Source organism: Musa acuminata, chromosome BXJ3-3 (assembly GCF_036884655.1).
Source record: "Musa acuminata AAA Group cultivar baxijiao chromosome BXJ3-3, Cavendish_Baxijiao_AAA, whole genome shotgun sequence".
Classification (NCBI taxonomy): Eukaryota; Viridiplantae; Streptophyta; class Magnoliopsida; order Zingiberales; family Musaceae; genus Musa; species Musa acuminata.
The window spans coordinates 7,956,483-8,022,500 of NC_088351.1; the positions used below are offsets into that span (position 1 = coordinate 7,956,483).

Genomic DNA, 66,018 nt, shown 5'->3' on the forward strand with positions numbered 1-66,018 from the left:
AGCATCGATGAGTGGAGTTCAGCTCTCTGCTCATCTTTGGACGTTGGATGGATGGATGGATGGATGGGTGAATGATCCTATGCTCTTGCGGATCTGACTGACTGATTAGATCAACTTTGACGAGCTTTGATGTAAAACCGACGTAGAATCGACATCTAATCTTTTACGAGATATATTGAGATTGTTCGATTCATCCAAAGTCACTATCAAAATGTTTAGTTTCATGTCGATACAATAAATTATATTTATATTATTTTATTTTAAGACTAATTTATTTAATTACGTTAGATGTATCAACCTACATTAAAGATATCATACTAACTCAATAGGTTCCAACCCTGACAGAGAACACATGCAGCTATATGTCCGGACGCCATGGAAGGTGTTATGAGTGTACAAACCATGAACAGATCTAAAAACTTTGGAGCCAGATTAATTAAATATTACCTATTATAATTAATTATTTTTAGTATTTTGATCTTTATACTTTTAAAAATTATATTAGGTTAGAAAATAAAATATTTAATCTTATTTTTTCTCATGTTATCAATTCTATTGACGAAAATATCACAGTGATGTAAAAAAAAAAATACTAAAATAAGATTAAAAAGTAGTTTTATAAATTATTTCGATTAATTACTCTAGCTTGCACTTTATTCATAGCTAGCATTTATCCTCTTTGGCTTCTTAGGAAGGGAGCACAAGACTTTGAACCTTGAAGAAATGCTCCTTATGAGTACATCGTGCGGAATCAAATCATCGTTCATGTCGATGTCCTCCTTCGTGAGCTTCGTCTTGAGGATTGCGAGCTTCGTTGCATGGCACTTCAATATGAAGATGCTCCAACTATCATTTAATGGGTAGCAACACCAGCGCGATGGCACACTCAGGAGCTACTGGCCATGGCGAGAGACGCTCACGCTGCTCAAGATCCGCTCGAGATGGATGCCACCTTTAAGGGCCCTCTCTAGCATATCAAAAGACGACGTCCATCTCAAAGCAGATCTTGAGCAACGCAAGTATCTCCCGCCACAGCCAATGGCTCTTGGGCATGCCACCATGCTCAACCTTATAACCAACAATGAGGGCCTCATCATCAGGAAAGCCCCCAGTCATAGCGAAGGCTAGCTCATCGAAATTAGTTGCATCCGTGGGTGTTGGGGGTTGACGAGCGTCAATGCAAACTTCGCTAATTACGACAACAATTGTTGCGACGGATGGAGGGGGCCAGCATAGAGGATTTGGAGCACGTGACCTGGGTGCTAGCCCTAGTGGACATGAATATGGCCATCTTGGCACCGAACTAGGACTCGCCCCACTGTTGTAATTGTGATGATGGCTACTACTATTGCCACTGCATAACGCTACCACCCCATTAGAAGATAGTTGAAGGATCTCCATATTGAAATGCCTCGCCACGAAGAAGCTACTGGAGGAGGACAACGACATGGACGATGACTAGATTCCACGTGATGCGCTCATGAGGAGCGCTTCTTCAAGGTTCAAAGCCTTGTGCTTCCTTCTTAAGAAGCCGAAGAGGATAACTACTAACGATGAACAAAAGTACAAGTGAAAGGAATTGATCAAAATAACTTATGAAAGATAGAATTGATCAAAATAACTTATGAAATTATCTTTTTAATCTTATTTTAGTGTCTTTTTTTGTATGTATATGATAGCACATGCAATATTTATGTCAATAGTTGTTCGCACGAAAAAAAAAAAAATAAATATTTTACTTTCATAAATATAAGAATCATAGTATAATTTTTTATAATAATTATAAAGATCAGAATACTAAAGATAATTAATTATATAATTAATTATAAGAGATACTATAATTAGTTCCTAGTAATTAAAAAATAATAACATAAGACATTGATATAAATCAGCCAATGTCAAGCTTTCCTTGTGACAACACAGCAGTGCATCAAGATTGGCCTAAACAAGCAGTGTAGGAAGAGCAAGGACCTACCAAGCTTGTTCAAGCTATACACGCTTGCTACAAAAAGGCTATCAGAAGTTCCAAGTACAAGAATACTATCAACAGTCAGTGAAATAGTTGTCTCGGTCCAACAGAAAATTAGCCCAAAAATCTAAACAGCTGATGATAAATCTTTAACTTAAAAAAGTTGTAAGATACAGCTCTACCTCGGTGAAGGGAAAAAAAAAATCCAATAGGAAAAATTTGTAGTTTACAAGTGCCATAAAAATAAAGAATGGCTAAAGCAATTTCTTGAGCAGAAGGGTGACTTCCGGCAAAGCTTCTCTTGAATGCTCAATATGCCCTCGACAACGATACAGAATTTCTGCAGAGAGGCATTGCCACCAACCTCTGAACTGACTAATCTCATGTACTCGTCATTCCTTTAACATGGAGAGAATCCAAGATATCAACAAAAGAAATTTGATGCTTAAATTGCCTTACGGAGTCCGCACTCACCCCACTTGAATGTTCTACAAGTGAAGTAACTTCTGTGGTTGTTTCATTACAACTAGCTTCCCAGGTCTCTTGACTTCCAGTCCCTAATTTAGTTTTCCAGTGAATGCCCAAAGAATCAGCCTGATCTGCAAACAAAACCTTTGATGCAGAAGCAGCACAGATGTCCCTGTAAGTGTCATAATTGGCAGCACGAGTGTTTCCACCTTCCAATAGCTTTGAAAGAGGATGCAGCATTGATATCGGATCATTAACTCTCTCTAATGTATCCTTCAGAACCAAAATTTCATTTACAAATTCCTCCTTACTAAATTGAATAAGTGCAGCAGTTCTATCTATGAAAAAGATTGACGTAATGGAATCTGGACCAAACACTCTACAGATGCAGTCCTTCAGATCTTTTGGCTTGAATTTGGATGGAAATCCCCAGATAAGAACAATATTTGCAAATATCACTGCAGGATACTTGCGCTTATAACCTGATTCTGGACTCTCAGTACCAGTATTTAAATGAAGCACAGTTCCACTATTCCAGCTGGGGTATAAAACATTGATGTAGTTCTTGATCTTACCATTTCTAGCCAGATCATATAATGGTGTGTGGACTTCAAATTTGATGCCTAAATGAGAGCAAGCCTGAGCGAACACACATCCAGTCATAAAAGCATCATAACCTGCTTCATGCTTTGCACCAGAGTTGAAGCAAGATGACCTAGACAAAACAACACCATTAGAAGACAAAATTGGCTGTTTCTATTTTTCATGTAAATAGCTTGCTTGGTGACAGAAGCATATGCTATATTACGAGTAGATTGTAATATACGGTTGAATTAATGGGAAATCTAAATGGCTATTTGGTAAGTTGAAGATTATCCATTACAGTGCATAAGGTTTTAAGCAGTTCTGCTTGGTTTTCCCTCCCAAAGAGTTGGATCTAATGTCTTGTGTTCATTTGGTCTATTAGCATCAGCCAAATTTAACTGATCAGCAAACTAATACATTACCTGAAAAAGGCATTTATATGACAAATGACTTCTTTTGCTCTTTAATGACATAAAAACCCATTATTAACATTCATAGATAAGTATGGAATATCTTACGTTAAAAAAAATTCTTTAGTCAGTAGATCTGTAACACGAAAATCACCATTACTCATAAACATACAGTGGGAATTTTAGATTCATATTGATCTTCAGTGGAACTTTAAGACAATGGAACAAGGAACTTACTAAACCAAAATAGTTAAAAAATGAACATAGTTAATTAAGGTTGTGGTTTGTCCAAGGAAAAAACAAATAAAATTGAATAAGGTATAAGGAGATACATGGAAAACTTATAACATTCACTGTTAGCTAGCCTAGCTGGTAAAGACTTTCAGTATATCACAAAGTCCTGGGCTCGAATCCTGCCTTCGTCACTTACCCTTAGCAAAAGAAAAAAAGAAGGCTTAAAAGTGCATTAAGAAAACATACCCAGTTTCATCTGCTTGAATCTCAAATCTCACATAAGTACTGGAAGTGGAATTCTGGGAAACCGATGAAACCTTTGGGCACAAAAGAGAGAAAGCAGAAGACAGTGACTTGCTACTCCTTTTCATCAAAAACTGAATTACTTCGCTGGAATTCAAAAGGTGCTTGGTGTCAATTATGTATGGGAACTTTTCGTGAACAGCTAATATGAATTCCATCATTGATGAAGGTAGGGGACCAAAAAATTTGCTGTATATATGAGCTAAATCTGTTAAATACAAAAGAAACAATTGACTAAGGCGGTATCGAAACATGTAAAAAAGTACCTATAAGAAAATATATACCTAAAAGACAATTGTGACCAACAATCAATTTGCCATCTGATGCAAGAAGATCTACAACGTGCCGAAATCCCACTGCAGACTCGACTCTTTTTTCCACTCTTATCACATCTTGCTGGACCTCTTTCTGTTACATGGAAAGACAAATACAAAACTTAGCATACTGATTGATTGATGATAAGTTATGATTGTAGCTAAGAAATCAATTTCAGCTCAGAGCAAAGTCAAGCTTCTTTTTCTAAGTTCTACAGTAGATAGAACAATATAACCATTGTCTATAGCAGGGTTTGCCGTACCGCCCGGTACGGGTGGTACGTACCGATCCGACAGATTTTCGGTACGCGGACCGACTGTTACCGGCCCAAGTACTGTAGCAATGCTACAGTACTCGATACACCCAGGTGTACCGCTCGGTATACCGTACCGTACCAATACCGAGCCCAGGTCAAAATACCGGTACGGTACGGTATTGCGAACCTTGATCTATAGAATATGCATCTTCACTCAAAAAAATTGTATGTACTATCTTATAGCAGGGTATACTCAGTCCACAAGGCTCCAGCCAATATGGGGTCTGGGAGGGTCAATGTATGCAGCTAACTTCTGTATCATCTTTATAACATGGTCAAGGGCACAAAAGAGCAATCTCCAAGTGGAAGGATCTTGCTCTAGTTTGTTTAACCTTGGTTCCTCTGACAATCATAAGATTTTTGGTAACCAAGAAGAAAACCACATCTTTATCCAAAGTGAAAAACTCTACTGTCTTAAAACAAACGTCAACTGATACACATTCTCCAAACTAAAAGATTATTATTGGTTAGAACATGAAACTTAGTTTTTGACGATCATAATATTCTGGGCATTCATTCATTCACAATGGTAAACTATCTTGCCAACATCTCTAGTGATAGTTCTTCATGACAGATAAAATATGGAAAACTAAAGAAAGCAATATTACAAAAACTTTCTCCTATATGGTCAAACTTTTAAGTACAGACATTGACATGGCAAATCTGGTAAACATAGGGCAAACACAGTGTGGATTGAAACAATGAATATGTGTATATATTGTGCTTTCTTTTTACTTTATACAATTTAGAAAAATCTGCGATTTTCATACATATTTTACAAGAAGTATAACAACAATTAATATGAGTAGCAAATTGTAAATACTTCAAACACATATACATAGTATTAACTCAACAGTCCAGTTTACACACAGATGTCAATACTAGACACATCTTGAAACTTCAGTAGATGATGTAAACATCCTACATATGCAATATATTAAAATAAATGTGCCACTGATACAAAAGTCCTAATATACATTGACGTACCCAATACTGTTAAAGAGTATCTAGACGCGTGGGTATGTAATACGAACTGCAAACATGACATGGACAATACGAACATGTTAACCTCTCATGTCAGACGCCAACCGGGGCAGTCCTCTGAGTGCTTTAAAGGGGATGATTAGTCACTTCAGAGAACATGATGGCTTTCCAAAGAAAGCTTTTGTCTGTTCTTTTGAAGCAAGGATGGGCTGTACTTGCAAATAAGACCTGGTTCACCTTTTACAAGAGAGAGGCTGATTATAACCAAGATTGTCATCCAGAAGATGCCTCATATCAAATCCTAGTAATGTTTCATATTGTAGGTTGATCCTACTCCACATGTTCAAGTTCCAATCTTTACATATATGATTTTCTAAGCATACTGATCAAATAGTCAGCAGTCCAAGATTTAACTGCTCTTTAGAACTTGCCATAGCTAGCTCCTCTGCTCAATCATTTCTATTAGTGATCAGCATACACAATGCACATGAACAATGTTCTAGTTCTATTAAATTCACCTATCAAGTATTACCTGGGAAGAAGCAAGAAGAAATGGGAAGTAATTGGTCATGGAATCTACATAGTTATATACATGATGAGCCTTTCTCTTTGTTTTTGTGGTTAAGGGAACTTGAAGAACGATTTTTTTGGTCAACTGACATTAATAGGGTGACAAGGAACTAAGTTACAACATAAAAGATGTTATAATGGATGTATGAGTTAATCTTTCTCCTAAACATCTCAGTCATCCTATTAACTTACTGGTCAACGATAACATGATCATAATTCATACTCATTCCCTTCATTTCATAGAAAACATTCCTATAATCTGTGACTAAATGTCAACTTTGGAGCTACTCCTGACTTCACCCCTTCCTATGATCATGAATCCAAGAAAGTATTGCAGACTAGTTAAATCTAAAAAATAAATCTTACAACCAGACAAATGAATAACAAATCCACTGAAATATCTTCCCATGATTTGCAACACCAAGTGCCAATGCTATAAGATCAAGATGAGGCACTGCTGTTATACCATCAAAGCCTAACAAATCCTCATACCCTTGGCTCAGCCAGCCCTTGCCCTCAGGTTCCCCAGTCAGTTTACCTTTACATCACCGATCATACTTATCATAAAATTATAACCATGTTTAGGACAGAATCACCAATGAAGCTTATCTTAAAGCTTTACAAGAGAAGTGAGAACTGAGAACCATGTTGATCAGAAACTGGAAGACAAGTGATACAATTTCAGAAACAAAAAAGAAAACATATATCAATTTCATACCATAAATGATGCCTTATCTTCTTCTGTCTCGACATAAACTACTCTCCTTTGCCATGAGTTGTCTTCATCAACAACACAAACATATACAAGGTCTTTGAAGTGCTTTCTCACAACCTGCAGTAGATGATGCATATTTCTAAAAAATATATTTAAGATAACTGCCTTAATATTGATTTATTATTGTAAGAAAACGAAAAACCATATTTGGTAAAAGGGAATATCACAAAAATATTCAGACACAAGTTAACACAATGATACTGTTTGATATCTTAGTAACATCGCACAATTTTGTTCAAACTAAGTTATTTATGGTTATAGTAACTGTGAATTTTTGGATCAGTAATATGCTTGGTTCTGTTGGTCACATCAAGCCAGTTAGAAATCCTGACATAGATGGAGGATCTGCTACCACTGGTTCTAAACACAGGCACCGATACTTCTTTCCTATGTTTCTACTGCAGTAGTCATAAAATATACACTAAGGCTGCAATTCATAGAAGGAAAGGGAAGAAAATGTCTTTTGCATTCCCTCAAAATTTACACACTTAACAAATGGCAAAAACACTGAGCTTTAAGTTCGTTAAACTCTAAAACACAAGTCATTATGTGGGGAACAACATGATGAGCTTTTCAACATTGTCTAAAATCACATGGCCTTATTTAAAGAAACATGATGGCATGTAAATCCAAAACACATTTTAATGACACAATTCTACAAAAGTGAAAACAATAAACAATTCCAAACTACCAAGTGCAGAACAAATTCAACAAAATCAACTCAATTTCACATCCAGAAACAATCATTTCTCTACATTCATGAGTTCCAGGAGTCTTAAATTTCATGAATCAGAATAAAAAAGATATCTAAAAAATCAACAAATCAAGAAAATATATAAAAAAGAAAAGCCTGAAAGTATGCAAAAAATGAATTTGCACATTTGCATCTAAAAATTGAATGACACCCCTGCAATAAATCATTCAACTAACAAATTGAACTAGCCAAGCAGAACTAAAACATTCACAGTCAATACAAGAATCAGCAAAATAACATTTGTACCAAGGCAATTGAGAACTCCAAATTCTTGAAAATGCAAGTGCTGAATCCAAATGTCTATGCAACATGGAAAACAAATTGATCAAAATGGAACAACAGACACCTTTGTTTATGTTCATTGCAACAACTAAAAACCACAACAAGATGTAATGTTTCCCCAATCATTTGGGATTGATTAGCTAGGTCAATAGAGTCCAGTGTTGAGCTCTGCTGAGAGAATTATCACAAACAAAGAGACAGAAAGTCTCTTTTTTGTTATTTCATTTAAAGTTTTTAAGATCTGACTCTATTTCCTCTCTCACCATTAATCTTAATTGAATCACCTCATCTAACTAGTGCATTTTTCATATTCATTAATGAAACAAAAATTGTACTAAATTAAGATAAGTCATTACCAATTGAATCAAGTTCAGCTGGTGGGAGCTAAATCCATTTAGGAAGACCGCTGGACGCATCTTAAAGAAAACTGTTTGAAACTGCATTTCATTGCTGTCAGCATTTTCTTTGTTAACACAACCTTTATCAGAACCCTTTAATATAGCATCACGCCATTCTTGAAATTTGGTCTTCATCCTTTCTGAGAAAAAAAGGTCAGCTGTTCTCACCAGTGGTATATCCACATGCTCCTCCAAATTGCAGAAAGAATTAGCTAATCCATCAAGATACTTTGAAGATAAATATTTTAGAGCTTCTGCTTCTTGTGCTCTGGATAAATAAGATATTCCTGAGATTACCCAAATGCTTAAATATATGAATAACACCAAAATCTGTATTGCAAATGATATATTCTAAAACTATCAGTCAGAAACTTGGTAAACCTGCTAGAAAGGCATGGAAAACCATAAATAAGGGTCCTCTGGGACCTAGAAGTAGGTGTTCACATGCCTTTTTTCAAATGATACAGTAACGAGGAATACTTCCAAAGGAATATAAGATAATGACATGATTGATCATAGTAATTAAATGTTCTTTACTGGTGCCAGGTATGCCAGCAAGACAACATTGCACATAAAGCAGGAAGCAGAGGATTGCAATTTGAGAAAGCACCTTCACGTATGCATGTGTTGAAGTCAAATTGGTACTTAGCAAGGAAGTCTATTGACGTTGTCTGGCAGAGAAATTCATACGATGGCCCATGAACGGGAAGCTCTTTCCGCGGAAATACATAGAAGTTGTGTCTGCCAAGTAAAATGAGAGGCCCAGTCATCATATCACATATAACAGTAGACGATAGTTAAATTCCCTAATCACAAGAGAACACAGTAAACACTACAACGATTACAAGGGCCATCGTGATCTTAATCAATTTTCAGCACCAATTTAATAGATGATGCTTCTGCAGACACTGCCCAGACATGTCCCATAATCGTCAAGCAAGAGGTCATCTCAAGATAGATGGTGTTACATCAAACAAACAAATTCAATTTGGACAAACAGGAAAAGAAGCACTGAAAGAAACCACAAGAGGTTGTGCCCTGAAACTCCTCTTCTGATTCAAACAAACAAATTTATAAGGAGCTGCATATTAGCTCCGCTAGTAGGAAACATAAACTCTATTTTCCAAAAGACAAGAATCGCAACACAGGACTGCTCACCCTGAAGTAAAGCTTTCAGTTTAAACTAAATAAGAAATAAATAGATTTATTGTAACTACTCTCAGTTGCTTAGGAATAAAAAACGACACAACAACGAAAACCACAATTAGACCCCGACACAAGCAAAAGGAAAACCGAGAGGGCTCGAGGAACTCACGGGTACGCGACGAATGAGCCCCGGGACGGCTCCCACCGGAAGGGGCAGACCCCGAACTGTACCACGGCAAACTTCTCGGCTGAGTCCTTCAGCTTGAGATACCGGACGTCGGAGCGGTCGAACTCGAAGGAGTCCCTCCACGGGGCGCTCGTCACGCCGGTCATCTCGAGGTCGACGGCGACGAAGTCCGCTTCCCGCACAAGGGCACGGAGGTCCTCCAGCGCAGGCTCGAAGTTGGATCTGGTCACCTTCTTCACAGCCACATCGGCGCCGCCGACGCCGCTGGCGGCAGACGAGAATCGGCGGAGGCCAGGTACCAGCCATAGGATTAGGGTTTGGGAGCGGGCCCAAAACAACGGTAGATTTCTCATATCCAATCCCGCCTCATATGATTCGAGAGTCGCGACGAGGACGTCGAGAAGAAGCTGCGCGTCTTATTACAGCACAAATGCTTCACACGCCGGCTTAAGGGACGACTCGAGACACGAATGGGGCTTCCTGTCCCAAGATCGCAACTTAATGTAGAGTTCTTGTTTTGGACGGCCGAGATGCCATCAGCACGCAACGGACAAACAAAATATGGCTAATAATTATGGTTTTTTAATTAAAAAAATTAATTATCATATGATAAATATACGTAATCTGAAATACTTGTGCATCAATACACTAACTAATCTGAACAGAAACTGAGCTCAAATACGTGCATCTTAAAAATTCACATATGTTCGGGAGAAAATTTTTATTTTTATTTTAAAATATCCCAAAATCTGTATATATGTATACTCCACATCTATGCTAGAATAAGCAACCCATTAATGTATGAAGCTAAATAAGCATGGAGTTCAATACTACCTTATGATGGAGAAAATGTTAGCATATAAAAGCTAATTATTATGAAACAGGGAAACATATAATATTTTCATAATTTCATTTTTCTTATATCATGCATTAAATTGAAATCAAATATTGAAATTTGATGCAAGTTGTACAATTAAAAAATAACTACAATAAATTAAAATGCATAAGATAATGTCAGATGTAAGTTTATTGCTACAAGGGCACACACGACTCATAATTATGGCACGATTTAGGCTTCAATTGACCAAGCTGAAAAACGAGTAAACATGATCAATCTCTGGTAAATTGCCACCTAGCTAGAAGATAATGGATAAATTTGAGTTCAGTTCAGGACAAGCAACTTCCTTGATTACATATACAACTGTTTTCACCAGGAGTCATGATAAATATGAACACAAGATAAAAGACAACTTCATATATTCTGTGACTGGCATTTTACTGCTCCATAAATGATTCATAATATGCAAAACAAAAGCATTCTGGACCTAAAACAAAATAAAAAAGAATCAAAGCAAAAAACCAAACCTATATAACTTTCCTAGAAGTCATTTTTTCCATTGAAATTGTGTGATTACTTGACCATAAATGTTAAAGAGCATTCAGCCAACAGTGCAACTGGCTAAAATAGTGAGCTGCCGAATGAAAACTTGATTCCAATCTATAAGCTTAATCCTCGTTCTGAGTCCAACAACTGCAAGACACAATCACACATGCCTTTGAACATCCCAAAACCTCTTGGTTGTTTCTTGACCGCAGTTGATGTCTTCCACAGCAGTTCACTAGTCCTAACTTTTTCCAGGCAAAAATAACTACAAATTTGGTGATGAACTGCCATTTTTGTGGGGTGTCATTTCCAACTGCAATATGTTCCTACGTTGTTGTGTCATGAACAGAAACATAGTGTAATTGTAAATGAGTCGAGCTGAGCAACTTGCAAGACAAAGTCTAGCCGCTGCACGATATATCAGCAACAGTCAGATAATTACTATATTGCTGTCAAGGGAGCTAAAAAAAAGGCTATCTAATGACACCTGTTGAGGTACTTCCCTTGATTTTCCTTCAGTTAACCTGAAAAAAGAGGAGGCAACACTTACTGTAAGACACTAGAGTTGTTGGATCCCGTGCTATGAAAAATGCAATATCATGAAACGAAACAAAGGAAAATAAAAGTGAAAAACTGACTGATAAAAGAAGAAGAATCTCATTTACTGAGCCATCCTAGATGAACTTTCTTGTCTCCGATATAATAATTTGCCCAGCTCACATCACAAGGTCAGATATCCACACAGCTCTGGACCTCTACTGCTTAAAAGAAACATATAAATGCCCGGTGGAGGTAAAACAATATATGGTGCTAGCTAAACTCATTAAGGAATAGGCTTCTGGCATGTAGATCTTGAGGATTTGACCAGCCGAGCAGCAAAGGATCCATCGATGTGATGCTTGACTGGGTTTGAGAAGTAATAGCCCTTTTCAGTAACACAATCTGGAGGGACAAATCCATGTACTGGTTGTACAACAAATTCCTGCAATATATTATTACAGAATTAAAGAAGTGTGAATAGACCAAAAAAGTATAAAGTTCAACGTAATCCATGTAACTATGCAGCACAGTCCAGTTTGCAGTTGCGGACATCATTTCATGTAAAAGTTAATATAGTTATCTAGGTTGAGAACAAGGTATACAAAGATACATAAACCATGGTTTATGCAAAAATAAACACTTGTGGTTGGTATTGCCACTAATAAATAAATGATGAGAAGACAACCAAGTTCAGCAACAGATGTGTCCTCTTTAAATGGGTTTTGATCCTCGGTGTGGCATTAGCATAACCATACATCAATCAAAAGGTGAATAGTCACACCATGATCATTTGAAACCAAACTGGAAACTGTACAAGGTTTAATTAAAAATTACCGTTCCAAGTAAAGCCATGTCTAGTATTGATTGTTTGGATTAAACCTATAATTTGATCTAAACATCAGAAAACTATCAAGTAAATTTAGTTAGAACTTAACAATAAATTCTGCTCCAATAAACTTGCAATAACATTTTTGTGAACGTATATCAGTGAGCATACTAGAACATTCAGGAGCAAAGTCACATGAAGGCAAGGAATGCTTGTATCGTGTATTGGATCTGTACCCATCACTGGCCGGACCAGTAAGTACCGTTGTTTCAAAAAGAGGAACACAGTGAAGCGAGGAAAGGAGAAAAAGGAAGAGGAAGGAAGAAGAGGAGGCAGTGAAAGAAGATAAAGGAAGAAGGCGAGGTGGTGGAGGAAGAGGAAGGAAGAAGAGTAGCCAGTGGAATAAGATAAAAGAAGAAGAGGAAGAAGAAGAAAAACAATGGAGAAGGAAGAAGAAGAAAGAAAATGAGGAGAAAAGCAAGGAGCATACTGGGGAGGTAGGTGAAAGCAAACTGTCATAGACTTAGCTGGAATTGCTTAAGTCGTAAGGTACTCTTGTATTATCAATTCGCAAAGGATCAGTCTAGATGCAACCTCGCTTAGGTCTCGTAGGCTTTACGTATGAACTTGTGAATCCAATCAACGTCCAACATTACCTCAAACCCCAACCCAAGTCTGTGCTACTCAAGTGATTCCATGGTGTTGAAATGGTTAATGTTTTGCACCGTAGTCTGCAAAAGAAAAAGACCATGACACACGAAAATTGGGTCATCTTGGGGCAATTTTGCTCATTCTAGTAAGCGGTCACTGTAGTTCTACAAGCTGTTCATGCTTACAGTTTTTAATAAAAAACACACAAAAACAAGACAAAACACACTGCCAAACAAATATACAAGCAAACAAAAATGACAAATGATTCGTTGATAAAGGTGTTGCAAGTGTGCGACGACTGTCTGTGACATTCTCCCCATCTAAACTGTTGACGCTCTCGTCGATGCTTGTTGGTAGGTTTTGATGACTGCTTCTTCATGTTACAAGGCATCTTCGGGCTTCCAACTGACTTCTGTTCTGGGAAGTTTCCGCCACTTTACCAAATACTCGATCTGCTCTGCTTCATTGGGTAGCTTCATCTTGCAATCCGCTAAAATGGCTTCAACTCACTTTTCATAAGAGGCTTTGAAACATTTCTAAAAGAATCTTATGGGTCTAAGTGGTAGGCCTTCAAGTTGCTTGCATGGAGTACATTGTGAATTATGAGTCATGCCAATAGTTGCAACTTATAAGAGACATTGCCTACCTTATTGATGATTGGGAATGACCCTTCATACTTGCGCACCAGTCCTTTATGCATTTTATGCTTAAAGAACTGAGTACAGTTCCACGCCTGAACTTATACGTATTGTGTGAAGGAACAATATGGCTTTAAATAAGAAATGGTATAGCACAAGTTAGAACAAATATAAAATCAGATCCATGCAAAAGGAAGAGTCCAAGTTACAAGAAGCTTAATGCTCAAATTATGATGATGGTTATGTATACTTTAGTGCAATTGCTTCATATCTTTTGCATGTTACTACACTACTGGTTTTATAAACTAAAATCAAGGGTTAGGCTTGAATAAGGGAATACATATAAACAAGGTTTGTTCTACCATAACGTACCACTCGATATGGGCGATACATACTGATTCCACAAGGGACTGGAACAAACGGTATATCAATATGCCCTATGTACCATGTGTCAGTATGCTCGGTACAGCTCGATACATACTATACTGACAACTAGTAAATACTGGTACGAACCGATAAGCCGAACCATGCATACAAATGAAGTTAGCTTATAAAATTTGTATAAAGTAAAAGCATAATAGGAAAATGACAAGCCTTACCTCTTGGACCTTGCACATAAAGAAAAAAAAAAAAGAGGTTAAAGAGTTCATACTGGATGCCTGAGGAGAAATGCTGAAACCCTCTCCTCATTTTCTGCGGGATCAATGGAGCAAGTGCTATACACAAGTACACCACCAGGCTTTACCAACCTATTCATGTTAAAATGAGGATAAATACACAAGAAATTTCTCTAATTCTCAAAGCATAGCAACAATAACATACTATTCAGTGAATTGGAGCATAGGTTCATAGAAAGTAAAACTCACAATATAATCTGACAAGATACCACAATGTTACCAAAGAAAGGTTAAGGGTAAAGTGAAAAAATAGATGCATTGTAAATTTTATCAGTAAAAACCATTGGAGGATTTCCCTCCAATAGACCCTGGACCTGTTTAATATAAGGAAAATAGGGCAACTTAACTGCCCATATTATGATCAAGGTACCTAACTAGGATATTTCTGAGACAAACTGATACTGATTACGGATATGCAAACTCCTGGACAACCTATTGACAGAATAAAGCTAAATAAAAACAAAGAATCCTTTGAAATTAGATTTATTTAAAAGATATAAGGACAAGGACAGAATAAAGTTAAATAAAAACAAAGAATCCTCACATGGAAGCTGCATTAAAGAGCTCATCCTGCAAATTCATCAATTGCTCCAAATCTTCTAGCCGTCTATTCCAGCGTAAATCTGCTCTCTTTTTAAAGAGAAAGGCCAAAAGAGCAAGGGAATAGATTAAAAAAATCCAGAAAGATTGCTATAACCAAACAATCTGGTTATTCCTACCAATCTTGGTGTGCAATGAAAGACAAAAATGTTATTTAGAATGATAGCAACTTTGATATACAATCAGAAAGCCATGTGGTTGACAAGATCTGATTGACAACATATCAATTGATCCATGCATTTCTCCTAGCAAGTAGCCAAGTAAATCACTGAACTGCATCCAACTAGTCACTTAACAATTAGTTCAACACCTTTTGTATGATCAAGGACTTCACCTTACATATGTCTCAGTTATCTTGATCTACCTTGCATCTGTTTCAGTCAACTAACCAAAAGAGCCTCCTAAGCAAAAAGGTAGGTACCTTGGAGAGGACACCAAGTCCAGAGCAGGGAGCATCCAACAAGACTTTGTCAAACTTCAAATTATGATTTTCCTAAAGGGAGGAAAATATGATTTATCAAATTTTAAATATGCAGAACAGGTCACATAAGTTGTTTCTCAGAATATTACTAAAGCAAGAAAATAAAGCATCATGAGAATATGCAACCTATGTATCAGAGTTAGATTAAAACAAGAACATAAAGTAATCACAATATTTGTTTTTAAGACCAGCAAATAAGGAATTAATGTCATTTGACTCTAATATTTCAACTTACTACAACATACAAATTTATATAATTACAGTTTAACTGATATAAAAGGACTTAGTAAACTTTAGAACAGACAAATTTGTTGTTAATCGTATGGCCCATTAGACCATCATCGATGACCAACTCCACTGGGCCTACCCACTTGTGGGTTATAGACCTAACATGTTCAGCCCAATAGCACGCCTATATAACAAGGCAAGACACTTCAATCCTCGTAGATGCTTCCATTGTCACTGCAATCGTTGTCGTGGAACAATGACTCACCCACAAGGCGCTGTTTCCCGTTAACTGTGATCAGTGCCAAAGCGGTGGGGATCAATTCCTTATCTTGCAATTCCAAATACATGTAATTATTTGGCAATTCTGGATGCGGGCCAGTGCATTGATTGAGAATTATGGTTGATGTGGGCCAGAGGTTGGACAGACAACGGAAAAAGAGAGATAGAGGCACAGAAGAAGGAAAAGAACAGTTGTAGTGTGACGGAGAAGAGGAAGGAGCTGGGGATATGAAGAAGTAGAGGGAGAGAGAGTGCAGGTGAGAGTGAAAACATAAGAGGTATATTGTACTGCTTTATTTCATTTGTTCAAGCACATTCTGGACACTATTCAATGTGCCATGGTAAGTTTATCAACAAAAATTGTTACTTTGTTGTGACTTGCGAGTTGCGAGGACTTATAATGTATTATTTTATCCTCGATGCTGCAAGAATATATTCCTGTCTCATGGTAGGCAGCACAACAATGATAGAATGAAATTTTTTAGAATTTATGAACCAACAAACATGACAGTTAAAATGGTCTCATAGAGTTAGAAGAGATGTGCACCCATTATGGTAGGTAAGGACCCAACCTCCATCCATAGTTGGGAGAGAATATATGGAATGTGTTGTTGAACAGAGTAGAGAAATAGGGAAAAAGAGAAGGGAAGAGAAAGAAAGAGAAGTGTGAGACTAGAGAAGAGTAAGAGACTAGAAGAGAGAAGCTGCAAGTCTCTTTCTAATTTAAATCTGAAGTGATTCATCCATATTAATAAGCTCCACTATTTATAGGGGTTTAGGAGCCTAGGCATAATCAATAAAGATAGTAATTACTAATTCCCAAGAATAATCTCTTAGGGAATTATTATCTGACTTCTAGGATACCTAAATAGTAAAGAGTGTACTTAATACAAGAGTGCACTTAATACAAATTAAAGTCCGAAGGTTAACATCTAGAAAGACCAAGAGACTTTAAGTTTTCATACAACTCCTAAGTTTCTAGGCCAATTAATTGATAACTTTTTGTTGATTTCTTTGCCTACAATAAAGTTTCCTGGAATCCTTCATAAAGCTAGATGATTCTCCGTTAGAATGTCTTCCTAGAGGTGGCAAATATATGACCATCAGAATATAATGAAGTGTCCTGAGTTGTACCTATACTCAGGTAGGTGTGTGTGTGTGTGTGTGTGTGTGTGTGTGTGTGTGTGTGAGGGAGATAATTTGGGGTAATCATGTATCCATCATTTTAGCAATCACATAACTCAATAGTATCATTGTCGTTACTTATATACATGATTTTAAATCTCGATCAAGTACCAGCATTATTCCTTGATTGGACAGGTATAATGCTTACCTTTGAAAAGATATATAAGTACCAACATATACTGTCTGGTACTGTTAGTATTATAATGAATATTGAATGGTACCAAACTTACAGTGGCCAGTTTCATATTTATTTTTGCATCATTTGAGAGCCTACCACATCCATGTTGCTCCAGTTACTAGGCACTACCTCGTTTGCTTTGATGGTCTCTTCTTTGCATTTTTATGCTTATGTTTTATTATAAGTCACATCAGTAAAGTGCATTAGGACATTAGACAGCTATGAAGAGCCTAGGACTGATTCGTCCTGTCATTTTCTTATGTATTGTATAAGATCTAGATAGAGATTAGATTGCAGATATACATCTTAATTACAATGGGATATTTGATGTTTGTGATTGGATAATTATATGTGGATTTCTTAGGCATGGAAAATTTTGGGCTTAAATTATTTTATATAATGCTTGTAATAGGAATGCAATCAAACTTTAGATGTTTGAAATTCTAAATATTCAAAATATTTTTGGGTGTGATATTTAGTGGCTGACCCAAGAAACAACCTTCCAACCAAAGCATTCAAATGAAGCAGATAAAACAAAAGAAATGCATAACCTATAAAGACTGGTGATACTTGAATACGTAATTGGTACTTACTAAAAGAAAACTCACATCCAACTTAAGTCATTAAATTTGGACCATATACTCACAGCATATAAACGAAGGTCAGCATTGGTGGTAGTGACCACATCATTGACATTATGTGACCTGGATGCTTCTTTGAGAATTCTTAAGCGGCCTTTATTTACATCAATTGCCAATACCATACCTAAAAAAAAAATCAAACTTAATTTCAAGCTAAATCTCTACAAAATGACAGGAGAAAATGAAATCAAAATCTATAAAGGCAAGTAGGAGAGTAGATTTGATTGTGAGCCACAATTATCTGCCACAGGTAAAGAAACTAAAGATTATACAAAGGAAAGCAGGGTAAAAAATTGTTAAATAGATCATTACTGTCAGATTATTATGTGCATCAGATGTATCACTTTGATTTTTTTTCCAATTCAGATAGGCTATCAAACTTATCAAAATCTATCTACTCTAAAGAACAATTTAAATGGAGCCAGTTCATAACTTGCTCCTACTAGCATCAACATTTGCTCTATTGCATAATAACAATTTGGAAAAGACTATAGTTGGATCATCATTTCAAATAAGCCAATTTTAAAAATGTGCTATCAAATGCTTCACAGTGCCAAAAGTAAGCAAAATATTGAAGATAGAACTGGGTGACCACTTAATACCACTAGAACTGCTTCGGACACGTTTATCATGTCAAATGGAAATAGAGAACTGCACAGATATATGAAGAAACAACTAAACCAGGAACAAAAGTTTCGATTTTAGATTAGATCACCTTGGCTTTTTAAACGTGAAGCCATAAAAAGAGTCTTTCCACCAGGGGCAGCACAACAATCAACAATGGTGTCTCCGGGTTGTGGGTCCACAACAGACACAACTAGACCTGTAATAAAATGTTGATTAATTTGTGTAAGGCTCTAAATAGGTTCGATATGGAGGTCCAAAAACAGATCAGATTAGATCTGAAAGATATTCTGATAAGCTGTGTAGCAGTTATCATTTTTAGTACTCCAACATCTACTAGATTCATGAACATATTTAGGAAGTCAAATTGAAAGAATAAAAATTGGCTAACAGCCTTTGTAACAGATAATAAGTGATGGATCATATAGCGAACTCCTATCAAATGCTTTGAGATAATTCGTGGATCTAAAGATAAAATTTGAAAATTCAGAATAATAAACAAATGACAATATGTTCTAGGGGGCATGAAGAAGGACACACAACTTAAATTTGCGTATGGAATTAAACATACCAACTAGGTCTGTTTTGACCTTGCATTTAAGGACCAAGAGTTATTAATACTTGAAATGACAGTTTCACTGGGTTTCTAAAAGCATGGTATTGCATACATCCATGAGGGGATCATGCTCATACTTGATATGAGCATGAAAATGGATGTGCTGGACAAGTATTTATTTTTGTTGTCTTGATGTCAACCTAGAAAACCTGGAACTGAAGGTCTTAGTAGCAAGCAAATGATTGAATAATTATCCATGGTGAAATGCCTACCTAAGAGCTTGTCTTGGTATGCCAAGAAAACGTAAAGAACTGAAAACTCATCAAAGACGGATTGAGAATTCTGTTGTAGATACTTGTAGTAATGGTTGTGTTGTGCACTAAAAAGAAAATTTTATTGACAATATCAGAAGCATAGTTTACAATTTTCACAAAAATAGACTGACATGATGACATTCACTAACCTGCACTCTCATCCTGAACTGAACATATACCTTCTTTTAATAGGCCAGCTTGTATAACAGTCTAATAGAAGTAAAAAGAAGAAGAAGAATTTAGAATCAGCAATATATTTAAAAAAGGCTATTCCAAAGTAACTAAGACAACAAGCATAACCCAATCTTGTTATAATTTATTAGAGGTTTTGAGTTTGAAGCAGATATGACTTTTTCCAAATAATCTTTAGGTTGTGTTGGTGTCCCAAATATTGTAGTATAAAGTGGGACTGCTTCAACAAATATCCTAATAGGTTTAGGAAATTTCTTGATGGTTTCATACCTACTGAAAGTCAAGATCCAAATTAACATTTATTATTATAATTTCTGAAAAAAAATCCTTCCAGTATTGGATTCCATTAAGAACGATTTGGGGGTTGGATACAAAGAGTTTTTTTCCGTGCCACTGTTCTGTTGCAGACAACATCACTAATCAAACTAAAAGCCATGAAATGACAAATTTTCCTTTTTTCTAACAACTTTTTCTTACATTTCCTTCTATCTCTCTTTAACAACAAAAAAAGCGTGAAATTCAAACCTCCTAAAGTGCATGCACCAGGTGAGTTTATGATAAATCACATAATCGACTGTATGCTTTTCATAGCAAATGAGAAAATAGTTGCAATAGAACAATAGGCTTAACTAATTAGTTAAGTGGCATTGACATATTAGAAAACTACTAAAAACAAGGGGCTAAAGATGCATCAACCAAAACTGGTATATTTAATAGGAACAGTATAGGTTCCATAAGTATTGGTCTGTCAAGAATTTGAAAAGAGTGAAACCAAAAAACTTTGTACCGGGCTATCACAAACAAGTTCATAAACAAGGTGTTCGATGCAATGTTTCTGAGTGTCCATGTTTTGAACAGTATGAAGAGGGCTTGGCACCCCATTTTTGTTGACATTTGTGGTCATTTAAGGTCTATATACATAGGTTGTGTAAGGTCGTTGTGCAAAGATAAAACTGCCCGAAAACAAGCCATCCAAGCAACCATTTTGCGTGATTTTTGGGTGTGCAGAGTAGTGCAAAATGTCAGCCATCTCAGCATCATAGAGCTACCCGGGTGACATAAGACTAGAAGGGTCTTTGGGGTACTATCTAAGGCTAGTTTGTTTCCTTGTTTTACAATAGTATCATGTGGGCACTGTTAGGAACTGTTAGGAACGAGTCGGCACTAAGAGGGGAGGGTGAATTAGTGCAGCGGTAAAAACGTCGGTTCTGAAAATTCTTTCGTACGTTGAAAACCGATTTCGGAACCTTGAAAGCGTATACGAGTGTAGGCGTAGTAAAAGCACAGTAAAGAGGAGAGGCAGTTTGCTATAAGAGTAAAGTGCTCAAAGGAAACGCAAACCAGATTTTTATAGTGGTTCGATCGTCGTGACCTACATCCACTCCATTGATTCCTCTTCCGTTGAGGCCACCGCCATCCACTGTCGGTCTTCCTTCAATAGGCGAAGACCAACCACCTTTTACAACTCGATTCTCCTTTTACCGAGTTTAGGAGATAATCCTTACACCCCCACTTACTCCTCTCTCAAACTATTCTAACACTTAGAACTTTTGAGAGGAGTTCACACAAGATTGCAGCAGCGTTTCTTTCTATTTTTACTCTCAAGTCTTGTGTATCTTACCCAGGGATGAGAGGAGTATTTATAGGCCTCAAGTTGATTCAAACTTGGAACCTAAAAACATCTCATCCCGAGTTCGAGCGATACCACCGCCTATGCTCGGCGGTACCACCGCCAGTGTTAGTCTGACACTGCACTGGGCGGTACCACTGTTAGGACTCTAGCTTGGAGAGTCCTAATTGAGAGGGACATTCATGTAAAAATGTTATGACTCTAGCTAGGAGAGTCCTAATTGAGAGGGACATTCTGTTAGGACTCTAGCTAGGAGAGTCCTAATTGTGAGGGGCATTCATGTAGGAGGTTTTTTCTTAGAGAAAAATTAGGAGTTGTAAGGGAATAGGAGTCTTGAGTAGGAATTCTATTAGGAGTTGGTTAGAAGTATGAGTCTTAAGTATGAGTCCTATTAGGAGTTAGGGTTTAGAAGCCCTATAAATAGCCATGTATTCCTTCTTTTTTCTTAAGCAATAGATGAATCTTTTTTGCAGCCTTTGAGCAGCAACTTGGAGGGAGGAACCCCTATAGAGTTCCAAGGAGGCCGATCCCCTAAAGAGATCAACCCCAAAGTTTAGAATCTGCAAGGGTTCTAACACCTGGTATCATAGCAGCGTTCTTGGCGTCTCGCTGCCCTTCCACAGCCATCCATCAACCCTCTACAACCATCCAAAGCAATTCCCACAATTGCTTAAAAGATCGTCACCGAATTCCATCATCATCTCCACCACCACGGATCATCCTTTGATCTCCCCGTGAATTGCAACAGGTTCTGGTTTCCTACCTTACTGCTGCTGCAATTTAGTTATCCTTATTCGAAAATCCAAAAAAAAAAAAAAAAATCGTTCCTATATTGCTGCATAAACTTTTCGTCACAAAGTTTTCATCTCTACGACGAAAGATACATTGCAGAATTCCAACCGCATAGCACTATCTGTTTAATCTTGCTATTGTGCTTTTTCTATCCAAATTTCTACGAAATTTTTATGACATCTTTGACACTTCTTAACAGTGGATTTCCCTTTGGTTTCATCAAAAAATTCTCAATATAAACTACTGATCTTTTATGTCCAATCTGCTGCACTTGAATTGCAGAATTCAAGCCGCATAGCACCATCTGTTTGATCTTGCTACTGTGCTTTTTCTATCCAAATTTCTACGAAATTTTCATGACATATTTGACACTTCCTAACAGTAGATTTCTCTTTGGTTTCATCGAAAAATTCTCAATATAAACTACTGATTTTTTTTGTCCATTCTGCTACACTTGAAAATCTATGCTGCAGAAAATTTCAGCTGCATATCGTTGCCTTAACCCATCTATTTGTAATATTTTTTGAATGAAATTTCTTATACACTTCATAGATCATCTTGGCTTCCATCTAAGATTGATCTATTAAGAAATTCATCTCTAAAAATGATTTTATGTTGCTGCAAATTTTCATCGTAACCCGCTGAAATTTTTCGACGATAATTCTGCAATTGCAACTTGCACCAATTTCCTTGCTGTTATACTGCCGAAATTTTCTTGATTAAATTAGATATCCTTGCTGTCATATAAATTGTGATTTTGCTATCAATTCCCTCCTCAATTCTCTCAAGTTTTTGGTGGAAATTACGTCGAGAAACCGTTGTTTCTTCGACGACAATTCTACTCTTATAAGACAGCACATACTTGCTGCAACTTCCACGGATTTCTGTCAAACCTTTGCTACCATCTACCACAGATCCAAAACTTTCATCCACAGCCCTAAAACTCTACTAAACCACACCCTCAAACTGCACCCAAAACAGCCACAAAACAAGCCTAAACCGCAACCTACATCCACCAATCCACCAACCCGTTCGACCATCACTTCTCTCAACCTATACATGCCTTTAACCTGACAACAAAAGAGAGATCTTAACATCATAGATTTGGAGGCATATACTATGGCATCTAAGGAGGCAATCGATGCTAAATTCGAAGCCTTGGAGGCGCGAATGGAGGATAAGATTCGGACGCTCTTTACCGAACTCAGATTGGGCCGACTACTAAGCCCGAAGAAATCACATCAAGGAGAGAGCTTTGCCCAATCACACCAAGCCCGAAGATATGACTTCCAAGAGAGGGGAAGCTCTATGACCAACCCCAACTATCCATGCATGAGAGTGGACTTCCCTAGATGGGAAGAAGGAGACCCGATTGGTTGGATCTCGCGCGCGGAGCGATATTTTCGGTACCACAAAACTGCGGATGTATCTATGGTGAAAATTGCAGCTATACATCTTGAAGGGGATGCTATACAGTGGTTTGACTGGTTTGAACATACTTATGGAGTCCTTTCATGGCGACAATTCAAAGAAGGACTGTTGATTCGCTTCAGACCAACCGATTACGAGAATATTGACGAACAACTAGCAAAGATCCAACAAACCTCCACCATTCAGGAGTACCAAACCAGGTTTGAAAGGTTATCTAATCAAACTCATGATTGGTCTCAAAAACAGCTATTGTGGACCTTCATTGAGGGCTTGAAGCCAGAGATCCGAGGAGAAGTTAAAGCGCGACAACCGTATACGCTTATGGCAGCCATCTCTTTCGCACGACATCAAGAGGAGCAATTGAACCATGAAGCTCGGAGGACTAGGGTCTCTCCTCAACCAGTAATATTGAAGCCCTTAGCCCCCCCTATTGTCGACCAAGTCCCTACACTAAAGAGGTTAACAAGAGAAGAGCTTCGGGAGCGATATGCGAAGGGGTTATGTTGGCATTGTGACGAGCCGTGGAGCCGTGAGCATCGCTGTAGTAAAGGGGGACTTCTTATGATTGAACCGATAGAAGAAGAGGTCATTGAACATCCAAAAGAGAGCCTTGAACATGAAGAAGAAGATGCAGAAGAAGAGCCACAACCGACCGAAGTTACGGTACATACACTAGCTAGCTACTCAAACCCGCAAACGATGAAAATTGGAGGCCTTCTCAAACAACAACCAATCACTATTCTCATCGACACGGGCAGTACTACTAACTTCCTAAATAGTAAGCTTGCTGTTCGGATATCATTACCTATCGAGAATCGCTGCAGGTTTGATGTTAAGGTCACCGACGGACGGATTTTGAATTGTGATCATAGGCACTTGCAGGAGAAACTATTGCTGCAGGACCAAGAGATAATTACAGATTTCTTCCTTCTCCCTCTTAACAATCATGAGGCCATGCTTAGAATTAAATGGTTGACGACATTAGGTGATATTTCTTGGAATTTTATGAAACTAATTATGAAATTTTACAGTAAGGAGAAACAGGTGACATTGCACGGGAAACGTGGGGGCGACATAACAACGATTTGCACACAACAAATGGAGAATGTTTTGCATAAAGCATGCAGTGACTTTTTGGTACAACTTGAGCAGCAAACTAAGGGAGAGCCAACAGAATTTGAAGATCCAAATCTACTTCCTTTGCTTACTGAATTTTCAAATATATTTGACGAACCGCGCAACCTACCTCTTACCTGTCGGCATGATCATTGTATAATGATTCTTCCAGGCAAATCTTCAGCAAATGCTCAGCCATATCAGTATCCACATCTCCAGAAGGATGAAATAGAAAGGATTATAAAAGAGATGCTCGAAACAGGAGTTATTCGGCCAAGTTGCAACCTCTACTCTTCGCTGGTGCTACTTGTACGCAAGAAGGACGGAACAAGGCGAATATGTGTTGATTACCGAGCTCTCAATGGCATAATCATCAAGGACAAATACTTTATTCCAATAGTAGATGAATTGCTAGATGAAAGGGAGCACAAATCTTTACAAAGCTGGACCTTTGATCCGGGTATCATCAAATACGAGCATGCGAAGAAGACATACGGAAAACCACCTTTTGAACACACAACAACCACGAATTTTTGCTTTCTTCAACAAAAGGTGGAATATCTTGGGCATATCATATCAGAGGAAGGTGTGGCAGTGGACCCCTTCAAAATTGGAGTAATGCAAAACTGGCCGACCTCGAGAAACATAAAATTGCTACATGGCTTTCTGGGTTTAACAGGCTACTACCGCAAGTTCATGAAAATCTATGGAAAGATCAGTACACCACTTACTTCCTTACTAGAAAAAGATGTCTTCCAATGGTTGGACAGAGCCTCCGCTGTCTTCGACAAACTTAAGGCAGCCATGATGACGACGCCGGTGCTAACACTACCAGATTTCAACCGACCCTTCATTATTGAGGCCAACACATCTGGAGTCAGAATTGGAGCCATTCTCATTCAAGATGGTCAACAACTCGCATACACTAGCAAGGCATTATCTCCCTCCGATCAAAATATGTCAACATATGATAAGGAGATGCTCGCCATTATGCGCGCAGCAACGAGGTGGAGATTGTACTTGATCAGGCGATACTTTCAAATCAAGACCGACCATAAAAGCCTAAAATATCTCTTGGAGCAGAAGATATCTTCCCCCGAGCAGCAAAAATGGGTAACAAAACTTCTTGGATTCGATTTTGAAATAACTTACAAAAAGGGGAAAGAGAATGTTCTTGCAGATGCGCTTTCGCAGCTACCCGAGGAAGTTGAAGTTTCGACCGTTTCACTTCCGACCAGCGACTTCCTTGAGGATATTAAGATGGAATGGCAGGAAGATTCAGATACTAGTAAGATTATAAAAAAATTGGAGGAAGCACCAAGCCCCATGGCTCATTATAATTGGGACTCAAAAGAATTACACTATAAGGGACGCATTGTGCTTGTGACAAATTCTACTTGCATCTTCAATAGCAGATTTTGGACAAAGTTATTCTATATGCAGGGTACTAAATTGAAAAGGAGTACGACATATCACCCACAAACCAACAGCCAACCGGAAGTTTTAAACAGGTGCTTGGAGACAGCCCAAAGCCACCCACCAAATATGACTACCCAAAGAGAACTCCAGACCCAGCCAAGTGCCATTATTGATCGACGGATCGTGACTCGACGACGACGACCCACTAATGAAGTGCTAATACAGTGGGCGAACCTACCAAAAGAAGATGCCACTTGGGAGAACTATGACGACTTGAAGATCAAATTCCCAGAATTCATGAATCATCAGCCTCGAGGACAAGGCTGATTTGAAGAGGGCGGGTCTGTTAGGACTCTAGCTTGGAGAGTCCTAATTGAGAGGGACATTCATATAAAAATGTTAGGACTCTAGCTAGGAGAGTCCTAATTGAGAGGGACATTCTGTTAGGACTCTAGCTAGGAGAGTCCTAATTGTGAGGGGCATTCATGTAGGAGGTTTTTTCTTAGAGAAGAATTAGGAGTTGTAAGGGAATAGGAGTCTTGAGTAGGAATTCTATTAGGAGTTGGTTAGAAGTATGAGTCTTAAGTATGAGTCCTATTAGGAGTTAGGGTTTAGAAGCCCTATAAATAGCCATGTATTCCTTCTCTTTTCTTAAGCAATAGATGAATCTTTTTTGCAGCCTTTGAGCAGCAACTTGGAGGGAGGAACCCCTATAGAGTTCCAAGGAGGCCGATCCCCTAAAGAGATCAACCCCAAGTTTAGAATCTGCAAGGGTTCTAACAACCACCACCCAGTCTGGCGGTACCACCGCCTAGCACCCTGCCAGGGGGGTACCACCGTCTGACATAGTCTCAGAGACTGTGCCACGACGGTGTCACCTCTTGGGTCACTGTTTGGGCCTCTTATTGGGCCCAACACCGTTCTTACATTGGCCCAACTGGCCCATAATTGGGTTGGCCTAATTCCAAACCCAATTACGTGCTAACTACGAAATCTAAGATATATTTAAGCTAAACAAGTCCGTAAGTCTTGGTTTCTTCTGACGAACTTCCGACGATCTCTCGGTAATGTTCCAGCGGACTCCCGGCAAGCTCCTGGACTTCACGACAATCTTCTTGGTGAGTTCCGACGAGCTTCTCTGGCAAGCTCCGAGACTTCTCGGCCAATTCCGATAGAATTTCCGACGAACGTCCGGACTTCCAACGAACTCTCGAACTCCCAACGAAATCGCGTCCTTGACTCTGGGACTTCATTTTGCTTTATGTCTTGCTATCGTAGTTAATCCCGCACATGTAAAAACACACTTCGATCTAGACAATTAATACTAAGCATGAATCATGTTGTCCGGTATGTCATTGGTCCCTCGTTGCTTCGTTCGATTCTTCGACGCATCGTCCTCTCTTGCAGCCTATTGCCTAATCGGTCAGTTGACTCCGCAACTCCGATATCCTTGGCGCAATATCCGCTCTTTTTGGACCGATGCCCGAATCCATGGCCCGAAGCTTTCTGTCGATATGTCGATAGATCCTCCGGCTCGACGTCCAATCTTCTGACATATTCCTCCGGCCCAACATGATTCTTCCTGCTTTAATTGTCTCATCCTGAACGAAGCATCCTACGTCACTAAAAACGCAAATCAAATCATAAACACTTATCAATTAGTTTCATCATCAAAATCCAAGATTCAACAGGCACTTGTGAGAACTTTTGTTTGCGATGGACCACCTTGGACCCTTTCTGCACGACCGTTCAAAGCTTGGGAAGTCTATGTTTGCATTTTGCATTATCTATCAGGTGTTTGATGAAATGTCTACTTGTGAGATCCCGAGTTATCGGGTTTTTTCTAGCTCGTATTCTCTTTTGCAAATCCTAATTAAGAAATATTCTTAAGGGACCCTAAAAGATTATGGGGAGACAAATCCAGCTAAGTTTGTGATAGATAGTATCAGAGTAGACAGGCACATTTAGAAATACTTGGCATGCAAGCATGGGAGACCTAGCGGGGCTGAGTTGAGGGCAATTATCACACACGATCATTTAAGGGACACAAGCATAGAGATGTAGGAAAAAGAGTTGCTCAGATAAACAGACATTCGAGATTAGCATTTAGATGAATTGTCACCCTTTATGTGAGGGGCATCACAAGAACAAGCGAGCTGAGAAAAACGAGTAGTGCACAAAGGTTGGGATGGCTGAGTTCAAGCTGCGACTCGACATTGGCAACCGAACTTAACGGTGCTAAAGGAAAGCAGGGGTGCTTGGCAACAGATACGACCGTGCAAGGAGAGATGGGTTGCTCAGTGATAGAAATAATTTGTGTAAAGCTCGTAAACGCAAGGAGAATTGCTAACTCGAAGAATTCAGTACTCATGCAAGGGCTTGTATGCGGACAACAGACTGTTCGTGGCCATCCTAAGGTGCACAAAATTCAGCACCATGGAGCATGAAAACTTTCTCTTCGATATGGGAAAGATATGTCCGTAAGAGGCTGAATTATACAGTAGGTTCAACATATTACTGGGCCTTATAGGGTGTAGCGAGGGCTGCATTAGTGAAGAGTTGCAATCTAATAAATGCAATCGTGGTGGCAGAACAATGTATAGATTATTAAGCAATGCGGAGTCCAAGGAGATGGTGGTCTTCGAAACTTTCAAAGGGAAGGATGCGAAAAGAAACTGCTCAAACAAGACATGTATCTAGGAAGGATAAGTTTGGATTCTTTAAAGGGAGATTCATATGTAAAGGACCACACATGTTGAGAAAGATACCTAAAAGACGAAAGTTCCATAAAGCTCAATGAATTGAGCAAGCAACGAGAAGTCATCGCAAGATCTTGCATGAGGTTATGTGTTGGTGAACACATTGCAAGATCAAGTGGGGCAGTGACCTAAAGCAACACCGAAACGAAGGCACACTTAAAGCTAATATGGAGATCGAGCTCGACGGAGGATTGACCTATAAAAAAGTGGGCATGAGGGTCACATCATCTCAATGCAAACCGAGGAGCAAAGTAACTTTAGTGGAACTTAGTGAAATACCCAAGCCACATGAAGAGAGTCGATTTAGAAGACAAAATATAGAGTAGAGGCGTGGAGCTTTCCTTGGACAGAGATCAAGGGAGGTCAAGGACATGAACTTTTGGAAAGGAAGAGCTAAACCATATCGTTTCTTGCGTTTCTTATTTTGATGGAGCAGACTCATCTTGCATGATGCTAAGGTCAAAGAAAGCTTCAAGGCATACGCACCTTATCTCGATAAAGCAATTGATAGAGAGACTAAAGCGAGTCAACTTGTAGAGGCGAAGTTGGAGTCAAAATACTTTGTGATGAGGTAAGAGGACGCGGAGGCAAGTACTATTGAAGAATATGCAACTGTGTTGTCATTTGAGTTGCTGCAAAGGAAGTAGTGCATAACAGAGATTGTGCTAGAGGCAGAGGCCAAGGATCTAACAAATGGTGCACTAAACTATTAGTGAAGTCAATGGACCTCGAGAGTTGCTGGGTGACGAGCTGTTAAAGAGTTATGCTTTGTCCATGTGTGACTCGAGAGCGAGTGGACGAAGGTCGATTCCCAAAGGAGCAAACACAATCAAGAGTGATAGAGACCCTGTGATGCGTCGATAAAGGCCACAGATGCAAAGATCACAATTTGAGTTCATCACATCTATCAAAATGCACTGGAGATGCCAATAGAAGGTAATATGGTGCAGCGGATAGCAGTGGAACAGTTCAAGGCAATACGACACATATGGGAGAAGTCCCATGAGGAACTTGATTATCCAAAAGGATAATTGGAGCTACTGGGAGCTTTGCTTCGATAAGCAATATGATGGCAAGAACGATTATAGATTCAAGGAGTGAATGTCATGGTACCGCAAAGATAGGTCTTTAGTGCGTGCACCAAATCTTGCATCGGATATAAGCCTTGGTCATCAGCATATTGGGGTTGTATATCACCAAATGGGACTTCCGAATATAAGTACCAATGAGTCCCACGAGGGACTTGATTTTACAGAAATATGATCGGAGTCATTGTAGAGTCAGACTGCTCTAGAACTCATATTCACATAAGGGAGCCTGACAAGTTAGAGGACAATGCCGAACAAGTGAACGTTACTACCAAGGATGCTAAGGAGCGTACAATCAATGCAAGCCCTACAACATGATGGCGGAGGCCATGTATAGGAGTTGCAGTATGCCTTCCTATCAACCAAGGTGAACTGCTTAAAGAACACAAAGGTATTAAAGCATATGGTCGAAAGAGGCGAGGAAGCGATGACCAGTCCAGAATGACTTAGCTATCCAAAACCAAAGATTGGTCAAAATGAGGGTGCATTCGAAGGAGTGCCATAATGCCACCGAGGTGGATCTATCAATCACGAAGAAAAGGGAGGCAGATGTAAGGTGACAGATTGTAGCATCGTGGGCTACGAAGAACTATGATACTGCAGAGGTAGGACTTTCGTGGAGTCGTCGATCCCTTCATGGTCATGAAACAAGCCGAGGTGGAGAATACGGTGACAGACTCCAAGTGCCAAGGCAAGATAGAAGGGTAAAGGCTAAAAAACTTTGTAAAACCACTATCGATGGCCTTCTCATCAAGATAGCCGAAAGTGAGGGACTTCAGGTCGATAGGAGAGTGCTTAACCAAGAAACGAAGTAGGCAACCATTTTCAATGATTTATAGGTGTGCAATAGCAATATAAAATGTCAACCATCTCAACACCGTAAAGCTACCCGGGTGGCGCAAGACTAGATGAGCCATTGAGGTATTGTTTAAGGTTAGTTCACTGCCTTGTTCAACAACAGTGTCATGTGGGCACTTTTAGGAATTTCTAGCCGCGGTGGACCATCTTGGACCCTTTATTGGGCAACCGTTTAGTTTAAATCTTACGATGTCTATCTTTGTATTTTGCATTACTTATCAAGTGTTTACTGAAATGTCTACTTGTAGGATTCCGAGTTAAATGCTTCTTCTAACCCATCTTCTCTTTTACAGGTCTTTATAGGACCCTAAGAGGTTACGGGGAGGCTGATCCTTTGTAAATGAACACATAAGTGAGCCGCACGACTTAGACAAATCCAATTAAGTCTGTGACAGGGTGATATTACAAACCTTGATTAATAGTATCATATTATTAGCAAATCGATAACTATATACACCTAGATCAACATGGCATATCTGCATTCCCCTCTCTCAACTCGAATATATTATGATGCAAACTAGAGGAAAGATAACTATATTAGCCTCATCAACACAAATTCAAAGACATCCACTTGAAATTAATCATACACTTCACCTCTTTTTATTAAATCAACCAAATTCACCAAACAAGAGGCAGATTTCAAATCCATGGCCGAAGCCCCAATGCCTCCCCAATATAACCCTATACAACAAAATCAAATCTTCTATAACATGAGTAAAGATCAAAATTTTCAGGATGTATATCACATGAAATCATCCTATACCATAATTGATACATGCCATATGAAGAACATCTCTCGCATTACATCATGCAACTAGTACGTGTTGACATAGGAGAAACATTTCATGCAAAATCATTTTGGTAACAGTTGTATGGTAGGAAAAAAAAACACATTACTAAATAATAAACATATTAGCATGATGACCAATATAGTTATCATTTACCGGTATGGACCGGTAAGGCAAACCATGATACCTGCATCCCAGTTTGGAGACGAACAAAATCCTCCAAAAACGTAGAAAGCTCATGAGGAACCTGAACTCAACAATGATTAAGTTAAATACAAAGTCAAAATTCATATTCTATGAAAACTTAGTATTCAGTCATGCTAGAGGCATACAATTTTCTTGCATTAAGTGATTTACCAAAAGGGCTTTTCCTTCTTACAAGCTTTTTTTTTTGCATAAAAGTTCAATAGGAAAACAATGGAGATTCACCAGGTTAAGATTATGACTTCCCACTTAATTTTTGAGAGACTAAGCCTAGAGAGATAATAATTTATCTTAACGGCCTACAAAAGAAAAAAAAAAGAGCAGGTTTTGAAGATCATTGACTAAGATATCCACACAATCAAGAAAACAGCTATTCTTCAAAAGTAAAGCATTTCAATAATTTTCTGATAGAGCCCTGACAAAAAATCATTTGTTATGCATCAAACAAGGTTGGGGTGGAAAGAAATCTTGAGCTCATTCCATTGCTTCTGCATCAGGAATCCAATTAAGTATGGCGACACACAATAGGATGCTAAAACTAGGTTTTATTCGACTGAAAATTAACCTATAATTTGGGTTCAGTTAAACAAAGATAGGACAAAGCCAGCTAATGTGAATTAAGAAGGGTAGTAGCTTACTAGTCTACAAGTCCATGTTTATCATCAACCCTGGTTAATATGAACCAATAATAGGTCCAATACTATCAGTACCCCACGTGGTTAAGTATCGTGAATAGCAACTCTGAACAGTAAGCCTTTTTTCCACTTAAGGAGGGGGCTTGGTCAACATGAGCTTTTAAAAAAGAAATAGAACAAAGCATGGTTCGTCTTACCGATCTATACCAGTATACCGATAGGCCATTGGTACGTACTGAACTATACCAATGTATCAATACATGGTACAGTGGGATGTACCAACAAACCGATATATATCACTCATATCAGTCTCTTATCGGGCTGGTACATACCACCTGTATTGGGCGGTACGCCGAGGTACGACAAACCTTGAACAAAGGCAGTGAGCCTCTCTTCTACTATTTTCAGTTTCCTCCTATTTTCTTTTCAAAATCTCTTGAATAATATCAGTACCTAGTTGGTGAAAAAAGTTGAGCAAATTTCAGTTAGTTTTAGTTTTTGAATAGCATTTCAGTGTTTCTGCTAAAATCAATTATTTAAGAATATATTTGAGCTGACATTTTAGGATAAATTATGAGGTCAACCATCATTCTCTTTGCTCCCAGATCTCTTCAAGCGAAGTGATCAAAGTTTCAAATACCAGTATAACCAGTACATACTAATTGGTATTTAACTGTTCAAACAAGAACTCGCATAGGGCCATATAGCTTGGTATTTATCGGTATGTTTTTTTTATAGTGATACTGATATCTTAAACCTGAAAATTCAATGGCAGGTGGCAATGGTACAACAACAGAGATGAAGAGTACCGGTGGAATAAGTTGGCCAGGACCAAAGTACCCTGTGGTCTTTAGCACAAACCTAGACATAAGCACATCCACCATCTCCTTCTAGGGTAAGCTCTGTCATAAAAGAATACCTGAAACCAACCTAAAATCAGATGAATGAAATTTATCTCATCACTTTTAGCTTTCTTCTAATTCAGTCCAACTTCAGGACAAGTATTTGAGAAGCCAAAAAGTTGGGTTCAATCCAGAAATCAGACATCCTAGCTGGACCAAGCTCAATTAACCCCTATATCCATATTGCGATGGTGATCTAATTTGCACATGAAATTTTAGAGTAGACAGCAATAATTCCAGCCCAGCTCTCAACCAAGAAAATATTCCATTGTGGCATATCTTGCAGGTAGAACACAAGAAAGAATTATGCTATAAGATCTACAAACCTTTTAGTCTGGTGGAAAAATTATACAATCAAAAGTGATCTTGATTCTTAGAAAACACACCCCTTAGATGCAACAAGGCATTCACACTAGAGAATAGCTTAAGATAAATAAGTGCTAAAACAGAAAAGCCAAGCAAATCACCTTCAAAGATTTCAGCCGATTAACAAGATCATTTCTTGTATAACCTTTTGCAGTGTTAACCCTAACAGGAAGTGGCTTCACATCAGTTATACAAAAATAAAAAAAATGTAATAAGCTAAGATGAATTAACAAGATGATATGCAAACCTTAGGCCAAAGCATGGATCACTATTGTTCCAATTCATTAATCTCACAGATTCTTCGATCCCCCAAAATTTCATCCATCTCCTCACCATCCACTATACAGCAAAAAACAGTTTTGCTTGCACCTTTCTATATAAATTAAATGGGCCTCAACTTGCAAAGAATTCATACACATTGCTACCGACGTGACTATTAACACGGGAAAAAGCTCACCACAGGGTGGGAATGTATAATGGCCAGAGCACGAGCTTGTGCACGATCATCACCAGCTACCTTTGGGAGGGGAAGTGAATCTGTTTCCTGCAACAGAAAGGACACCAAGGTAAAACAAAAACAAGTTGACCAACAAATGTTTTGTCAAACAAACCCAATGATTATATGATCTCAGACCTTCAGCGAAACCAGCTTCCGCAAAATCCCATTCACCAAATTTCCTGCTCCAGGCCTTAGAGCCCTTTTTGCAAGTTTTACATTCTAAAATTTTAAAAGAAAGTTACAATAAGTTTTTGTATTGCCGTTTCAAAAAAACTAATATAAAGAATAACCAAAGCAGAATGTATATCATTAGAATAAATGGACATCAGATAGTAAATCATTATCATCTAAATTCTGAAGGGCTTATAAATGTATGAGGCTTTTTTTCTTGAAACTCTTACACTCTTGGCCATACACTTCAAGATAATATGACTTTAAGCTCTTCAAGAACAAAAAGAAACACATTAAAATAAGAAAAATGAAGAAAATTCTCTAATTATTAACATGTATTCTTTTTTATGACCATATAACATCAAAACAGCTAATCAACACGAATGTGACGTGCTTCAGCTGCAAGGCAGTTGTCAAAACTCAATCCGATATTTATATGCAATGCAAGAATGAACAAGTATAATAACTACTTTCACTTTCCAGCTAAGTACACCACTGCAGCAGCTGTGATCAACAGGAGTTTGCCAAATAAAATGTTCCAAAAGCCACACAGAGGCTTCTTATCCCACTCTTATTTCCTAGAAGTATCCCGGATAAGCATCTTTCTTTCATTCACGTGAAAAGAAATATTAATCCTTTCTTGTGCATCTTGAGTGTCTCAAAGATCACAGGCTAGCTAATTAGTCAACTAGCATCATGAAAATATGATAAACCTTAAAAAGAAGACGAGTTCTAATTTCAGGGTCACCAGCCTTCTACCTACACACTAAAACTCTGCAATTTCAGGCACCACTCAAACATCCCTTCCAAGTGCTGCTTACCTCTGCCATTGGAACAGTGTATTAACTTATCTCTAGAACACCAAGCAAATTCTGGATTTTATGAACATCATAAACTCGATGCCTGAAAGTTTCCTTCGATTAATTACCCAACAAAGAAGGTGTCTAAACAGAATTTACTGATACAGAAAGAAAAGAACCAAGCCCTGAGAACATAATTCATAATCCTGAAATAAAAACTTATAACACAAGATCCATATGTTTAATCCAAGAAGCTTTTAGTAGGTCAAACATTCTAAATATTGAAAATTATGCAAATTTGGTAAACTTGACAACCATCTACATTGCATAGGTGGCACAGGGATCATGGATCAAATAACAAGTCATGGATAAGAGGAATAAATATTTAAAAAGCAATGCAAATTGAATAGAATCATGAAGTTTCATAATACATAGCATCAAACTGAAAGAAAAAGTTTTGCTTTGCCTCTTTCATGATACTTAACGTAACAACAATTCGGGACCTATTTATACTTGTACATAAACTAATTTCAAAGTAGAGAGAATGAAATATACCTCGTCAACAACAGCATATGGGGGCATGCCTAACTTGATGATCTCATAAAACCCAATACGAAGTACCTAAACATTGAAACGAATGCTGCTATATATATATCATGGAATAACAAGTTAACGACAACTGAAATTTTAGAGGTAATGTAAATATTATCAAATATTATGATATGTCAAATAAAACATATGAATCAAAACAAACTTCTGTAATAAGAATCTCATATAACATAGCCTCAAAATAAAATCTCAGAGACCTAGATGCCACACTTTGTTAGATATTTTAAAATGTGCTGATAGTCTCAATGCTCCAAGCATATAAAAGAATTATACTTGCAACAGAAGTGGTTCCATGTCTCTAAACATCTTCTCCTCACTGCAGAGAGACATGATGAGATGATCAAGATAGCGTCTCCAACGGACAGTTCCTCCAACGATTTCAGTCACCTATAACAGAATGTACATTACATAAGTTCATCAAAGAACACAAGATTCACGTGGGATGAGTTAATTTGATTTATTTCATTTACGTAGTGAAATAAAGTTCAGATTTGGTGATGTCCATCTTCCCTAAATAGAGATAAAAAAAGAAAAAGAAAATAAGGCGAATTTCATTAAAAATAAAAAAGATATATAAATGGGGCACCAATATTCAAGTAGTAAAAAGATAATAATAATTTTCTTTACCGAGTTCTTTTTTATCAGATCATCCATATTTTTAGACGCAATTAAAGACACCACCACGATTACGAGTAACCATGAACGTGTCTACCACACAAGACCGAAGGGAATGAGAAGAAAACAAGATGCAGCTCTACGCTACCAATCTCATATCTCTATCATCCAAATCCCGCGTACGGAACCCAAGCGTCCTCTCGACGTAACCCATCTCATTCTCCGCCGAATTCCTCCCTTTCTCGTTCAACAGGTCTGCGAACGCACCACCATGCTCGATCCTTAACAATCTCACTGCAGATGCTATTCCTCACCAAGAAACAACAGTCGAACAATCACGCATTCTGAAAGGAGAAAAAAAATCCAAACGAGAGAAATGAAAGCAATCTCTGCTTCCTTTCTAGACCCATACCGGCTCTATGGGGGGAAATCTCCGCAATTAGATTATCACTGGTCTTCTTTCTTGAACCAGGAGGCCCTGCAGCATGAATTCGCTCGTTGGGTTCAAGAAGATTCATAAAGTAAGCAAATCAGAAACAAAAGAGACCTGCTGCGCGATGCGAGATCCGGGCGTTGGGAATCGAGGCGAGAGGGGGGAAGAAGGTAGAAGAGGATTTCCTGGGGGCGGACAGGGCACAGACGGAGGGAGAGAGGGGGAAGTGGGAGTAGGAAGAGAAGGCTCCCACCATTTTTGCCTCGAATGGAATTCTCGAAAGATGAGAGGGATAAAATATCGTGATGTGAAATTGGGTAGTCAGCATTCGGTTGCATATGTAGCCGTACCCACAGCGTTGATGGGCTGTAAGAAGCTTCTCTATTTGATTACGGCTTTGATGGGCCGCCGTTGTAAGAAGTTTTCGTTGTGATGGTTAACCGAAACTAAATCGGTTTGGAATTAGAATCGAAATCGAAGTCGAAATGTGCGAGGGTTAAAGACGAACCAAAATCAGGGCCTAATTCCTAAAAATTAAAATCGGTTCTAAATCGATTAAATATATATTAAAAAAAGAAGAATAAAACATAATGACATGGGTTGAAATTTTGGTGGAATAATTTATTTATTTTTATTAATAGGTGATAGGATTATAATTTTGTATTTTTGACACACTCTCACACACGTGCGTGGCAGATGACTCAACCTAACAAACATGAAAGTAAATCGGAATATTTATTTTTATAAGCGTACAGGACTAATTAGATGTACATTCACTCCATCAATAACGATTCCCTGCTGCTATGTTCACTGTTTTAATAACGATTCATATGCAGAGAAAATAAACTCTCAGAAGCTCTTTTAACCCAAGCTTCGACAACAACTAGCATAACTAGCTTTTGAACATAATAGATGATTTGACAGTAGAAAACATTCATCATCGAATCACATCGAATGCATTTTTGTGGTGGAATGAATTGTCCTCACCAGATTTCGAGATTACCCTTGTTTAAATACATCAAGTGGAATGATATCATATTGTATTTGAGCATTCTCAGCCAGGTGCAGACATCTCAACAGCATCAGTGCATCACACTGCCCAGATTGAAGTGTTGTTACTTGGTGTAATTTGATCATGGAGTCTGATTCATCTGATTCCTTCATGACCAAATGATTTAACAGAAACATATTTTAATATGCAAAAGATAGTTAGACATCTGTGCTGCGGTTGTAAAAGACCAAAGAAATGTCAAATCCTCAATTACAATTATAAATCTCTTGTAATAACACACAAATCAACAGCACATAATAGGACAATTTTGATAAGCTAAGAGGAAGAATGGCCTATGAAATACATGAATCAAGCAGCAGAAGACATGGATGCCACAAAGGTCTACCAGACTTACTGTTTGAAGAGCTTTCTGAACCCGTTGAATAATGTTAGTGCCCTTAGTTCGCCACTCCTCATGTCCCTCAGCCGCCTCCGCAGTATCTGCAGCCCATGTTCAGTAGACATCAATATAGAGCAAGTATGGGATGAGCAAGAAAATATATTGCTAATCAGTTATAAATAAGAGTAAAATATATGTTGCTTGTAAGATTATTATTATAGAAAAGTAATCTAATATATCAAATTAGAAAAAAATTATTATGTTTGGCAAGATTGTAATCTTGGCAAGCAAAAACGTTGTGATTGTTTGATGTTCCAATGGCACCAGTTGCTACCAAAAACTTATTTGCCTGCCGCCTTTAACTTAGTCAAAGAATTTACAAAAAGGGGTGTGTGTGTTGATGATAGCTAGGCCATAAAGAAAATTTAGGGTAAGCAGCATGTTGCCTGTCGCCTTTTAAGGACTGTCATATGGGTAAGCATGCTAATGAAACCATTTATAGAGAGTTAAACATTTCTAAAACTAGTCAATGCATGCAGACAGTGTTTGTACAGGAAAAATAATCACATAGCTCACATATTGTGTTCGATATAGAATTCTCCGCTCACTAGTGCATAGATCTGTTGCCATCTTTTTCAAAAGTGATTTCCGGTTGGCTTGCTTTGCACTGAATGTGCCTGAATCACGTGTACCACCACCCTAGAAATTCATGAACCATGTTAAAGTCAAGATGTTCTAAAATCACTAAGATCGAGCAAGAAAAGGTAGTTCATTGAGTAGTAAGGCATGAACTTTATCCATACAGTAGCATCAAATTTATAAGCTTGATAATTTTAACCAGAATACCAGCTGGAATGATAGGATCCTCCTTCCTACATACTTGATGGGGTTTGTCACTTTTTCTATTCTATGACATTTATGAATTCCCGAGATTCTAAAAGCAGTTGTAATGAAAATGACTGATTGCTTAGCATATATGTAGAATTCAAGATCATAAGCAGCTAACAGATCTATTTTCAAAAAGGTTCAGAAATTAAGGTAAAACAATAAAATGAGTAAATAGGAATAGTTCATGTAAAAGTTTGAACAAGCAGGTCATTTTCATCCTAAATGCTTATTCAATCAGAAAATGGCATTGTATATAAATTGAAACACTAATTACATATTTGATAAACAATATTGAAGTGATATAAGTCAAATGTCCACTTGTTAGGAAGAAAAATCATGCATGGGATGCATTGGAGCAGGATGCCCTAGGCACCATCAGACTGCACAAGATATGTAAAATTTTAAGGCTCATGTGGCACAACTACAAGGTCTTTATGACATCTGCAGCAAAATAGTCGCCATTAAAAACTATACTTATTTCAATCTAACTAAAATAAGTCATTTGGAAATAATGTACAAATGGTCAAGAAAACAAATTATCTACTATCAAATAACAGTAGAATAATATAAATAAAATAAATTAAAAGATGCATAATTTGCGCATGAAAGTAGATAATTCATCGGTTTATTTTGAACATGTAAAACAAAAGGTCAATGAGAAAAGGCCACAATTCTTTGCAGGATTAAAAAGAACAAAAAACATATACATGCTAACTTATAATAAAATTTCCCATGCTACCTGCAGAGAAACTTTAACGAAAACAAATTAAGTTAAGTTTGGGCTACATTAGGGGCAACAGATGTAACTTAATATGTTAATTCAGAACTTTAAAAATCAAATTCCAAATATCATTAGAAGCACACAAACATTAAACAAAAATATGAATAATGACCTCTAAGAATTTGGTGTACTTAGATATGCTTGATTCGCAGCAATCCAAAATGAACTGAAGAGCTTTCTCTTCTAACTCCGGATTCTTTATTCCCATCTTCGATGCAGTCCCGTTTGATGAAGCAGCAGCCATCTACAATTGTGTGCAAAAGAGAGGTTAAATTCCAAAACAAAAATCTAGATAGGAGTGGCACACAGCATCACTTTACATAAGTACTTGATGGGAAAATGAAGAGGGATCAGGATTCAGAAAAGAAAAGAATATGCCCATTATCATAATTGTAAATGTCCTAAAAGTTTACAGTAAAAGGGCCCTTTCAAGAGAGATTAGTAAGGCAGATGTATTGTGTTTCCATATAGCTTGGTCAACAAAGACATTACTAATGGCTTATGCCACTATCTAAGCTATGATAGATACTCTGACTTGAATGAAGTCATTAAGTGTCCCAGTTTCTGAACTGGATGGAGCAGTTCAGCATCCCTTTCTTTCAAGAACTCAACATGTGGACATTTTTTTCCTAAAATGTGCAGTACACTTTCAAACTGATGAGTAGAAAAAACCTGTGAAAACAGAAAATGTACAGCAGAGTTAAGCTTTGTTAACAACTTTGATATGTAGGACCAAATTAGGCTATGTTTACAAGCTTTCTTATCAGGGTTTATACCAAAAACAATAAAAGATACAAGTGCAGGAAGGAACATTTTAAAATGTTATAATGTTGCTTTTACTGGAATATGAGGTACGCTATTGCTAACAACCAGTCAATGATTAGAAGAAATTGAAATATTCTATCCAGTAAAAGCAAAATGTGGGTGCTTGTTGCATCATGTTCCCCCATAATATAAACAACCCAGTCAAAAAGAAGAGGGTTGTCACCAGCAGAAATGTTGTACCATTAATGCTAGATATGACAAATATGATAGATAACAATTATCTAATTTTCTCTCTATCTTTTATGTCCCACCTCAGTAATTAAAATGACTTGCAGCAGGCAAATTTAATCATCTCAATCATTAAACAAGTAAATCAACGCACTGTAAAATAAAAACTAAAAGTTCTGTTTAATATTTATGTAAAATTCTTCTTATCAATTTACGGGTTACATAAGTAACCTTTCGATGGCCAAGTAATTAACATCAGAAACATAGGTGCAAGATTACCACCATGCCATAGGCATGCAGACTGCCAACATCATCACGATGCAGGTTCGCCTGCAGCATGAAAAAATTTAAAAAAAAATGGAGAAAGGGAAATAGACCGATTTATATGGTATTCTTGGTGGACGTTGTATGATATTCTCTGTTGATTCTTCTGGTGGCTTATACTGTACTAACAGGCTTCTCATTCTTGTTGCACACCAATACTAAGAAACTCTCCGCATTATATCAATAAACCTTCAGGATCAGGTTGCTACTGGTTCTTTTTCATTCATTTCTAGCTAGATTTTGTTGCAGTTCAGACATTCATTTGAAGGTATAGAATTTCTTACAATGCTATAACAAATCAATGGTGTAACAATGCCATGAAGCAGATCTTCATACTATAGTACAGTGAAATCTGATTACATGTTATGGATATGCAACATCTTACTATATATCAGTATGCATTTAAAATACATACTTCATCGGTTCATATTACCACTTTCACAATGTTACAATCAGCATATCTGACAGCACTAAAAAAAGCTATTAGATATTATAAAAAATATCACTCAGACTCAACCAGTTAATAGGATGAAACATCTGAAGTGTTTTTCCCAATGACATCCATTTGTAAATGCTGAGTTTTAGCGTTATATTCTGCAGATACTGTATCTCCCTGTATATCTTGTATTATTTTATTATTAACTTTTGTGCTTTTTTATCCATTCAAGCAATAATAAAGGTAGGCACTTGTTAAGTTATTCATGTGTTGCAATGCAGAAAAACTATCAAACCTCTTCAAAGTGTTGGCTCATATTTGGCGGGCTGACAACAAGGTACGAGTATGCCATCATCTCCACTGGCCAACCAGTAATCTGCAAAGGGAACCTCTGAGGCCTGCTCATAGTGGACCCCAGATTATATTCATTAGCTTTCACATAATTTAAGGGTGAAAAGAAATGCTCAAACGCAATGAATCTAGATAATCATTTGTTATTCAACTACTCTTTCAGTCAAAATTATCTTTATTTTAGCAAAATATTTGTTCTGTTTTGTATTTAATAATGAGACAAATCTACTAAATGATTCCATAAGTGATGACAAAGATGAGAGACTATATTTTCAAGAAAACAGTCAAAGTTTGAAATTTAATTTTTATAATACAAACTTTCCAAACTGTTTTATTTATTTAAATATCCTCCCTGTCGCTGACTCCCAGAATCTCTTTCTCTTCAGTTTTTCAACACCATAAATTATTATGTTCTTGGTGCAAGACATAGAGAATTGACTATACAACATACAGTTCCAGTATTAAGGTAAAATAATTCCTCAAATTTCTTTATTAAAACATAATTGACATTTAATTTTCAAAAATTACTGAATTAGGTAAAGCTTAAGACTAATTTGTAGGCTTACGCCTACTCAATATTGTCACAATTATCTTCATGACTATATTTCGGCAGTCTTCGGCACTTACGTTGACAAACCATGCTTTCTTAGTGCTTCCAGTTTCTCCTTGTAGCATTTGTCAGATTTATTTAGACTCAATGATAACTCAACCGAATCATTTGGGTTTGTACCCTCTTTTGGGACAAAACCATATGACAGCAATAGCTCTCCATTGGATTTCTTGCCATAGGATATAAAAACCTGTAAAGCATGTTTCAGTAACAAGTCAATGATTAATGGTTTACAGCTTATTTATTCAAATTATGGACAAGTAATCTAACAATTGTTCAGGGACAAAATGCAGGCAACTTCAGTAACCAGCAAGTGAGCTGTTTACATTGCACATCTATTTTATTTAATCTCTGAATCATGAATGTAGACAATCTTCAACTAAAGAATATTAAGATAATTCATAGAGCACTTTTAGTCCAATACGGATGATCTATCCAAAAATAGTGTATTAATACAGGCAGCACTTCAGTTCAACAGGGAATAAATCTCATGGCAGCTGGTTAAACATAAAGAGTGATTTAGATTTTTCCGCAGAAAAAGCAATGGACATCAATAAATTCTTGCATTTTTTTTTATTTCAGTATAAGGGTAAAGTTTGTTAAGCAACTTGGTCTCCCAGAAGGTACTGTAGGCCTAGTCTGTTCTCCTTTTTGACCAAAATAGATAGGAGATCTACCCTCTTTGATCATCAAGAATTATGTCAGGATGCCCCACCTAAAGGCTTTATGACAAAAAATTCATTGTCAAAGGAGTGGAGGTAACAACTGAAAAAAGTCAGACACTAGTGGGACAACCCCAGTTTGGACGAAGGCTAATGTAATGTTGAAGAAAGCTCTGTAGACACTGAAGCTTTCACACTCGATTTAAGTTTGTCAATGTAATATAGCATTCAAATGTCAGTTTATTATCCTCGGTCTACTTAGCATACCAACAATATCCAGCAGATAAAAAAGGTCTCATGGTGGCAAAAATGGCAAGGTGGTAAAGAGAAAATCTTTGAAAGACATCCATTGACTCCAGCTAATAAACTATCAGATACAGATCCAAAATTACCTTTTAATTTGAATTTCACTCCTATATTTTCATTTCTTTAGGATATTAAAAAAAAATTATTGAACCTGGGCAAAAATGTGGAAGATCAAAAATTAAATCCTGGTGAACATAGGTTGAAAAAAGTGGATTTAAAATGGAACAACTGATAATTAGAAAGAAATTTCACTGATGAATCAATAGTAAACTTCTGAAAGCATAGACGTAGATGACTAAACTTCCCATTCTCATTTGGTGGAGGAATTATGAACAAACTGATTTTTATTTAAATGCAATTGAGAATGTACCACATATAAAGGATAATAAAACCAGCTAAGAATTTAAATTTTCACAGGAGCCAACTATGTTTTATGTATCAATGATTTGCCAATTTTCCTAAGCCTGCATACAATATCTAAAAACCGCAATAACAGTCATAATCTAGCAGTCTTTATAAATCATTTGAATTGAGACATTTGACACTCCAATTGATACCACTAATACTAGAACGATACACCATAAATGAATGGATAGAAAAAAAATTGTTTACCTGCTCACCTGGTTGATATGACTGGTCAGTCATAAAAAATATTCCCTGTGATGATTTGTCATAGTCCAAGAATGTCTCCACCTAGACCATTCGTACATAAATTTAATTTAAATAAATGTGCTTCATTAACAGATCAGGAAAGATAAAAAGGAATCCTATAGGTCTAAAACAAAGTTAAACTTAAAGGATGGTAAAGCAAGGAGACACGCATCAGCTTTTCGACTGATGCTAAAGCATTATAGGTTTTGTGAATGTCAACCATACCACTAAAATATGTAGACATGACGTAGGGAACTGACTGCTTTATGCATGCATAAAGATTGAAATAGGGTACCACAAGAATCACGATATTATTAGAAAAGCATGTTGTCTATGGAATGAGATACCTGTGGACTATGGTTAAGCATGTCAGCCCAAGGAACTAATGCCACTTTTCCATTCATCGAGGGCAAACGAACCTTTCAAACCAAGTATAGAGTTCACAGATCATCAGCTTATAACTAGTAGGAATCAATATGTCAACAAAAAAAAAAGTTTCAAAGATGAGATGATATCGAGCATGAAATGGCATTATTTAGGAAATTTACAAAGCACATACTAGTAACATATGTCTTACTTACCAACCGTGAGAAAAGAATGCCAAAGGACCACAGAAATGAATCAATGTTGAAAACCTGGAATGAGTTATAAATCCCAAAACAATCAGAATATACACATTACACAATTATCACAACGGACAGTTAAACAAACAGAAGAGGAAGGTGGTAGATTAGGTGTGAAGAGAGACTTTAAACATTCATATGTTAATAAGCTTAAAATAATTTGTATGACTGTGAAGGCAAGATAAAGTGAATTTTTTGCTGAGGCAAGTTAGATCAAGAATGGTTTATTATAGTGAACAGAAAGATCTTATCATTCACTAGAATTACCTCCTCTGGAAACAACTCAGGATGCTTAGAAAATATCCTTAGTTTTAAATCATTATACCTGCAGAAATGCACCATATAAGACTTGGTGAGTATACTCAAACAGAAAAACTAAAAGAACACTATCAATATAAAGTATGAAACCATGAACTATTTGCTATTAGGCTGATTAAAAGGAAGAACTCCATACGTTCCTATGACATTGGTAATCCGTTCAATTGCTCTTGCTCTTATTTGTGAAGCAACCAAATATGTGTCTAGTTCTGAAGGTGTCCTGCAATGACATATAAAGTCTGTCGAGAAGAAATTTGAGAATATATCCTGATAAATTGGGAAAAGTGAAGCACTTCTTCACACAATAGCTATTCAGTCACATTCCATGTCATAGATCCAAGAATCTCAACATACCAGTACAAAAGTGAGTAAGGCTGCCTAGGCAACGCTGAGATATATCTATTCCATCTTGAAGAGCTCATGAGACTCGCTTCACTTAGCAGGTAGGTGGCAAGCAATGGCCAATCTGGTACGGAATTTTTCTTCAGCACATTTCCCACTTCTGGACAGCTCCATTCCTATAAAACAAACTTGAATTCTAAAGCTGGCCAGTAGATGGATAACATGTTGGCCATGTCAACTAAGTGAAATTCACTTTAAAATAAAGAAATGACTAATTCTATTTAAGGAGAAACTTTTTTCCAAATTAACAGGTACAAGAGATAAATATCAAATGCAATCAAAATGTACTAATCAAACATCAAAGATACACAACATTACCAAAATAAAACCTACTCTGCGTTCCAAATAATAATATAATTGCCTCATGGATATGCTGCACCTTGTCTTTGCATGATGACATGTGCCCGCCAGCCTCGAAATGCTGGCTGCCATGAATTAAAAAATGGTAAAGAAAATATAGAAAAATCTAACAAATGATCTGGAAAATAGATACGAATCAATAAAAAGTATCTTTATATAAATAATGGAAAAGTATGGACGTAGTACTGGAAGAGATCAGCAGAACAATTAAAATTAATGAGCACCCTTTTCACAGCAACCAGAAAAAGAATCCTCTTTGATTAACTGTTCCACGATCCTAATTACACTGATTTTGGATCTCCGCAAAACAGCTCACTTTTTATTCTTAATGTTTTACGGCTGTTAAATAAGTGCAGTGCCAGTTTGCGTCTTGGTTATCTTGGTTTTGACCATTCATATTCATTCATTTTTTTCGAAATGCAACCTGACAGTCATTTGTATCTCCACCTTTTATATATGTATGCACAGATAAAAAGTTTTCTGTAAGATGTATATAAGTGGAAGGAAAAGTAATTCTTGATAAAATGATACAATAATTTAATATGAAACATTTTAATACTTTCTTTTAAATTCAAAATTATGAGCACCAAGTCAGTCAATTTCAAATATATAACTTCTTGAACCACGAGGAGTTAACATGATAAGCTCCTTAATGGAAAAAACCAACGCCAATTACCCTAAAAACATAATTCGTGATCTACCATGGCAAGATTGTGATGCCACAGACAAGGAATCCATATTTGCTAACTAAAGCATAAACATTTTGAGGAAACAAGTTTGTCATCACCGAGTCGGCCGTAATAACGAGCGAGGGCGGCACGAAGAGGAGCTTCTCCCCCTTGCGGATGTTATTGAGTGCGACGAGGCCCCTCTCACCGACATCCACCCGCTGTATCTCCAACTTCTGAGGGGGGAGGCCGGAGGCCGACAACCACCGCTGCAGCGCGGAGGCGCTCTCCAGGGACTCGATCTCGCAGCCCCAGGGGACGACTCGGGCCTCGGAGCCAGTGAGGGCATTGCTCGACGTGGCGGAGACGGAGCATCGGATCCGGCAGCGGACGACGTGAGCAGAGGAGGAGGAATCGGCAGCGGGCCGAGGCGGAGGCCACGAAACCTGAGGGAATTGGGCACTGCCCAAGACTCGACAGAAGATTTGCGCCATCTGTGACGGGGCGGGAGCGAGGAGGGAAGCTTTGGATGATGAGATAAAAGAGAAAGAAGAGGGAATCTTATCTGGAATCTTTTGGCCTACGGGAAATGGTAATGTAAATGGAACAAAAGTTCTTTTATTACAGGATATTGCTATTTGTAATTTATAATAGTTAAGAATTTTGAATGTTTTTAAATTATTTTTTTATAAATAAATATATATATATATATGTCATTAATTTATAATTTAATTCACCTATGATCCCTTTTTTCCCTTTCTTTTTTTTCTATTCCTCTCATAATTTTAAATATTTTAAAATTATAAAATTACGGATCGAATCGAAACCAAAATCGTCGGTGTTTATTCTTGAACCATTGATTTTAGGGCCAATGATTTTGATTTTTCAGACCTAGAATTCATAATTAAATCACTCATGATTGATTCCATTTTATTTCAATTTTTACTTAGGTTTCGGTTCTGTTTGGAACCAAATCGGTATCTTGCCTAATCTTTTGTTTAAGAACTCTCACATGGTAGGTATCTAAGAACTCTTAGAACCATAGTTCAATCTACCCACATGATATGTAATGGATTCAACAACTCCTTAAAAATTTATGTCATTCCAATCAAATAATATATATAATTTAATAAATTAATTATATAATTCAATCATGCTTCTGCTGTATAACTATGAGAAATTGAAAAATAATCATATGAACAAACCATAGTTCAATAAACATTATAACTTAAATGCTAGTAAAAAATTATCATAAATAAATATTTTTTTATGTATTCAATACATACTTTCAAAATATATATAAATATCAAATCTTTTTTTATGCTTATACAATTTATAAAACATCAGTTTCTCATACATTTCAAAAAATGTGGGTTTTATCAGTCCATGTGGGTTTTATCAGCCCATGTGGGTTTTATCAGTCCACATCCCCTCTTAATTTAACCCTAATTAAGATTAGGGGGTATGATGACTGCGTTTTAGAGATAGATTAAAGCTATAAAAATGCAGCAACGAGACAGATCTTTAGAGTTACGAGATTCCAAAGAGAAGAAGGAGAACAAGGCAGAAAAGGAAGAGAAAGAAATGGAAGAAGACAAGGACAACGCAAAGAGACTATTCACAATCATCTAGCAGTGTTCTCATCTCATGTTAGATCAAATCTACAATAGACTCTTGTTGTGATTACTTGGGGAGGTTGTTGTGATTACTTGGGGAGGTTTTATATATTGTGGGCAGTGACGTGATCCTTGTATCCTAATTATTCTCTTGTGGTTGTTGCTAGGGTTTTGGGCACAAGATTGAGATTTGTATATTCATTATTCTTGGATTATCTCTAGTTTGCCCCGTGGTTTTTACCCTTCACATTGAAGGGGTTTTCCACGTATATCTCGGTGTTTTGTTTGATTGTGTTTCCATTTTATTCCGCTGCGTATTTTGGTCTTCTAGTATTTGTTCCTATACAAAGATTATTCCTGTTTATATCCCCATCAGTATCTTGATTTAAACTCAACACTTGCTTTTTCAGTTGGGTATGTTCACCAATCTCCCGCAGCACAGCTCCGTCGGCACCAGTTATCACTCCTAAGCTCTATAGTCCCTTCATCTTCCTTATTCCTTTGGGTAACATCAAACCGCCATAAAACCAGCTGCCACGAAGATCACAACTGCTCTAGGTAACTTTTGTATATCGGTTTCGCTTCTTGATGCATCTACTGTTTCGCAGAGATAGGAAGTTCAAAAGAAACAAGTTGCTGATATTCTTGAGGTGAACGTGACGAAGGCTCCTACATTCTTGAGGTGAACGTGACGAAGGCTCCTACATTCGATTCTCTTGACGGCGTCTCCCAAGACGATATCTGAACACATCAATGGAATCCTCGGCGTCGTAAGCCATCTCTCGAACCTGCTTCATCCATGTCTTCACTTGCTCATCATGATCTTGCCTGGAGGACAGAACTCTCACCAAAGAAGTCATGCTTTCCATCTTGTCCATTATATATCGTGCGTCATCGGCAACGCCCGCTTCTTGTGCGAGGATGCTTCCGAGCTTCAGAGCGACCTAGCGGCGCTCTCCGTGAAGCTCACAGTGACGGCTTCCATATTTTTGGCCCTCTAGTCGGTGTTCGGGAGGGTAGTGATAGAAGATAGATTTTCCCGAGTGGGTAGTGATAGAAGATAAGATTTTCTATTGAAAATCTTATCTATTGAAAATCCTCCCTCCTAATCCTATAAATAGGAGTGTTAGTATTCAAGCTAAGCTACTCCACTTCTTTAATAAAGCTTCTTCAATTATTATTCTTATCTTTTATTATTTGGTATCAGAAAAGCGAATAAGATAAGATAAGGAAATCTTATCTAATCTATTGATTTATTCTGTTGAGGAAAATCCTCACTCCTAATTCTATAAATAGGAGAGGAACATGTTAATATATTCAAGTTAAGCTATAATTCTATAAATAGGAGAGGAACATGTTAATATATTCAAGTTAAGCTATTTGGGAGGTATGATGTCAAATCAAACAAAATAGTATATGTGGTAAAAAGAAAAAATAGGTAATATATTCCCTTTTTCAAAAATGATTCTTGGAGATTGTGTAATGCTTACTCTCAAACTCTTTGTTTACACAGTAGTGATATTCTTTGTTTCTCTCTTCATCTTCGGATTCTTATCTAATGATCCGGGACGTAATCCTGGACGTGAGGAATAAAAAAAATTGAGTTTTCTTTGTTTTTCTAATTTTTTCACTCCTAATTCTATAAATAGGAGAAGAACATGTTAATATATTCAAGTTAAGCTACTCCACTTCTTTAATAAAGCAGTTTTATCTTCTATTATTTCTATCAGATAGTGTGTAAGCTCGGACGGGAGATGATTCACTTATAACAGCCAGCGCAAAAGGCCTACGACGAACCAAGGCCAGGGATCACGCGCTGCTTAATCTCACACTCGCAATCCGCAAGCGAGGTTAGCTTCTTCTCACTCATTAATCTTCAAATCCGAACCTTTTTCAGATGTCATCATGTTCAAGATGTGGTTTTGATGATTTACTGTCAATATTTGTGTTAACTTGATCCTTGACTGGTTTCATAGCCTATGATTGAAGTTGATGGTCTACCGAATTAAATGATAGAGAGAGAAAAACGTGTAGGCCCATTGGTTTCAACTCCTATCATCTCGATCGATCTATTTCCCCAAATTAATTGTTGCTTCGGTGGCAAATGCTATCCATCGACGATAACGGTTGGAAGTGCCCCCAAATGGAGTAAATATGATTTAATGATGACAGAATGGAAGACATTGATGGAAGATGGATTCGCTGAGAGTAGCTAAACACATTATACCATACATACTAAGTTCAAATGCAATGGATGTCATCGGTCGGTCCTCGAATAAATAATATCATAATTCTATTTTTGTGATGATATGTTGTTGAGAGAGAAGACTCGTTGAACACAAATGTCAAAGATTAACAACCAAACAATATTGCCAAAGAGTTGACAAAAAGATTAATGTGACACTTCTTACCTATATCTACTAAGGCAGTTAAATTCAATTTCATTATGTGAGATCAATTACAAGCATCCATAAGTTAACCGTAACTCAATTGCAAATGCCTTATATACCCTCTAATATAAATCTTAAAAAATTTTACATAGCTTTTATCTCACTTTGTTTGAGATCTACTATAGAAAATTCGCTGTGTTTTCAATTCATCAAAACTTTGAGATACATGACGTATTTATTTTAATAAATTCTAAATTCACTAAGGACTCATATTTTTACTTGAAAATCTAATCTTAGTTCGTATCTTCTAAAAAGTTTGAATATAGTTATGACTCCTCAAATTATTTTAATATTCATCAATCCTAATATATATGTAAATCATATATAAGACACGCACAAATCTAATTAATTCTCAGAACTCTTCCTATCATCGATGGCATCGTCATATGAAATCATAAAATTATATGATGAAATCATATAATTTTATGGTACCTCATGACAGAATTAGTTTTGGATGATTGGGATGTGCGTCTGCATTTTGTATAATTTTGTATTGGGGTTCTCCTTCTTGTTAGAATTGTAATTTAAATTTGAGTAGGATTACAGATTGAAAGTTTGAATTAGATTAGAAGTTTATGCTTGATTATGAATAGGAAACTATTTGATTTGGATTATAAGTAAAGCCTATTGCTATCACATTGGAAGCGATTAGAGAAAGTGTAGAGAGATGTTGACGTGCTTGGGGTTTGTTGATAAAGATAAGTTTTTCTAAATATCTCATCCTTCCTTCTTTCCTCTTCTCTGTTATTTTAAGCCACTTTAGTAGCTACTAGTCAAATAAAACTTAAAGATATAAGTTACAAATTATATTCACTAAATTTATTCAATCTAATTTATATTGAAACAATTCATTAATAATAACCATAATAATTACTAAATATTAAATAATATAAAATTTTATATGATAGTTATAATCATGATAAACATAGATTATGTCTTTATGTAAAAAATAAACATTATTTCATAATTTTAAAATATATGCATATGAATAACTATACAAATATCCAAAAATAATAATTAAAATTTAATTATCACAATTCAAACTAATATATCATATGAGAGAACTATAAAAGAAAATCATAATTTATATTTTTTAAAAAAATCTATATTGAACCTTAAATTTGATCAAATAATCTTATTTAATTAGGTAAGCTTGGGCTACCTAAATCGGGCTTATAGATTTGGATGAAACATGTACATTTAAGCCTCCCAAAATTAAATTAAGTATTTTGGTTAAAATTGGGGTTCATTGTTTGGGGTCAAAATTAATTTTAAACAAATTTGGTCAAAATCAAGCCCTCCTCGTCACTACAGTTTGGTCAAAATTGGCTATGTTCTCACCAACGAGCAGCACCGCCGTTGCGCTTTAGCGCAACCATTGAAATGCCTGCACGAGGCGCTACCCCTGCGACAGCGCGCGACATCTCTACCGCGCACGACCACCCACTGATCGCTCCTCATTGGCGGCCTTCTCCTAATGCATGGTAGACCACCAGCGCCGACCGCCATCGTCACTGGTCGTGCGGTCTCCCCTGTTGCGCATGGTTTCCCACCGGTTACTCTCGCCATTGTCACAGCCAACGCAGCCAGCTAGTCACCGCCACCGCACGACCCTCGTATTGCGACGTTCTCTTGGTGGTCGACGACTACCTAACATCACCTTGGCCTACTTCACGGACGCTGTTAAGCGATGACGTTGTCCCCTCGACGTCGGCTGCGATATACCCTTCGTCACCCAATGACGTAACACTCGATCGCGACGCCAACAACAATCGTCCGACTGTAATCCTTCCTGTCACACCTTTACGTGAACGCTACCCATGACGAGATCAACGACCACAGCCCTTCGCTGCATCACTACTAACAACAAGCTGCCAACTGATTAAAGTTGGACGATACCTTTCCAATGTCCGAACATAGCGAGTTCGCCTCTATAGATTCCACGAGTGCGAACGATAGAGGAGAAACCTCGGGCATTATTCAAGTAATCGAACGATGCATATGATCAGTCTTCAACGCTGCGATGTGACATAGATCATATGGTGTAATCACTATATGATTACACCATATGCTGAACACGAGCTAAAGAGTCATCAAGAACACAAAGTTCGGTAGAAGACTAAGGGACGAAAATTGCAAAGCTTGCTTGAAGGGCAAGAAGAGAATGAGTATTAGATGTCCAAACATTACGAATAATATCTGAAACCTCACTGTATTTGGTCCAGAGATCCTGAAACTTCAAATTGCGAAAACAGGGTCAAACAGAAGCGGAAACAATAATCCTTAGGGGACAACGATTACTTCATGCACGTATTGATGAGATGGTGCAGAAAGCACCTGGGTAGAAACATGCATACAGTTCCAAGCAACAAGGGTTCTTCCTCCTAACGTCCTCGCAGCTGGCTGTGCCTCACCCATCTAGTTTGTAATCAATCGCCGAATGAACCTTTAAGAGGTACGAGTAAGTATCATGCAAAATCAAGAACTTCACCAGACAGTTCCAATTAAGAATCTTCAGATCATTCGGGAGAAATACCAATTTTGGTCGTCTTAACATGTCCGACCGCATGATGAGCGTTCTTCGTTAATCTCAGGTTTGAGCAAGGCAGGACTTTCTTGACTTTAACTCGAGCCACCGTTCGAGAAGTGGAGACTTCCTTGATGCGTAGAACTTCACCTGTCGGCTGCATGTCACTTCGAACTGAGGGATAAGATTAGAAGAAGTCGTATCCCCCAGTAAGGACGTGGAGGGAGTAGCTTCGCTCAAATTAAAAGCTATCCACATCTCGAGGGGGAGGAGGAAACACGAACAAGAGAAGAGGGAGGAGGAGCTCTTGACAGGAACACAAGCATCCACATGGATATTTAAGTAATGAAAAGTTATACAAGATAAGGGGCGATAAATATCTCATATATATTTAGATTTTAGTGAGGAAAAAAATATACTTTTAATGATGTTAAGTTTTACTCTTTTAATGATTTTTAAAGAGTATGAGAAAAGAATATATATGAGAGGATCTATAAATAAATCTTGAGTGAAGATAAAATAAAATCTTATAATTGATCTTATATAATAAAAAATATATAATTTGTTTATTATTATTTTATCAATATAGGTAAAAATTATCAAATCATCTTAAATCTTATATGATTTTCTAATATATTTTCTGTTTGTTAATCTTTAATCTCCCTTCCCAAGATTACCTACCCTCTACAATTTATCTCTTATAATAACTTACAATCATTGATATCTTAACAATACTTGTCCTACCAATACATTAACCTCTTTATAACCCAAGATTTGGACCTTAACCAAGATGTGGTCACGAAGTGTGCATTTCTGGATCTATTGTATCTGCCTTAGCCAATAATAAAAATCAAGTTATTAAAAAATTATCAACTGTCTTAACTAATTTATCTCTAACTTATCATCTTAAGAAAAACATATTTGTTTCCAATCATCCAACACTCAATATATATAATCAGACTTTTTTAATATTTAACTGTGGGATCAATTTCTTCTTTTATTTTTTTAGGATAATTATATATTATCATCGATAGTTAATTATAATTAGTATCATGATTTCTATACTTTAAAAAGTAGCATTAAGGTATCTCTGTACTTAAAAAAATAGCATTGAGGTCTCTATACAAGTGAAATGTTGAACTTTGATTCTTTTGATATCATTAATTTTGTCTTATAAAAAAATCTAAATGAAAAAAGGACATAGAATGAGAAGGATAAAAATATATTTTATTATATTTTAAATTATTAATTATATATAAACTTTTCGTTTTAATCAATTTCCTCGTTCCCTCTTTCCAACCTACTTGTCGCCACATTCGCTCATATACTAATAGGTTTACCATCACCTGTAAATCCTTATTCCCGAAGTTCTTTGCCCATCGATCCACAATATCCAAGTACAAACTATTGCTCTTCGACAAGATCCCATGGCCTAGGATCCCTAGCACCCCATCGAAGGGCTCGTCGTCACCATTATAAAACCCGACCTTGATGTTCGTCACTTTGTACTTCATCGACTCTATGAACAGCACCCCTCCCCTCCTATACTCGCCCGTCGCACCTGCTTGCCATCTTGCCCGCTACACCCATTGCTCACTGCTTGTTATAAGCGACTAGTTGTGACAAGCAACAAGCGACTAGGTTGAGAAGAGGAGGAAAGAGAAAATCAAGAAATTTATATAAAATTAATAATTTAAAAGATAATAAATTTATATATTTTTTTATCTTTCTTCATTCATTTTTTTTTTATGTGATAACACTCCGTATATATCCTGCCTAAATTGGATTTGATCGGTGATGCAGGGAACACAAACCTGAGAAATGGTTCATTGTCAACTAAAACTAAGGGTGAGTGATTTTTGTTTTGCATTTTTCCCTTCTTCCTTATCAGTTGAAAAGGTTCATTATATGAAGTATACAGAAAACTGTATGCACTGTTAAATGTGTCGATTACGAAATGGTTCGTGGGCTTGTGTGTTAGCGAGACATTGGTTGGTTTCCATGCCTCTCATTCCGATTGACGAATCCTTGCTAGCATATAAAGAAACCGTAATTTGATATATAATATAAATAATTAGATTTCGTTAAAATATTTTAGTTAATAGAATAGAAGTACACTTAAAATACGATTACAACGATTACTTGAGATAACATTGATGGGAGAAAATCTCCTTAACTCTTTTCCTAAAATTATCAATCTAGTTAGTCCGAAAAGATCCGAAGAGAAAAAAAAAGGATCCGCATTTTAATACGGTGAATTGCTATAGCCGTAAAGCTGGGATTTTTCTATTGCAGATGTGACACTGGTGAATTGCTTTCGTAATGCTGTTGGAACCATGGCAAAGAATGTTAAAATATTTTTCTATTGCAGATGTAACCATGGCAAAGAATGTTCTCTTGGAACAGTAAACCATGTCAATAGATCTTTTTAGTACATCAAAGGATGGAAATCCAATGCAATTTTGATATTTTTTTTTTCCAATACAGAAATTAAAATCTAAAAAAAAGAGAAAGTTTTGGCCTCCAAAAGTAAGAGACAGTGATTGGTAAGAATAAATTAGATTACATCGTGGCTGTACACACAACTATTTTAATATTTACAAGGACGAAAAAGGAGAAAAAAGAAATGTCACCACACCAAACGCCACCATCATCAAACGGAGGGAAACAACAACACACACCACCCACCACACCCATGGCTCTCTTTCACGCGAGGCTCCGCCCGCCTAAAACCATGTCCAAGAGGAAGCAATGACGGAGGAGGGCGAGACGGTGGAGTCCTCGCCCTGGAGGACGTGGGTGCGACATAGAGGACACGTGGCGTGGTGGTAGTCGAGCCACGTCTCCAGGCAGGCTCTGTGGAAGAGGTGTCCGCAGGGGAGCCGGTTCACCACGGACTCCGGCTCGAACCGGGCGAGACAGACCCGGCAGTCCGCGAGCCGATCGGCCTGTGCACGCCTCCGCCCCAGGGCCGAGCCGAACGTGATCGGCCTGGACCGGCTGCGGAATCGGTCGGTGATGCTGGACTCGGGCCCCCCCTCGGCCGGCGGAGGAGGAGGCGGCGGCACGCGGAGGCGGAGGAGGTGGAGTACGGAGCGGAGGAGCTCCTTGAGGATGGCAACGGTGACAGCGGTGTTGACGAGAACGAGGGTGAGCACGCTCTCGGATGGGGTCGGCAGGCTCGACAGCCCCATGGACGCCGGATTAGCAGCTCGGAGGACTCGTCCTCTAGCAGATTTGGGATCAAAGAACACGGTTGGGATCCGATTGGCTTCGATCTGCGACAAAAGTTGGATTTCATGAGAAAAGCTGAGATTTTGAGTGATAATCTATTGAGAGAACGATCAAGAAAAGATTCGGAACCATTCAAAATCTCATATACTTGCTCTAGCGAACCACTCAGCGATCTGATGCATAGGTATTTGGTAATTCTCGTATGCTGAAGGCTAAAGAAAAGGAACGAACAGTTTGCAATCTAATATTTTTTTTTTAGCTCGAACAACTCCAGATCGCCTTCAAATAAAAAATGAAGGCAAAAAGATTTCGCTTCTGCCGTGAAACAGTCAGACAAATATAGAAGATAGAATGAGATCGGAAGAAAATAAAAGAAAAAAGAGCTTTTATTTGGGCAAAATCAAAGTATTCGCGCCACAAGCCTTATATAACCCCGAAGGAATTCGAGGGGGCGAAAGGATCGGCTTATAAACGGATCGAGAACGATTACAGAGATAACAAAAAGAGACATCTAGGTTTTCCATCTAGGAGAAGGCCAAAAGAACTCGATTAAACCAGAAAGGGAACTAGATCAACCGATACCGCACACCCAACAAAGATCGAACTTTTATACAAGAAACAAGCTTCCCAAACAAAAAAGATCCTATCTCTGTGCTCCAAAACGCCAGATTGGCTGACTACCATGAACAAGATGATAAAAAGTAAACCCAAAGCACATACACTTTAATGGCACGGTTCTCTCTTCTTCGGTTGGACTCCTCTTCCGACCAAACAGGGGGAGATAAGAGGGCAGCTGAGGAGCGACAGAGCGGTGGCTTTATTTATAGATCCGGGAGCAGTAGCCTCACGGCTCTCAGCTTTCTCGGCCCGCTTCCGCCTCTGGAACTTTGCTGCCTGGCGTTGCGTCACTTGTCAAGCTCACTTCGGTTTGGTTTACACGCTTTCTTTGCCTTCTTTCCTTTCCACGCGCGTGCCACTTAACTTACTCATCGCCACACCAATGTTCCCAGAGGGAGAAAAATCCAGCTTCATTATCCAATGAATAGGCAGGTAAAGTTATGAGTTCCAACGAGTTAGTACGAAAGTGATCTACTTAATAGTATTATACCTAAGACATGCAATGCTAATGTGGTCATCAAGAAGCGTACGGTGTGCTCCACAGTATATAAAGGAAACATGATATAAGATTTTTCCACCGTCCGATGTAGGATCTAATTCACTAAATCAGTACATATATTTTTTTTAAATAGAAAAAAAGGGATTCACAAAATTTCTCCTTTATTTAAGGAATTATTAATGCAAATATTAGAAGTTTGACATCTAAAAGTATTTTAGTACAGCCAAACAATTTGGAAGAATAATATGTTAGTTGGAAAATTTTAATGCTAATTGACATTGAAAAGAAATTTGTTAGGTTTATTTTCAGTTTACTAAACTCTTTCATGTCATTTGGCTTCCGTCTTCTTCCAAATGACGTGCACCCAAAGCACTCAATCATGACAGAGTTAATATATAGAAATGAACACCATATATTCATTCTCTATTTGTGCTCACATGTATCATTGATTCCTCATCTTAATCATGCAGATGATGGAGGAGATGCCAAGACATAATTTCATGCAAACCACCACAATTTATTTATTTATTTATTCTTGTGTTGCATTTATTTCTGAGCTTATCAAGCATTGCCAACGAGGCACAGGATTAGTCCAATATTTGCGTCCATGGTGCTCCTTCGATGACACATGTCAACTTATGAAGCCCCACCACGCTGTATCATGTCAGAGCTATAATGGTAGTTTTCGTATTCATGGCTCCCACACAGTCGCATGCTTTCTACGTGGCTTCATGCAAAAGGTTAGACCCAGTAATGCCCCGTGACTGCGCGACACATACACGTCTCGGTCATCACTAGTCTCCTTTCTCGACTTCCCCGTGGGTTCAGTCGGACGACGAGAAGGTTCGCTACTTCACCTCCTCCACTGTTGGAGAACGTGTGGCTCATTTGAATGTTCTGAGAGTTCGACACAAAAGGACGGACAACCGATGAACACAACAGGCTCTTGCCACGTGCACATCATCCAAAACATGGGCTAATTTGTATGACGTTAACCAGCTGTGTTGTCCTGGACAGAGAGACTGTTAAACACACTTTCAAGGGTTGAGCTTGTTCTAGCACGACGGAGATGGGGCATGAGAGACCCCATCATGTCGCTGACAGAGGCCCCGTGCAGATCTTATCGTCGTTTCATCGAGACTCCTACTGGATTTGTGGTAGATCAACATCCTACTTCCTTTCCAGTTTAGCTGTACATGTTGATATTAGCATCAGTCACTTTCCTGCAAGCCATCTATCTAATCAAGCTTGTCTTTTCATGGGGAAGACTCATTGAACCTAGACATTTCACACAGTGTCTTTAACTCCACCACTCCTAATAAACAATCTTCTTACCGCTAGTTGTTTGCATAAATGCATCTCACAAGTTGCATGACTGGGTCAGCATTTGAAGTATAAAACTACTTCAGGGCACAAATCTTCCCCATATCTTGAGTCGAGCACTCCTTTTCTCCTGTACGTGTAAAACCCAACAGTCACCAAGAATACAAAGAAAGAAAACACAGATACGAAGATCCCAAAGTAGGAAGAAAGGCAGCAGCAGCAGCTTAATTGATTGAGGTTTGGACCACTCGATGGTATCCAGTGATCTTGTAGTGCATACCTCGTTCAAAGAGTTACGATTAGAGACGGCTCTCACAATGACACTCCTGCACGTTACATGCTGGCGTCGAGTCGATGAGACGCGTTGGACTTACGCGCAGAGAAAGTTGGTCAATCATCGCCACGTTATCATCACATGGAGGGAGGGGCCACCTCACATCGCGCGCGGTCGGTGGAGCGCGTGACGTGGAGCGACCGCGACCCTGGCGTATCACGTGCCGGCTTCGGGTGTGTTGTCCTGTCTTAGGGAGCAGAACATTCCAGTTCGAGGCGATGCTTGTCCTACTCGTTCGTGCGTTACTCCGTAACCCACCCGCAGGAGCAGCAACCGGTCCCACCTGGGACCCACTCATTACGAAAGCAAAGATATCATGAACTTGAACGTGTTCAGGAAAAACAATTAAATTAAATATTTGGAGTTTCATGAATGGACTAAATAGGTCTTCGAAGCCCAGCCCAGATGGTAGTTGAAGATGATCTATCTTATCCAGGAACTGTGACCATCAACAGCTTCCAGTTCATCTATCTTTTGCCTGCACCCTCAAATGTCGATGGTTCAACCATTCTCCGGAGGTTCCAAACAACCGCTGACACTGTTCTTATTTACATTGATCAAGCCCAATCCCTGTTCGAAACTGGACTCTCTTTTAGGAGGTAACTTGTAAATAAAGGATCACATTCTCAAAAAGTCTGCTCTGCTGCTGACGGACAACCTGAATAGCGATTTATCGTCTGCTAAATTGTAACCAAAGATAGAAGAATAGAAAAGATTGAATGATTAAAAAGAGAGGTGTGGAGAGAGAATAAGGCGGAAGGAGATGAGTAACGAAAAGAACGGAAGACAATTACCAAAGAAGGGAAGCTTTCTCACCTTAATCTTAATTCAAAATTAAGGTAAATTCCTACATAACAAATAATTAAAAATTTGAAGTTAAAGATATTTAGATAATCTTAACTATAATACAAAGTCACATCAATATTATCCAATCCGACCAAAATTCACGAGCGTTACTAGAACTGATCGGTCCTTTCTATTAATATAACTAATCCTATAAATGAATCGAACTAGGTAATGAATCAATTCTCGATTTTTTTTGTCAGTCCTACCATTCAATTCAATCAAGTTCAGAAATCTATGTCAGATAGAGAAGCCCTTACCGTTCGTTGGTAGTGGCAGGACCGGCAGATAGCATGATGAGTACACCCCACCACGGAAAGCAGCCATACTCGGAATCAGAAGATTAGAAGGAAGGCGAGAGCTTTCCTTTTTATCTTTTCTGGGTGAAATGACCGTGAGACCCACACATCAAGCACAAGAAAATGATATCCCAAAAGTCTTCCTCAGTCCTGTTTACACAGATGAAATGTGTATAATTACACACCTTAGCAGTGTTTTATCATGCTCAAGTCTTACCATGTAATTGAAGGAGAGAGATTACCATGATGAAGGCAAAAAGAAGAGGGGTATCATGCCCCACCAGAGTTGAAATCTAACTACATTATGTGATCAGGGCACCAATGAGTTAGCATATAAAAGTCCAAAGAAGCCTTGTTATTTCCACGTAAATTTGAACTAATTATCCACCTTTACTTTTGCTTCATGATAAATACAAGTTCACATGATTTTGAACTTCCGAAACCTACAATTGAAGCATTCACTTGTAATTTCGACTAACCTCGCACTTGCACCAGTTCAACCCTGAAATAGCAACTTTTGCCTTTAACATTATTATTGGGTTATCCAACCTGAAATTCCTAATGCAGTAAACAAAACCTCAGCCTTTTTTGTAACTTAAAGGGGAGATACTTATGCTACAACTTACCAGGTTTGCAACCTTCCCGGACGGATTCGATCTGCAAGCTTCTTTCTGTTTCAAGTCATTCCACAGCACCTTCATGCTTCCAAGCTGAAGCAAGATTAACCTACTTTTAAGTTCTTTTCCCCTTTTCTCTCGTTGTTCGTTCACGCTCTAGCGTGTGTGTGCATTGTGGAGTACTACGATCAATGCTCTTCAGATTATTCAGTACCAAATTTTAATGAATTGAGATGCAAAACAATAAAATTACTTGCGGAACCATATGCTGTATGGTTCGTGATGGTACAGTCAGAGGAGCTGAACTGGAGATTGAAGACGAGTTTCCATAGGAAACCATCATTCATGTGCTGCAATAAATTAGAAAACATCAAGAAACCCAAGCAACAACACAAGTGAATACAGTCTCAATTTGTCGAAATAAACTTCATAGTTCATACCATGGGCCCTCAGCTACAAGCATCATTCCATACTGAACTCTGTCATCCACAATATAATGTGCCTTGCACTTCCTGATTGATTCCTCGGTTGGCTTCAATGAGATCTAATTGTACAAAAGTGAATGGAAAGTTGTCCGAGGAATGAATTAAAAATTACGAATATCCAAGGACCATTTGTTCATTCTTGGTTCATTCTGCTTAACAAGATTGCTCTTATGCTGATAGACAGTATAACTGTTTTAAGTTTATAATGAATATTCTCTCGATTTTTGGAATGTATCTATAGATGCTTAGTTCTTCCTCTAGTCCTCGTTAAAGAAAATATGATAATCTTTTACCATTTCTGAGTTTGTCTCATTTTCAATGTACCATTTTTAAAAAAAAAATATTTTTTTAGTTTTTCTAATCCCAAAGGTTTCAGCTATAATTATGCTTTCATATTCTCGGTTAACATTGTGATTCTGGTAATATTCTCTGTGATGATTTGGAGATATTATTTCTTCCCAGAATAGTAATGATACCGGTATAAATGCTGTTGCTGGATAACATATAAAGTAGTAATGCTCAAGTTGATATTCCAAGATTGCTTTCATATTTTTTATTTGTGTTATTTCCGAATATAATTTTGAACTTCCTTTACAATTTTTTCATCCTGAATTCCTTTATGAATTTCTGTATGATTAACATAATATTCCTCTAACTTCTCATATTTCTTTGTGTCAGAATACTCTTTTTCCGAATCTTATTGTTCCTCTAATTGCTAACTTTAGTTTTTGTTTTCTAATTATAATTTTTTATTCTTTTCAGGTAAGACATCAATGGTTGGAAATCCTTCATGTTGACTTGGATCTTCAAGCATTCGTTGTTTTAGTTTTATGGTTCTACTATTATATGCACTTAACCTATTACTTCTTTGTGCAAACACATAACACTTATTTATACTACTAAAATATGATCTTCGGGTGTGAAACTATCCTCTTTCAGATAAATAAACATAAAGACTCCAACCATAAGCGTATAAATCAAATCAAACCTCAGCAAAGGGATCGACGACCCCGACGTAACGGAGGATCGCAGAATGCTGTTTGAACGCGTCGGAGACGGTATCCTCGCCGCACCGGCCCACCTCGAACGTCTTGAACGATCCCAGCGTCCTTGCCTTCTCCATCTTCTCCATCTGATCGGCACAATCAACAGAGCACCAAAGCAAAATCCCAGCAATGAAACCATTTGGCAATCACTTAATCAAAACTAAAAACCAAAAGACGGTTGGAAATAGACGAATTTCTTCTGCTTCTCACCAATGAGAGAGGAGGAGGTTTTGGAGGTCCGACGAGAGCTTGCCGATGAAGGCGACCTTGATCTTATCGAACCAGCCGACGCTCCGTAGGCGGGCAGCTTAAGGTAGAGATGGTTCGAGCAGTGAAGCGAGGGGCGGAGCATTGGAGGATGGCTTGACGGGGAAGGAGGCCTCCCATTTGAGATTTGAGATCCGAGATCGTCTCACTGCCATTCTCGTCCCCTTCGGTTTGTTTGGAAGGGAAGTTTTAGCAGGTAAGGTGAACGGGTAACAGACCGTGCACTCCTAATTTTCGATGGATGGGTTCCATTTATTCAGCGGTGTCATACGCTAATGGATTTTAAAGTGGATCAAGTTAGGTTAGACTCGAGTTGAATCCATGAAATTAATCAGTGTGTCAAAGCTGGTGATGTTAAAGATCATCGTTCCATAGAACAAACGATGCAGCAATTAATCCACGTAGATGGATAAATATCCATCGACCGTTATGAATCCATGATTAGAAGTTTTACCTTTCAGATTTCACAACCACGCTAATGGTGCTGTCTAACTGCCATTATCAAGGTGTTTAGAGCCCTATAACTAACAAGAATATTATCTTAGAAATTGGATATATATATCCACATGATAAATGCGTTTGGGGAGAATGAACAAAATTGCCTAAGAGAGAGAACAGCACCTGTTATCGGTAGGGTGATTCACTCTCTTACCACATAAGAACTGGCGAATCGTCTACATATAACACGAATCAGAAGATGTTTTGCCAACAAAATGCCATGAAATTATCATTTTTAACACAAATAGATTGCCAAAAAAGCTCATCCATATAACGCACGCCATGGTTCTTGAACACTAGTTGACTTCGTGGGGTGCTTTTGTTGAATTTTGTCTTTGGAGAAGCAAAGACCAAGATTGCTTGCTACTAACTGCCCCAGTTCATACAGTGCCTGAAATTGACAAATAGGAGGAATTTGGAAAAGGTGAAAGCATGCTTTGAGAAGCACAAAGCAAGTAGTTAGATCCAAAGGCAGTTGCAAAAAGTATGGATACAGAAGCAGAATGAACTATTGGATTTCTGCATAGTGACAAAGTAATTCTTGCCTGGCTTAACTGCCAGGAGAAATTTTCTGACTGCTGCAACTTAAAGAAAACATAAACAACAAAGTTAGAAACCTCTAAGCCTGATCCAAATAAATGGAGACAGTACTTCTAGGTCTAATGGCAAAAGATTATATTAGAATTTTGTTCTCTTTTCTTTCTAACTTCCCTGATGAAATATGAAATGCAATCCAAAAGTTCAAAATTTTCCTCTCGGTCAATTAATAAGACATACTAGTGGGAAGCCCAAAATAAGTTTCAGAAAAAAATTGAAATTCAAAGACCCTGCTGAAAGGGTTGAACACAATTAATCATGAGTTAATTAATTACACTCTACAGCTAATCTGCTGATAGATAATATCACTAATCACATGGTAGCATCTAAGTAAATGAATATTAAATGTATGTCTTGGTATTCACTAGTCATAAAATATGATCAAAGTTGCCCACCTGGATGTGATTCATTGATTGCTCCTGTTAACAAGCTTGGTCAACTTGTGGGGCCACTAATTTAGCATGTTTATTTGTTAGTTACTAGTGTTATCTTTCTTTTTTTTACTTTTTCCTGATGGAGCTCTCCTGGGATGACATGACATCAATGGAACACAACATGATTCATGCCATATCTCCATAGATGGGAATTGATGAGTGTTCATAAGAATTAAAGACCAAAATTTTCCAATTACGTAACAATTAAGGCCATTTGTTGATATTCAAGATTTAACATGGAAAAGCATTCACATGGTGCACAGAGGTAGAACATGTTATGTATGGATGAACTATTGTTCGAGAAACACATCGAGGAGGAAACTCCAAGTTACAGTACTTCTCAAACCATATTATGTACTGGAAGGAAGATTGCTAACTAACATCAAAACATTTTAGAATACATTGGAATTTGCTTCATTTTAAACAAGGAAAAAAAATCATCAGGATTCATTTCATCTGTAGACATCCATGAAAAACCATCAGTGGATCACATGGCTGCATCAAGCTTAATTTCCAAAAGGGGGCATTTGCACTTGTCACTGATATATTTTATAGTTGCATAGTTTGACAGCAAATTTCTGAAATGTTTACGTCTTCATAGTAGGAATCTTCTTGTCTTCATAATCTAGTTGGACTTTAGTTCATGTTTTTCCTTTAAGAACTGGTAAAATAATATGATTATCTCAACTCCCCTTCATTTAAAGTTTTCTCCTAGTTAGGCAGCAGAAACCATTTGATTATTCAGCATGTGGTACTCATAAACAAGTAGTTTATATCTGGAGATGTAAATAGCAAAGAAAATCCAAAGTAAGAAGAAATCACCAAAACATAAAATTGGAGCATTTTCATGTACCTCAAGCTCAGGATTGCTAGACTTTCTATTAGAATGTTGACCACCTGCTGCAATAAGAACTGTTGGCAAACTTAAAATTCGTGCCATCAGCAGCAAACAAGCCAACAGTTCACAATGAATTTGCAAGGATGGAGGTGCACTGATAGCTCCACTAATCATGGCCTTGGTAAGTTCAGATATTCCACCTATTTTGGCAGCATAGAGTGTCACTTCCTGATCAACCAATTGTCCATTCATTTCTTCCCTGTTGATCTTCAGTGCTTTCATCACAAATGGAAGTACTACTGTAGTCTCATTAGAAAATGATGCCAATAGTTCATTGGTGACACATGCGGCAAGAGGAGGCTCATAATTTTGCAGGATAAAGATTGACACCTAAGATGAATAGCAAGTTCTCAACTCAATTGTCTTCGTCCATGAAAATATAAAAGGAGATAAAGCATATTATAATGCTACAATAGGAGGATGGCCTAAAACATGATATTTACAGTTAGATAATGCAACATGGAAATATTAAATTGTACGTGATGTCACTTGTGAAAAAGTTCAACAGCTAAACAACGAATAATTTTTTTCTTACACTAACCTGTCATGATTTATGACAAACTATCATCACATAAACATCTTTAATTTTCTTAACAGTACAATCAAACTTCCTAGACCAAAAAGTTCGAGTATATTCCTTCAATTCGATAATAAATTTTCTGTAATATCAATTATGTTTATCTACATATATGTCCTCATCAAAGAAGTTTGAGTTCTCTTATTTGTACCACAAGAACATGCATGCACACAAGTACATGTACACACACACATCCATCCTCCCATTTACTTACACCCACATCCATTAATAGAGGATTCATATGCACACATGCAAAACGGAAAGCATATAAATATACAATAATACAA

General features: G+C 37.7%; 5 protein-coding genes across 6 annotated transcripts in view; all 5 read right to left on the bottom strand.

The window, feature by feature from the left end:
• Nucleotides 1-2,097: 2,097 nt before the first annotated feature.
• LOC135633289 (poly(A)-specific ribonuclease PARN-like) lies at nucleotides 2,098-10,130 on the bottom strand. The gene is made up of 7 exons (XM_065142592.1): nucleotides 9,679-10,130; nucleotides 8,974-9,104; nucleotides 8,322-8,650; nucleotides 6,873-6,986; nucleotides 4,254-4,377; nucleotides 3,913-4,177; nucleotides 2,098-3,152 (listed from the first exon to the last, which is right to left on the bottom strand). The coding sequence occupies exons 1-7, from the start codon at nucleotides 10,047-10,049 to the stop codon at nucleotides 2,351-2,353; spliced, it is 2,136 nt and encodes a 711-aa protein (XP_064998664.1). The 5' UTR covers nucleotides 10,050-10,130; the 3' UTR covers nucleotides 2,098-2,350.
• Nucleotides 10,131-10,938: 808 nt separating this feature from the next.
• Nucleotides 10,939-37,101, bottom strand: LOC135633290 (uncharacterized). The gene is made up of 18 exons (XM_065142593.1): nucleotides 36,920-37,101; nucleotides 36,785-36,850; nucleotides 36,521-36,675; nucleotides 36,031-36,144; nucleotides 35,704-35,769; nucleotides 34,313-34,396; nucleotides 34,136-34,222; nucleotides 33,926-34,017; nucleotides 33,780-33,840; nucleotides 31,759-31,818; nucleotides 19,648-19,708; nucleotides 18,720-18,827; nucleotides 18,010-18,128; nucleotides 15,434-15,505; nucleotides 14,957-15,042; nucleotides 14,388-14,484; nucleotides 11,719-12,062; nucleotides 10,939-11,604 (listed from the first exon to the last, which is right to left on the bottom strand). Exons 1-17 carry the CDS (start codon nucleotides 37,059-37,061, stop codon nucleotides 11,904-11,906), a joined length of 1,629 nt encoding a protein of 542 aa, XP_064998665.1. The 5' UTR covers nucleotides 37,062-37,101; the 3' UTR covers nucleotides 10,939-11,604; nucleotides 11,719-11,903.
• Nucleotides 37,102-37,677: 576 nt separating this feature from the next.
• LOC103977863 (ribulose-1,5 bisphosphate carboxylase/oxygenase large subunit N-methyltransferase, chloroplastic) lies at nucleotides 37,678-47,147 on the bottom strand. 2 transcript variants are annotated; one of them, XM_065141532.1, is made up of 14 exons: nucleotides 46,689-46,828; nucleotides 45,875-45,966; nucleotides 45,494-45,657; nucleotides 45,276-45,359; nucleotides 45,089-45,146; nucleotides 44,780-44,833; nucleotides 44,546-44,617; nucleotides 44,160-44,240; nucleotides 42,597-42,769; nucleotides 41,914-42,016; nucleotides 39,978-40,109; nucleotides 38,773-38,895; nucleotides 38,212-38,297; nucleotides 37,678-37,963 (listed from the first exon to the last, which is right to left on the bottom strand). In XM_065141532.1, the coding sequence occupies exons 2-14, from the start codon at nucleotides 45,905-45,907 to the stop codon at nucleotides 37,939-37,941; spliced, it is 1,188 nt and encodes a 395-aa protein (XP_064997604.1). In that variant the 5' UTR covers nucleotides 45,908-45,966; nucleotides 46,689-46,828; the 3' UTR covers nucleotides 37,678-37,938. The 2 variants fall into 2 exon arrangements, with proteins under 2 accessions (XP_064997604.1, XP_009391784.3); XM_009393509.3 differs by lacking the exon at nucleotides 45,875-45,966 and having other exon boundaries at nucleotides 46,689-47,147.
• Nucleotides 47,148-55,705: 8,558 nt separating this feature from the next.
• Nucleotides 55,706-57,277, bottom strand: LOC135632742 (probable E3 ubiquitin-protein ligase XERICO). Its single transcript, XM_065141491.1, has 2 exons — nucleotides 57,117-57,277; nucleotides 55,706-56,440 (listed from the first exon to the last, which is right to left on the bottom strand). Exon 2 carries the CDS (start codon nucleotides 56,354-56,356, stop codon nucleotides 55,889-55,891), a length of 468 nt encoding a protein of 155 aa, XP_064997563.1. The 5' UTR covers nucleotides 56,357-56,440; nucleotides 57,117-57,277; the 3' UTR covers nucleotides 55,706-55,888.
• Nucleotides 57,278-63,351: 6,074 nt separating this feature from the next.
• The window catches only part of LOC103977865 (uncharacterized), a 4,734-nt gene continuing 2,067 nt past the window's right edge, over nucleotides 63,352-66,018 (bottom strand). Inside the window, exons 3-4 of the mRNA XM_009393511.3 lie at nucleotides 65,110-65,484; nucleotides 63,352-63,616 (exon numbers count right to left, since the gene is read on the bottom strand). Of these exons, the coding sequence (XP_009391786.2) occupies nucleotides 63,488-63,616; nucleotides 65,110-65,484 (504 nt within the window). The 3' untranslated portion in view covers nucleotides 63,352-63,487. The remainder of the gene's footprint in view (nucleotides 63,617-65,109; nucleotides 65,485-66,018) is intronic.

Excerpts from the sequence above, each read along its gene's own strand:
- LOC135633289 (XM_065142592.1), bottom strand. The coding sequence starts at position 10,049 with ATGAGAAATCTACCGTTGTTTTGGGCCCGCTCCCAAACCCTAATCCTA. Across the intron at positions 4,178-4,253 it reads TGGTCACAATTGTCTTTTAG|ATTTAGCTCATATATACAGC; the intron begins GTATATATTTTC and ends TGTATTTAACAG. Across the intron at positions 3,153-3,912 it reads ATTCAAGCAGATGAAACTGG|GTCATCTTGCTTCAACTCTG; the intron begins GTATGTTTTCTT and ends TGTTTTGTCTAG.
- LOC135633290 (XM_065142593.1), bottom strand. The coding sequence starts at position 37,061 with ATGGTGGGAGCCTTCTCTTCCTACTCCCACTTCCCCCTCTCTCCCTCC. Across the intron at positions 36,676-36,784 it reads GATTTCCCCCCATAGAGCCG|CATCTGCAGTGAGATTGTTA; the intron begins GTATGGGTCTAG and ends GGTGAGGAATAG. Across the intron at positions 31,819-33,779 it reads ATCGGCTGAAATCTTTGAAG|GTTCCTCATGAGCTTTCTAC; the intron begins GTGATTTGCTTG and ends TGTTGAGTTCAG.
- LOC103977863 (XM_009393509.3), bottom strand. The coding sequence starts at position 47,063 with ATGGCGCAAATCTTCTGTCGAGTCTTGGGCAGTGCCCAATTCCCTCAG. Across the intron at positions 42,770-44,159 it reads CATATCAACCAGGTGAGCAG|GTTTTTATATCCTATGGCAA; the intron begins GTAAACAATTTT and ends CATGCTTTACAG. Across the intron at positions 40,110-41,913 it reads TGAGCCAACACTTTGAAGAG|ATGGCTGCTGCTTCATCAAA; the intron begins GTTTGATAGTTT and ends ACACAATTGTAG.
- LOC135632742 (XM_065141491.1), bottom strand. The coding sequence starts at position 56,356 with ATGGGGCTGTCGAGCCTGCCGACCCCATCCGAGAGCGTGCTCACCCTC.